This window comes from Topomyia yanbarensis, chromosome 1 (assembly GCF_030247195.1).
Source record: "Topomyia yanbarensis strain Yona2022 chromosome 1, ASM3024719v1, whole genome shotgun sequence".
NCBI classification, from domain to species: Eukaryota; Metazoa; Arthropoda; class Insecta; order Diptera; family Culicidae; genus Topomyia; species Topomyia yanbarensis.
Window position 1 is genome coordinate 91888386 of NC_080670.1, and position 72089 is coordinate 91960474.

The 72089-nt window shown below is 36.8% G+C and overlaps 1 long non-coding RNA gene across 1 annotated transcript; it reads left to right on the forward strand.

Moving 5' to 3' along the window:
• Positions 1-13521: 13521 nt before the first annotated feature.
• LOC131694240 (uncharacterized) lies at positions 13522-42445 on the forward strand. The gene is made up of 4 exons (XR_009306449.1): positions 13522-13848; positions 28844-29042; positions 41888-42117; positions 42179-42445. It is a non-coding gene; the product is annotated as an uncharacterized LOC131694240 (long non-coding RNA).
• Positions 42446-72089: the final 29644 nt, after the last annotated feature.

Sequence of the window (72089 nt, forward strand, 5' to 3'; positions counted from 1 at the left end):
ACGACTTTGTTTTTACTTACTTGAAGTCAGCGGCGTAACCAGAAATTCGGTTTGGTGGGGGTTTGGTGAAAATCGATCTTATTGTCCAAACGGCATAATTCTGAAACCGTAATTTTTGAAGTTTTAAAATTATGCAGAATTAATTTTTCAGAAAATAGTAACAGAGTTCGTGTATTTAGCGAATTTGTTGAGACTTTATTGTAGTCATGAATATTAACCTGAGAAAATTCACCATAAATACTTCTTGAACGATATACCGTAAAAATTATTTTATCAAATGATGCGCTGTTTAACGTTTGTAAAACTCATCGAAGATACTAAACCTCCGAAATTGGCGGTTTCAAAATGATGCTATCTTGACCTTAAATTACTTTTTTTGAACATTTGACCTATACATATACATATCAAAATCAAATGCTCATCAAAATCGATCAGGACCTGCTAGTGTCGAATGGAAATCGTCATTTTTCGAAATTTCTCTCTACATTCGGAAAGTGTTATTCTCGTTATTAATCATGTTACGTTTTCGTCTCAACTCGACGCATTCCCAAAATAAAAAAAATCTGCTTTAATCCACCTAGTGGAGCAATTGTGCTTTTCTCATTTGTCCAGACTACGATTCCATGGCTGGTTATGTTCAATACAATGGTGGAAATGAATATTACATGTTCAGTACGATTTGCACATACATACAATGGATCGACAGCCATGATCTGGAGATACTATGTGATACTGAAACATCGCTTGAAACCAGTGGCGGATCATGGAGAAAGATCCGGGTCCTGCCGAAAGTTTTCAACTTGTTAAGAAATTTTAAACTAGTTTTAATTTTAAAGTAGCAACCTTTCACTGCATACTCGCTCCGGGCCGGTTTGATTGACGATTTTTAGAGTGATTGCATAACCTTTCTATATGGGAAAGGCAAAAATGTACCAAAGTCCAAAAAAGTCAATTTTTGTCAAACATCTCAATGTTTCATGCATTTTAAAATCTTTGGGCATCAAAAATACAAATTTGATTTTGAAAATTTTTCATTTCAGTTTATATGGGAATTTGCTGTGTGATTGCACTCTTCAACTCGTAACTCCGGAACCGGAAGTCCAATCAATAAAAAAATCAATAGCAAACGATTGGAAGGTTGTACCTTTCATTTGAGACGAACTTTGTGCAAATCGGTCCAGCCATCTCTGAGAAACGGAGGTCACATTTTTTTCCACATACACACATACACACACATACATACACACAGACATTTTCTGATCTCGACGAACTGATTCGATTGGCATATGACACTCGGCCCTCCGGGTCGGCATTAGATTGACGAATTTTAGAGTGAATGAGAAAGGCAAAAACATTTTTAGCAAATGCTGAAAGTTATGCATTTTTGGTGAGCAGTTCTATGTTTCATAGACATTAAATCAATTTTAACTTCGCTTCCTATTAAATAAAGACCCTTATTACAGTACATTTCTACAAAAGCGAGCTCAATTTGAAAATAAATCTGAGGATTATGTTTGAACTCTGGAATTTTCTATTGGAATGTTTTCAGGCAGGATTTTGATATTGATGCTATTAGACAACTGTGAAATCAAGACCAATAGATCAGTTACATATCAGAACCCCATTCCGACAATTTACCAAAAATCCTCATGATGTTTACAACAGGTTATCAATGTACGGATCAGATAATTGTTATTGTAATATTGAATTAAATCAGTCAGCATCAATAAATTTTCAACTTCAATCCAATATTTTTTTTGGGTGTGGGGGGGGGGGTGATGGGGTTGTATGGTGTTAAACCCCAAAACCTTCTCTTGGCTACGCCGTTGCTTGGAGTTATTTATTTCGCTTTTCTTTTCCAATATGTTTCAGATCGATCCGATGTTTATAAGTTAGAAAAATAGCAGTCAGAAGGTTGACTGAACAAATGAACATTTTTACACTGATAAGTTATCAAGTTCCTTCCACACAACTTGGAAGTGTTCGGTGATAGAAAAATGAAATTCGTTTTATCGAAATAATGTTTGGCTTATTTCAATGGATTATTACTATATTGAACAATAAATAGGCGACAAAGAGTAATCAACAAACAACAAGCCATAACTTTTAAAGTATTCAAAATAGATATTTGAAGTCTTCAGTAAAGTTATTCACTAAAGTAAGAGCTACATATTTGCTGAAGGCATCATTTCGATATAATCACTTCCAAGAAAATTTGTGAAAATATCTCACTCATAGGGGGATTAATCAGCAAAAGCACAATACCAAAAGAAAGGGCATATTGCCTCCATTAAATTCTCCGAAGATACTATTGACCTAAAATAAGCCGTTTTGGCGTTAATAATAGATTACATGTTTTTGGTCATATTTCTGGCAATGGGAAATGATAAAAATCTTTCGTCCGCATATAATGTTGAATATCTCTTTTGATAATAGTCCGATTTCAACAATCTATAGCTTGTTCGAAAGGTATTCGTTAAAACTGTCTAAAAACATATAAAGTGTTAACCTATGTTGTCAATTAAAAAAAACTGCAAAAAGCGCCATTTTTACACATTCAAACATTCATATCTTGGAAACTAAACATCAGAATCAAAAACAAATTAATAGCGTTCTTACTGTTTGATAGGTCTTTCATTTAAAATTGGTTTGGATAAGATCGGTTCAGCCATTGCTGACAAACACGAATGAGAATTTGTCCGTTACATACACACACAGACACACACTCGCACACTCACACACACACACACACACACACACACACACACACACACACACACACACACACACACACACACTGACATTGTCCCAAATCGTCGAGCTGAGTCGATTGGTATATAAAAGTCGGCCCTCCTGGCCTCGGAAAAATTAAAGGGTTGTGTACAGGACACGACCATGGTGACCATTTTCTATTGGAATGTTTTCAGGCAGGATTTTGATATTGATGCTATTAGACAACTGTGAAATCAAGACCAATAGATCAGTTACATATCAGAACCCCATTCCGACAATTTACCAAAAATCCTCATGATGTTTACAACAGGTTATCAATGTACGGATCAGATAATTGTTATTGTAATATTGAATTAAATCAGTCAGCATCAATAAATTTTCAACTTCAATCCAATATTTTTTTTGGGTGTGGGGGGGGGGGGGTGATGGGGTTGTATGGTGTTAAACCCCAAAACCTTCTCTTGGCTACGCCGTTGCTTGGAGTTATTTATTTCGCTTTTCTTTTCCAATATGTTTCAGATCGATCCGATGTTTATAAGTTAGAAAAATAGCAGTCAGAAGGTTGACTGAACAACACTTCAGTACAGCGGTTTGTTGCATAATTTCAAACAGATATATTTTAAAATTTAAATTAGTATACCTAACCGTTCTATTTGTTGTATACTTTAAAACGCAATTAGAACTGTGTTTTAACTACATAGGGCAGGACAGATACTCTGACTGGATAAACTGGGAAAACAATTTTAAGTCCAGTAACGATTAAGACATGGCTTGAATTTGAATCGAAAAAGAACACCCGCCTAAACTGTTGCTGGGACGGTAAGTTCTGTTTTAAAATTTTCCGTTGTGTACAGTACGAAACAAAAGTGTTTGAAATTAGAAAACAAAAAGTTCTGCTGGGAATGTGATTGTTTCCGATGCAATTACACTCAGGTTTTTTTACGCAGGGGATACAGGCCGTGCAAATGAAAACCGCCTAAATTTCAAAAAAACGCGTAAATGAAAACCGCGGAAATTTCAAAATTCGCGTAAAAAATACCGAGTAATAAAACCTGAGTGTACTCCCCTATATAAAATACTACGCTGCTGAACAGTGCAATAACTACAGAAGCACGTTGTCAGATGCCTTACTGATAAAAAAACATATAACCAAAATATGAAACATATGAAAACCAATAGGCTCTTTACCCTAGGCAGCTACAATGCGCCGTAAACATGGATTAACAAGTTACAACGCACACGCATGCATAAAAATAAATATATTTTATTCAAACGCAACACTCTTAAGCAGCACACACCGTATTGAATTAAATCCAAACCACCCCACCCACCCACTTTGCAAATCATTCTGTGACACCGTGCTGGTACCCGAAAAATCCGCACACGGCCACCGCTGCCGAAAATGCATAGCGTCTACCGCTTATTGTAGTGGCCACACGCTACAGCCATAATCTTACCCGTTCGACATAAGAACAAAAACTGATTCAAACGGGTACGCGTCACCTCTATTTATAAACTAACCGTATATGGTTTAGTCACATAGGTGCGAGTGTGTGCAAATGCCAACGTTGCCGAAAATCGATAGCGCTTATTGCATCGCCCGGAGACGATGTTGTTCGTATGAGACAAGAGCAACAACTGATTTAAACGGACATGCGTCGCTTCTATTTATGACTTTTCGCCTTTCATTGAGTCACTAAGCTGCCCTCTTTTGACGGCTGTGTCTGAGAAATCTGCCTCACGAATGGTAATTTTCCCGTTTTTCGTGAACTTTTTAATTTTACTAATTTCCAAAAGTCTACTTTTATTGGGGAGATATTAAATTATTACCAATATTTAAGTTAGGTGTTTCTGAATCGGTTGGTGTATGAATGATTAAAATCCATCTAGTAATATCGGAGTTATAAGCGTGCAAACCTTACATAGTTTCGTTACATGGGAGATAGTTTAGATTTTAGAATGACACCTAGCCCCAGATAGTGGAGTAAGACATTTTTAATGTCAAAAAATCTTGAAAGTTTGAGCGAATTCTATACATTTCTTTTATAAGAAATGTAAAAACACAATAGTTCTTGAATAGGAAATAAAACCAAGTCTGGAAATATTCACTGTCGATTTTCTTTGAATGGTGTCAATGCTAGTATCGCTTTTCTCAAGAAAAAGTGTTAATTTCTTAGTTCTCAGTCGCGTTGGAAATTTGAGTAAAGCATAAACTTCAAATCGTTTAAAAAAATCGATTTTTTGGCTCAGTACAATATATAACCCCTTTAGGAAAATTCAGTTTTCCCACCACAATGCATTGATTGAGGAATTTAAATATTTTATTAACAGAGCATTAGCAATAATTCATTTGTATGTCTATTTTATGGGCTATTTTTCACTTTCCCATTGATTTGGTTTGAGATTTCTAGCACTGATGTTGTTCTATGCTGATTTGAGCGATTCTCTGAGTCCTGCCACTATCCCATGTAGTATGTGTTATCAAAAACATCGCGAAGCATCAAGTTCTAAATGTTCTCAATTGATATAATATCCGAAGAGAGTGATAAGAGTTATAAGAAATGTCTCATCACACTGTTAGGTGGATTAAAAGCGTTTTTTATTTACAAACCATCTGTCTACGTGTGTTCTCCCTCGGTTTATCGTAATTTTCAGTGCTAGATGTCTGCTTCCGATTCCATATTCCATTACTTCTAATTCTGTTTCTTGGACTTGTGCTGCTGAGACTAATGTCAGATCGATTGTTGATGGTTTTTTGTTTTGCTCGGCTGGTATGAATGTTGGTTGTGTGCTATTTAATAATATTATCATTGCCCCACCGTATCCGTCGTCCCTTGAACTATAGTAGTTGTAGTAGGATATTTTGTACTTTGTTCGTTCTAATTCATTTTTTGTCCAGCTCTCGGATATTAGTGCAATTTTGAAGTTCTCTGTGATTAACACTCTACTCAGCTCCAGCTCCTCCGACACTTTGAATATTACATTGGAAAATCTTTATTGACATTCTTACCTTATCTCTCAATATGGTTTGGTATAGTTGTATCGAATTTTGCTCGTACCGCTTGGTTGTACTGCCTGACCTGCATTGGGTGCTCCTTTCATTCTTCCAATACTCTGCTGGGTACTCGTAGCTGTAATTCCGAGTTGGCATCGTGTATTATTTGTTGTTTGTTTGTCAGGTAGTTGCATTTGTTGCTTCCACTGTAGTTTTTCGGCTTCATTCACTTTATATTTGTTAAATAAAGCCACCCCGTTTACCGAGGGTTCCTTCGTTCTCGCTTTCTTCCCGCCGCTTCCTTGAGTCCTCTCGATAGCAGTTTTGTCCTCTTCGTTTGATGCTCGTTTTGCTGTTTATGATGTGTTATATTTCCACGTTTTTGTCTTCATTCCGTTGCTTTGGGCTGCATTTGTGTACGATTCTACGAGTGTGGGATGACTATCAATGTTTTCTAAAATGCTGTAATGATTTTCTGTGTAGATAGGGTATTGTTCGCGTGCTTCTACGATCGTCAAGTTTGACCTTGCCATTATGATTTTGATGTTGCTATGACGAATTCTTTCTGGGCAGTCGAAATCTCCTGTTGGGTGGCCTCCTTCTAGACGACAGTGTAGACATTTCATGTTTTTGTCGCAACCAGCGAATCCTGTCTCTTCATGGAATTGAAAGCACTGTCCGCATCTTTGTTTTCCTTGTGGCTGTATCGTAAGCATTTCTGACAGAAAACTGCTTTGTTTGCAAAGGGTTTAACTGTGTTATTGCACCAGAAAATTCTAATCTCTGCTGGCAGTTTGTTGCTTTGAAAGGTAACACCAATTCGGGTTGCTGGTACTTTTTGGTCGCCATCGTATTTGTATAGTCTCGTTATTCCCAGTATCGGTACCGCATTTATAATGTTTTCCGATATTTCTTCGATAGACAAATACTCCCGAAATCGCGATGAAGTGTTTTGGGATGTAGGCTTTGTAGTTCAGCTCGTTCAATGTTTTGTCTGCTTGAATTTTGTTCGCTGTTTGGGCATCTTTGAACAGTACTAGAAGCTTCTGTCGTCCTAGGCGTTTCATGTTGATGATATTTTGTCTGTATAATGCAGTTTTAGTCAGAATCTTTCCAAGCGAAAGTTTGTTGATCATTTTCGTCTCATTTTGTGTATCGATAAGTTCTACAATCACTCTAAAAGGTGCCGCCTCGTGTTCCAGGTACTCGTAGTTCAACCTAGTGGGTGTACGGAAACTTGCACACTTTTGATTACAAATGATAAGAAAATGACAGATGATGATTCTACTACCACATTTACAAAACAATACCTAAATTAAATAGCGCAAACATTTATGAAACAATATTAAACATATACACTAGAGGTGAGATTGTGTCACTGTAGTTTGGCAAATCCAGGCATTTACTACGCCGGCATGATTTTCAAGCCAAAGTCTAAAACGTTCTGTTATGGACGACCCTCAACCGACAGAATGCATTCCATGCGACACGATTTGCGATCTTCGATTTCGTTTTATTATTGTTGCTTAATGGTATAAAGTGTGTCATTCATCAACATATTGAAAACAATTATTTTCTTCAATTCATTGTCCAATATTTTCGCTCGATGACAAACATCTAAAGATGGGGTCATATCTATAGATACTATATTCATAGTTAGGCGGACACAAAAGCTGGGAAACTGGCAGCTCTTATTTCAGAAAGAAAACAATAAACGAATTTGAAGATATGATGTTGTTTCATATTTGAGTGAATATCTCCTAGCGATACAGAAAAAAATTGTTTATTTTTATTTCTCTACGCTCGATAACAGAATGAAAGAGTAAAATAATCATCGGAAAACATTATAAGTGCGGTACCGATACTGGCAGGGCCGCCGAGAGGGGGGGGGACCGGGGTGTTTCCCCCCGGGCCCGGAGTTTTGAAGGGGGCCCGGATTTTTAACAGAAACTAAAATTTTGGCAAATACTTTTTCGACAAAAATTTATTTGAGAATGCAATTGAAAATTAAATATCTTGTGTATGAGGTAACTAGAATAGCGGAAATTCTAAACTACTGCATATTTGATATCAACTATATTTATACCAACCTAATTCTCGCATCGAAACAAGATTAAAATGTCTATAATCGAAACAAAAATATGATCAGACTTGTAAGGGTTAAACAATTAAATGGTTTGATTAGAAGTCATGCGGTTGTCTTCAAATTTCGCCAATATGAAATCGATTTTTAGCATTGAAAATGCTTTACTCCACTATATGGGGCTGAGACTAGGTGTATAGCTAAAATCTAAAATTCGATCCGCGTCGCGAAAATGTGGCATAATTTTAAACGACTGCAGCGTTGTTAATTGTTGATGGAATTGTATCATTTACATACCAATCGATTCAGAGAAGTCCAACTTGAAAATTGATTGCAACTTTAAATTGGTATTTCAACTGTACACTATTGAAAAATCCGTATTATTGGAAATGCTTTGGAAAAATGTAAGAAGACATACCAAGTTTTCACTCACATTTTATTAATTGTTGAAAGATTTTCATGATTCGGACACCAATCGATTTAGAAAATTGCCAGTAAAAAATTGTTATCAAATTTATCTGTGTGTTTTATTAGCACACTATTCAAAAATCCGTAAATCCGCAGGGAAAACATATACAATTTTCATAAATTTGCGCAACTCTTTCCCTAACACAGATCTCGACACTCATAAACGTCTTACACATTTCATCGCATGACATAAAAGGAATGTTTCTGACCGAATTAATTCACTGCCATACCTACTCTGCTGATGGAACAAGGTAGGTTATTGCTACTGCGGCTGGTAGGATCTCAGATACATCTTTCATTTGATATGAGCCATGGAAGGGGAGCGTTTCTGTGTGCTGGAAGGATTTTGCTCGCATTTCCAAGCGACGATGGCGGAACAAATGGCGAATTGCTGGTTTATGCAGTGCGTTTAGTCGTATAGGCAAGTCTCAAATCGTTTCATAGGATTCTTGTCCTGTATCACAAAACAGTTATTGGCAAATCGTCCTTATTAGGACGAATATATAATGGAAAAAGAATTGATGAAGAAAATTCCGTTTATTAATTTGTATTAAATTTGTGCTTGTCGATTCTGTATCATTACCAGTAAATTATAATATAAGCAAAAATTATTCAAATTAATAATTTACAAACTAGAAGTCTTTTGCAAAATGAATAAACGTGGCAACTATGCCACTGAGCGAAAGCCACCCCAAAAAGAATGATGAAAATATTTTTATTTGTCGTACAAAAGGATGGTCTTCTATCTGCACCAAAAAGTTGATTAAAGAGATCACCTTGTTTCAGTGCTTATTTGACATGAGCTGCGAAAGGAAAATGTTCGTGTGTATACGTAGCAGAAGCGAATCGCCGGCAAGGTTCGAATCGTTTCAAGGGATTCTCGTCCCGTATCACAAAACATAGTTATCAGCAAACAGTCCTTATTAGGACGAATACATAATGGAAAAAGAATTCAATTAGAAAAATCCTTTCATTAATTTGTATTAATTGTGCGCTTGTTAATTCTGTACAATTCCCTAGTAACAAATTAGGTTTTAAGGTTGTTTTATAGCCACTCATAAAACTTATATTGCACTTGTAGCGTGCTATAAAACTTCAATTGTTACTTGGGTTACCAGTGAATCATAACATAAACAAATATTCATACATTATGCAAAAATCCCTTTTATTAGCTTGTCTTAAATCTGTGCTTGTTTATAAATCAATTCTGTATCTTTATCAGTGAACAATAACAATAAAAGTAACAACAAGTAACAAGTAGTCGTGTCTTGTAGACAACCCTCTATTTTTTGATTTATTGAATTTCCAATCTTCGAAAGCGTTGGATTAGTATCGAAAGTAATTATTGAAAAAAAAACTCTGCTTAGGGTTGCCACACCGGTTTTTGGAGACGAATTTCGTGTCTTCGTTCAGGTAAATCAGAATTCGCCCGGAAGAATCCATTGGATTATTTTGCTATTTTGCGTTGCCCTTTTCTTTACCAGGAATCGTCCAGCACACAGTCCTCATAAACATCATCATCGGGTTGCAGGCCCTAATTGTTAAGGAGGGCCCCTCTTGGTATTGACAAAAATTAATATAAAAGTGCCATTTGGGTTTACTTTAACCCATTGAACCTTCGGTTCAATGGATCATTGTTCCTCACAAAGATTCTCGAAAGAAACTGAAGTGTGATTTCACAACCCGTGTTTGTTTATTGAGGAGCAGAGCAAAGCTCGCTCAGGTTATCCTTCACAGCGAGAGTGGCTAGTGCTTTTAGATTCTTTGTGGGAATGAAGGAGAGCGAAGTACTACACCCAACTACATAAATCGACAAAACTGTTAACAAATGCAAAAACATACAACTAAATGTGAACGGCACAGAAAGGTGGAGTGCTTTAGCAAAACATTACACTCTACGGTGAATGTGAAGAAAATAAGATATTTTTCCTCCTAGTGCTACGAGCTGCATAAGAAATAAAACAGTGCATATTTATTTGTTTTTAAGCGTTTTTACAATAAAAAGCAATGGAAGCGCTCCAAACTTCTGTCGAGTGATCACTTTAATTCGAAATTGTAATTGATACCCATGTGTCTCTTGAAGTCTATCCCCTGCACAGTAAAACTCTACTGATGAAAGTACTACTAGAGGCGGTAACCCTACCTCTATTTGAGATCTCAATTGGTCAAATGAGTCATCAATAACTCTTGATATATCTAAATAATTCGAAATAATCCAAAAATTTAAATTTAAAATTTAATATATTTTGTTTGCCGTTCATTGTTACATAATCCATAAAAAATCATATTCAGATACGAGATGATACCGAAACATTTTTGTCTAGGGGTCGTAGTCAAATGATGTAGCTTTTTTCGGAGATTTTCTTACAAAGCGGCCAGGAATGGAAAAAAGATAAATACGTTTTATAATTCTTTCAAATACGGCCTTTTATCAACATTTTCATTATAACAGCAAACGGCGTGTTAATAGTTTTGTTTTGAATTTTATATGTCATGGAGCATGAAGAGATGATCTCTCAGTTCACAATCTTACAGCTGCCAATTATTCTAAGAAGCATACGTTCAACTAAATTACTAAATTGTGTTTGATTGATTTCGAAGAGAAAATTTAACTCTGCTACCAAACTAAATCAACTAGTTAGCAAGATTAGCTAACTAATGTAGCAAGTTAAATCCGCATACAAAATCTTTTCGTTTTGGAGGAGCGAGCATGAGATTTTGAACGTCGCTTCCTGAACGTAACGATTTTATTTTTATTTTTGAACTATTTACTAGAAATCAGTTACAACATTCTTGTAAAATATTTTAAGGTGTGCTAACACACCAACACAAATAAAGAATAATTCATGTTTTTATAGGATTATGAATGTTTTCGAAACCAGCATAGCGTAAAATCCAACCCCAACCCTTATTTGAAATTTGATCCATGTTTCTCATTTTTTAAATTTTTACATGGATTTTTTTTTATTTTGTTAAAATTTCATTTCTTTTTTTTCAAGTTGTTGATTGTCTTTGTATTTCTACAATTGTAAGATTCTGCCTTTTTTTTATCTATTTACATTCTTTTATTTTATCCATCTTTTTACGTTCCTTACTTTTGCTTTTTTCTATTGCTATCACTATCACTTACTTTAATTTATAGTTTCTTCTCTGTTATTTCATTTTATTCACAATTTTTCGAGAAAATTCTGCTTTCTTTATTTCATTTTTCTTATTGTTTCATATTTTAATACCCTGCTTTTTTATTTGTTTCTTTTTTCATTCCATCCAATTTTTAGAATTTGTCTATTTACTACATTTATTCTTATCATAGCTTTTTCTATTTCCGTTTTTTTCGTATTTTTTGCATTTTCATAAGCAATTTTACTTATTCAAATTCATTCCAATTTGTCTTATTGTTTAATTTTATACCTTTCTCCTATTTTCTTCCTTATGTTTTTAACTTTTCGTTTTTCGTAGTTTTATTTTTTCCCACTGATCGTTTAATATAATTTTATTTATTTCTTATACCTTTTTCTTAAGATTTTATTCGTTATTGTTATTTCTTTATTGTTTCCATTTAACCTATTTTGAAAGTACTTTTTCTGTTGACCATTTTCTTGTACGTTTATATTGATTTTTTTTTTATTTTCCTAAAAAACATTTGATCTCTTTTTAGCACTATGCGCACTTTTCCTTGATTTTACATTTAGTTCGTTATTTTAATTTATTTCAAATTTCATTGCTAGTGTTTTTCTATTCTTTAAATAATTTAATCCATTTTATTCATTTTCTTAGTGCTAATTTCTCCATTTTTTGTGTTTCTATAGTATACCATGTTGGCTTTTTCCTACTATCTTAGTTTTTCATTTTGTCTGTTTGCTCCGTTTTTGTTCATTATCCAATTTTCTTTACTTTTTGTCTTTTTATCATTCCACTTTTCCAGTTTTTTCAAAATTTTCCGGTTCGTCCATTTATTTTAATTTCTCTATGGTTATTTTATTCTTGTCTTTTATATACACTCCTGTAATTTTATGCATTCTTAACGTTCTATTTACTTTTTCTATTGCTTTAAATATGTCTTGTTTTAAATGTTAAATAAATTTTATTATTCTTGATTTATCGAGTTTTTCAGTTTTATGCATTTGTTATATTAGTGTTTGTATTCTTTTTAGTAGTTTTTCTTTCATTTTTATTTAGTCTTGAATTTTTTTCTACTTTCTTATCGATTTTTCATTATTTTCAACATTTGTTCAATAATGTTCGAATATGTTTTTTCTAGTTTCGTGTTTTCTTTTATCAAATTTTTATAGGTTTTATTTTGGTTTTTCTAGATTAAACATTTTTGACATTAATTTGTTTATTTGGTTGATTTTGTTGTTTGTAGCTCTTTTTTACATTTTTTAATGTTTAGTTTTCCTATTGTTTTTCTTTTATCTTTTGCCGTTGATCGCCGTTTAGATATTTTTAATTTTTGTAATAACTACATTTTTAATCTTTACATTTCCGTACTTTTATAAATATTTTTGACAAAAATGACGCTTTTCAAAGTCACCAAAACTGTCGAAAAGGTATTTAAAAAAAACTCCCACAGTAATGAATTTCAAACATTAACTTTTTTGTACTGTACACAGTGGTGGAGGCCCGTACGTTGGATCCCCCGGGCCCGTATTTTCTCTCTGCGGCCCTGGATACTGGGAATAACGAGACTATACAAATACGATGGCGACCAAAAAGTACCAGCAACCCGAATTGGTGTTACCTTTCAAAGCAACAAACTGCCAGCAGAGATTAGAATTTTCTGGTGCAATAACACAGTTAAACCCTTTGCAAACAAAGCAGTTTTCTGTCAGAAATGCTTACGATACAACCACAAGGAAAACAATTGCAGATCCTGACAAAGATGCGGACAGTGCTTTCAATTCCATGAAGAGACAGGATTCGCTGGTTGCGACAAAAACATGAAATGTCTACACTGTCGTCTAGAAGGAGGCCACCCAACAGGAGATTTCGACTGCCCAGAAAGAATTCGTCATAGCAACATCAAAATCATAATGGCAAGGTCAAACTTGACGATCGTAGAAGCACGCGAACAATACCCTATCTACACAGAAAATCATTACAGTATTTTAGAAAACATTGATAGTCATCCCACACTCGTAGAATCGTACACAGATGCAGCCCAAAGCAACGGAATGAAGACAAAAACGTGGAAATATAACACATCATAAACAGCAAAACGAGCATCAAACGAAGAGGACAAAACTGCTATCGAGAGGACTCAAGGAAGCGGCGGGAAGAAAGCGAGAACGAAGAAACCCTCGGTAAACGGGGTGGCTTTAACAAATATAAAGTGAATGACGCCGAAAAACTACAGTGGAAGCAACAAATGCAACTACCTGACAAACAAACAACAAATAATACACGATGCCAACTCGGAATTACAGCTACGAGTACCCAGCAGAGTATTAGCGGAAGTAACAACACAAACTACAAGAATGAAAGGAGCACCCAATGCAGGTCAGGCAGTACAACCAAGCGGTACGAGCAAAATTCGATACAACTATACCAAATCATATTGAGAGATAAGGTAAGAATGTCAATCAAGATTTTCCAATGTAATATTCAAAGTGTCGAAAGAAATCGAGAGGAGCTGAGTAGAGTGTTAATCACAGAGAACTTCAAAATTGCACTAATATCCGAGAGCTGGACAAAAAATGAATTAGAACGAACAAAGTACAAAATATCCTACTACAACAACTACTATAGTTCAAGGGACGACGGATACGGTGGGGCAATGATATTAATACATAGCTCCTTCACAAGTCGCGACTTAGACACCACCATAGCGACAGACGCGGAGCAGTGATAGTCGAGTAATAGTATAGTAGTGATATATTATATATATATTATATAATATAGTATATATATATATATATAGTATATATATATATAGTATATATATAGATATATATATAGATATATATATATATATATATATATATATATATATATATATATATATATATACATATACATATATATATATATATATATATATATATATATATATATATATATATATATATAGTATATATATATATATATATATAATATATATATATATATATATATATATATATATATATATATATATATATATATATATATATGTGTGTGTGTGTGTGTGTGTGTGTGAAGTAGAATGGCAGACTGAGCAATGAGTGATGCATGCGGGGACCGGCTCAGGTTGATCAGTGCGTTGCGTCTTCCGTTCAAATGATCAAACCAACTTGACAAAGATAATATTGTTAGTGTTTTTTGTTCTGGAGATGAAGACATAGACCTTTGAAACGCAGGTGATAGACGCAATAAAATATTAATGTAAGAAACCCGTGACCAAACGCCATCTTTCTTTAATTGATCCAGCAATTTAACATTTTCATTATACGATACAGAAAGAAATCATAAACGGTTTATAACGCTACAGCTATACCAATCATGTCAGTATCGCACCCATGGACAATAGATCAATCCGGAAATAGAGAGCAGAAGTCAGCAGCATCCAACGAGAATCGAATCCAGCGCATCATTCGCCAAAGCGAACATAAGCGGTCCATTTCAGGACCACCATTATTTTAATGAAGAATTAATTAGAAGTCTTTCCTTTTTCCGAAAAATCCCGTTGATAACCTACATATTCATATAAATAGTGTATTCTACTTCACTTCGGTTATGTCTCTGACATTACCCACCCATCTTTTTTTCTTCTTCTGGTAGCAAACCAGGGTAAAAAGGAGCAAGTAATTTTTGCTCCTGTTTACTCAGTAGTAACTTCTGTGTACTGGAACAAACCCCATGTCTAAAAGCAAAGGTCTGGCAGATGATTGTACATATCACCAATACGCATAAGAATGCCTATTAGTGTATGCGATATCTAACGCTTGTTTACATCACCAATAGCGAAAGTGGCGGGTGATGACGTAACTCAGTTTGTTTTGATTTCGTTTCTCTTGCTGATATGAACGATTTTGTATTGGAAGTTTATTATTAATGCAAAGTTACGAAAATGCCCCCCGTGCTCAGCTACAACTATTTGAGTAGTATTGATTTTTTTAAAATATTATCTTTTCATATAATTCGGTTTCGTTAACACTAGTACTATATAGATTCAAGCAGTGGGAAAACAAATTAAAAATTAGACGATCTAAGTGTGAATTGACTATCAAAAACGATAAACATAAAAATGCAGTAAGTGCTACGGAATAGGAAGGCTGGAGGCGCATAACAGACAAACATCAAGGATATCATTTCCCACATTAAACCATTGTGGCTGAAGGGCACACTTGGAGCTATGGGGACTGTGGAAGAACTCCATATCCGTCATAGCGGTTGTTTCTGATACACAACGCGGCTGTCAAACATTTGCCAATGTTATCAAAAGAATGTTTCGTCAGCTCTGTAGCGGGAACGCTAGCATGTACTTATTTTCAGTAAACTTCTCCTGGATCACCTACTTCCCGAGAGGTTCGGCATTCTGGTGAGTCTTGTTCAGATTGAAAATTATGTTGTAGGTTATCCAGTGAGCCTGCAGGACCAGGTGAATCTAGACATAGCTGTCACACAAAACCGACCGTGATTTTGGATGGCGGATACGTGAAGTATGGATCAGTATGCACCAGTGATACATGCACATGTCTGGTGCATATTACAATGAAGGAAAACATGTTTTTTCAGTATACGCTATTTACTTCCAGCTACTCTGGAACAAAACAGATTGCTCCTTTTTACTCTGGTTTGCTACCCAGTGAAGATAAAATAGAAGAAGAGAATACAGGCATGATATGCTTCTTGTTTGTTTCGCAGTACTTGCAGTTTCTGCTGTACTGAAACAAACCTAATATTGTTTGATAAGCAGAATAAAATGCTTCTGTGACAACTTTTACATTCAGCAGCTTAAAGGCCGAGAAATGCGATATTTTTAACTTTTTAAATTATTTCATTCAGTTTCTTCATTGAACGCGTTCAATCTTTTAACTCGATGACGTCACCACATGTTACTTCTGGATTGTTTACCTTTTTCGCGTGACTAATCCGGAGAAGCCCCCGCTTCTGCTAGACCTTTTCATAAACGTCATTGGAATAAACCTGATATGACTATATATAGTTACTATATTCATAGTTAGGCGGAGACACTGAGCGGAGCCAATTGAACATGTCAAATGTCGGAACCAGTCAAGCATGACATCACATAACACACACACACACACACACACACACACACACATATATATATATATATATATATATATATATATATATATATATATATATATATATATATATATATATATATATATATATATATATATATATATATATATATATATATATATATATATATATATATATATATATATATATATATATATATATATATATATATATATATATATATATATATATAACAGTGTCCGCTCAGTGTCTCCGCCTAACTATGAATATAGTAATTATATATAGTCATATCAGGTTTGTTCCAATGACGTTTATGAAAATGTCTAGCAGAAGCGGGGGCTTCTCCGTATTAGTCACGCGAAAAAGGTGAACAATCCTGAAGTAACATGTGGTGACGTCATCGAGTTAAAAGATTGAACGCGTTCAATGAAGAAACTGAATGAAATTATTTAAAACCGATTTAATCCACCTAGCAGTGAGATGAGACATTTCTTACACATTTCACTATTGGATTAGTTCGCAGAACTCACGAGAAGTAGGCACCCAACTAGAGGTGGAATGAAAACAGTTTCTAGTCTTGCACGAATAAAATCTCGAATAAACTGAATAAATTATAGAAATCAACAAAACGACCGAAATAAAAAAGTAAAGCAAAAAATGAAATAATAGGTTTTTAAATTCATAAAATGAGTAGAAAAATTAATGTAAATCAAAATTATAATATACACGAACCAAATTAGATTAGGTTATTAAATAAAAATTAAGATAATATTTAGAAATAGTTATAAGATCAATAGAATAAATTGACTCATACTAACAAATTGAATGAAATAAAACGAATGACCGAACATGAAATGCATAAAATTAAAGATATGAATAAAATGAATCAAATGAATCAAATGAATCAAATGAATCAAATGAATCAAATAAATCAAATTAATCAAATTAATCAAATTAATCAAATTAATCAAATGAATCAAATGAATCAAATGAATCAAATGAATCAAATGAATCAAATGAATCAAATGAATCAAATGTATCAAATGAATCAAATGAATCAAATGAATCAATGAATCAAATGAATCAAATGAATCAAATGAATCAAATGAATCACATGAATAGCATGAATCACATGAATGAAATGAATTAAATGAATCAAATTGATTTAATTCATCCAGTGAATACAATGAATCAAATTAATGAAATGAATCAAATGAATAAAAAGAATGGATGAACAAAATGAATAAAGTAAAAAATAAATCAAATGCATAAATAAAACAAACGAATCAAATAAACAAAATGAGCTGAAGTGGTAAAATGAATAAAAAGAAGAAAATGAGCAGAATGCATTGATTAAAATGAAAAATTGAACAATGGTAAAAGGTTATCAATTAATATAAAGAAATAAATTGAATCAAATAAATTATTTGGATGAAATGATTAAAACTGAAAAATTAGTCAGACTATTAAAATGAAGAAACTTAACAAAATTAATAAACTGGACAAAATGAATAAAATGCATACAATGAAAACAATGAATAAAATAAGTTAAATGAATGATATTAATAAAATGCACAAAAAGATGTAACGGGAGGGGTGGCGGACGGAAAAAAGGGGTATTAGCGACCTTCACTTAAGCGCCAGGCAAGTGCGAACACCTGCCGTGAAGGGGCGTGTTATTTACTACCTGAAACTCCCGTGCCCAGCTGGGACTCCTCAGAGCGCGTTACCATCAACACGTCGGCCACGACCGAACATTGAACCACAACCGAAACAGTTCGAATTAGCCTACCAACAGAACCGAAATGTTCTAAAAACAATCCTAAAAGGATATGAGAGTGTCCTTTGAAGGTTTTCTCCCATAGAGCCCTATGCTACACGACCCGGAACCCGAAACGTTAGGTGAACTCTCTAAAATAACCCACCAAGAATGGTCTTGATTCAAACTTTTGACTTAATTTTGTATAAATTTGTATTCATTGTTCAAAAGAAAAATCTTCATCTAAACTTCAATTCATTTATCTTATTTTTCTAAGGGTTAGTATATACAATGGTTTGATCTTACTTGAGCTCATTTCTTCTGCGCACGCTGTCCGATGATCCGATGAAAATCTGTATTCCATCCAACAAAATCGCTCGTAGGCGACAAAGGGTTAGCCTCGACTACCACGCGTCCGTGGGTGCGATTCTTCTGGCGTAGACACTTTTTCCGAAATAGCCCTCTAGTGGCTAACAGCGCAATCTTTACTGTACGGTGGCTGGACGAGATGTATTCACCACTGATGTTGCGACGAGCGGTATTACAAAGGCGGGGTGCCGCCGGTACCGCATAAAGACGTAGCCATGCTACGCAACATAAGCGGGCATAAAATCGACACCGTTCGGTTTACACCGGTGAGCGTCCACGCTAGACGGATGGTAGCGAAAGTAGTAGCAGTGGGTGGTTCTTCTTGCAGCCGGCTAATTTTTCCTTCGCCGGATTGCGGCCCCTAGGGTAGACCTTCGTTTGAAGGATTTAAAAAAATCTTCAAACGATTTCAAAGCGCAATTAACATCAAGTTGTTTTTTTTATATTCATTTAAACAATTGAAAATTCTACCTTTTAAGGTTACCTGTAATTTCCCCGGTAAATTCGTGGGTTATCCGGTAACTTTAACACCTCGTGGTGGCTATCCGAAACAATAGCCCTTTTGTTCTTAGTGACCGCATGGGAACCTGATCTAATCTGGTCTATAATTTTCTCCACTTCCTAAGGAGATACAATATTAATTTTTGAACTATTTTTTTATCCATCTATACTTCTACCTTATTTTTCCAAAACTTTTTTTCTTCTAATCACAATCTACTCTTTTCTCACTACTTGAACGTAACTTTTTCTAAACGACGTCTGATCGTCTTGGTGGTTGACATTTGAGAGAGCTTCCTTCAGTTCTTGTGGCCCAAATAGCCTTATTGCGACGAAACCCGAAGCCTTCCCGAACGCGATCGATGGGTTCGAACTTTGTGGTCGACAAAATTGATCCACCCTTCTTGGCGAACCTCAGTCGAAAAGGAGCAGAGACCGAGAACGCGTACTAACCGTGAAGATCACTATGGGCTGAGGCATATCTTGTTTACAAGGTCTGTAACCCCGTTACATTACCCCTTACCAACAGTTAAAAATAAATGAAGTTGCACTGAATTTATTTTTTTCGTAAAAATAAACCAGAGTGTCATGTATTGCATTTCTGGAAGAGACTAAATATTGGAATTCCTTTTCGATCAAACCTTTTTTCCCTTCCTACCGACTAATAGTTCCTAATCTTCGGTCCCGCTAACGTATACTATTCCTGTTTACTCCTCTTTTGCTTTTCAACACTGTAGTTTTATTATTATGCGAACAACACCATCTTTAGCTTCCCTTATTCCACCAACAATTACATATTTCTGAATCATAATTATATGAACTGTTCCAGATATTTCCGGAACCAAAATCTACGATCTACATCGTTACCCACCCTGATCGGTGAAATCGGGACTATTCCCAATAAAAATTCAAACATTACTCATAACTGTATTTTCCGGACTGTTCCGAAAAGATTTCCTCAAAACATAAACATATATCTGCCACCCTTGTATTACAATAACCCACTTCCAAATGATATCAACTAGGATGGTGTTCTCGCTCTGCCTCTACTCCACTACTTTTGTGATTGACGTTTGCCTGAAAGAAAAAACGATGTAGCTGAACTGTCATCTTCGACTGACATGAATGGCTGGAAATGGCTTGGCTCCGCTCAGTGTCTCCGCCTAACTATGAATATAGTAACTATATATAGTCATATCAGGTTTGTTCCAATGACGTTTATGAAAATGTCTAGCAGAAGCGGGGGCTTCTCCGGATTAGTCACGCGAAAAAGGTGAACAATACTGAAGTAACATGTGGTGACGTCATCGAGTTAAAAGATTGAACGCGTTCAATGAAGAAACTGAATGAAATTATTTAAAACCGATTTAATCCACCTAGCAGTGAGATGAGACATTTCTTACACATTTCACTATTGGATTAGTTTGCAGAACTCATGAGAAGCAGGCACCCAACTAGAGGTGGAATGAAAACAGTCTCTAGTCTTGCACGAACAAAATCTCGAATAAACTGAATAAATTATAGAAATCAACAAAACGACCGAAATAAAAAAGTAAAGCAAAAAATGAAATAATAGGTTTTTAAATTCATAAAATGAATGGAAAAATTAATGTAAATCAAAATTATAATATACACAAACCAAATTAGATTAGGTTATTAAATAAAAATTAAGATTATGTTTAGAAATAGTTATAAGATTAATAGAATAAATTGACTCATACTAACAAATTGAATGAAATAAAACGAATGACCGAACATGAAATGCATAAAATTAAAGATATGAATAAAATGAATCAAATGAATCAAATGAATCAAATGAATCAAATGAATCAAATGAATCAAATGAATCAAATGAATCAAATGAATCAAATGAATCAAATGAATCAAATGGCTAAGGGGTAGGCGTAGCGTATTGGTAAATCGATTGCCTTGTACGCAGCGCACCTGGGTTCGAGTCCCGACCCCACACATAGGGTTAGAAATTTTTCATAAGAGATTTTTCTAACCCGAAGAGGCGAATGACCTTAAGGTTAAAACCTCTATAATCGAAATAAAAAAAAAAAAAAAAAAAAAAAATCAAATGGCTCAGTGTCTCCGCCTAACTATGAATATAGTAACTATATATAGTCATATCAGGTTTGTTCCAATGACGTTTATGAAAATGTCTAGCAGAAGCGGGGGCTTCTCCGGATTAGTCACGCGAAAAAGGTGAACAATCCTGAAGTAACATGTGGTGACGTCATCGAGTTAAAAGATTGAACGCGTTCAATGAAGAAACTGAATGAAATTATTTAAAACCGATTTAATCCACCTAGCAGTGAGATGAGACATTTCTTACACATTTCACTATTGGATTAGTTTGCAGAACTCATGAGAAGCAGGCACCCAACTAGAGGTGGAATGAAAACAGTCTCTAGTCTTGCACGAACAAAATCTCGAATAAACTGAATAAATTATAGAAATCAACAAAACGACCGAAATAAAAAAGTAAAGCAAAAAATGAAATAATAGGTTTTTAAATTCATAAAATGAGTAGAAAAATTAATGTAAATCAAAATTATAATATACACAAACCAAATTAGATTAGGTTATTAAATAAAAATTAAGATTATGTTTAGAAATAGTTATAAGATTAATAGAATAAATTGACTCATACTAACAAATTGAATGAAATAAAACGAATGACCGAACATGAAATGCATAAAATTAAAGATATGAATAAAATGAATCAAATGAATCAAATGAATCAAATGAATCAAATGAATCAACTGAATCAAATGAATCAAATGAATCAAATGAATCAAATGAATCAAATGAATCAAATGAATCAAATGAATCAAATGAATCAAATGAATCAAATGAATCAAATGAATCAAATGAATCAAATGAATCAAATGAATCAAATGAATCAAATGAATCAAATGAATCAAATGAATCAAATGAATCAAATGAATCAAATGAATCAAATGAATCAAATGAATCAAATGAATCAAATGAATCAAATGAATCAAATGAATCAAATTAATCAAATTAATCAAATTAATCAAATGAATCAAATGAATCAAATGAATCAAATGAATCAAATGAATCAAATGAATCAAATGAATCAAATGAATCAAATGAATCAAATGAATCAAATGAATCAAATGAATCAAATGAATCAAATGAATCAAATGAATCAAATGAATCAAATGAATCAAATGAATCAAATGAATCAAATGAATCAATGAATCAAATGAATCAAATGAATCACATGAATCACATGAATCACATGAATTAAATGAATCAAATTGATTTAATTCATCCAGTGAATACAATGAATCAAATTAATGAAATGGATCAAATGAATAAAAAGAATGGATGAACAAAATGAATAAAGTAAAAAGTAAATCAAATGCATAAATAAAACAAACGAATCAAATAAACAAAATGAGCTGAAGTGATAAAATGAATAAAAAGAAGAAAATGAGCAGAATGCATTGATTAAAATGAAAAATTGAACAATGGTAAAAGGTTATTAATTAATATAAAGAAATAAATTGAATCAAATAAATTATTTGGATGAAATGATTAAAACTGAAAAATTAGTCAGACTATTAAAATGAAGAAACTGAACAAAATTAATAAACTGGAAAAAATGAATAAAATGCATACAATGAAAACAATGAATAAAATAAGTTAAATGAATGATATTAATAAAATGCACAAAAAGATGTAACGGGAGGGGTGGCGGACGGAAAAAAGGGGTATTAGCGACCTTCACTTAAGTGCCAGGCAAGTGCGAACACCTGCGTGAAGGGGCGTGTTATTTACTACCTGAAACTCCCGTGCCCGGCTGGTACTCCTCAGAGCGGGTTACCATCAACACGTCGGCCACGACCGAACATTGAACCACAACCGAAACCGTTCGAATTAGCCTACCAACAGAACCGAAATGTTCTAAAAACAATCCTAAAAGGATATGAGAGTGTCCTTTGAAGGTTTTCTCCCATAGAGCCCTATGCTACACGACCCGGAACCCGAAAAGTTAGGTGAACTCTCTAAAATAACCCACCAAGAATGGTCTTGATTCAAACTTTTGACTTAATTTTGTATAAATTTGTATTCATTGTTCAAAAAAAAACCTTCATCTAAACTTCAATTCATTTATCTTATTTTTCTAAGGGTTAGTATATACAATGGTTTGATCTTACTTGAGCTCATTTCTTCTGCGCACGCTGTCCGATGATCCGATGAAAATCTGCATTCCATCCAACAAAATCACTCGTAGGCGACAAAGGGTTAGCCTCGACTACCACGCGTCCGTGGGTGCGAGCTTTCTTCTGGCGTAGACACTTTTTCCGAAATAGCCCTCTAGTGGCTAACAGCGCAATCTTTACTGTACGGTGGCTGGACGAGATGTATTCACCACTGATGTTGCGACGAGCGGTATTACAAAGGCGGGGTGCCGCCGGTACGCAACATAAGCGGGCATAAAATCGACACCGTTCGGTTTACACCGGTGAGCGTCCACGCTAGACGGATGGTAGTGAAAGTAGTAGCAGTGGGTAGTTCTTCTTGCAGCCGGCTAATTTTTCCTTCGCCGGATTGCGGCCCCTAGGGTAGACCTTCGTTTGAAGGATTTAAAAAAATCTTCGAACGATTTCAAAGCGCAATTAACATCAAGTTTTTTTTTTATATTCATTTAAACAATTGAAAAATTCTACCTTTTAAGGTTACCTGTAATTTCCCCGGTAAATTCGTGGGTTATCCGGTAACTTTAACACCTCGTGGTGGCTATCCGAAGCAATAGCCCTTTTGTTCTTAGTGACCGCATGGGAACCTGACCTAATCTGGTCTATAATTTTCTCCACTTCCTAAGGAGATACAATATTAATTTTTGGACTATTTTTTATCCATCTATACTTCTACCTTATTTTTCCAAAACTTTTTTTTCTTTTAATCACAATCTACTCTTTTCTCACTACTTGAACATAACTTTTTCTAAACGACATCTGATCGTCTTGGTGGTTGACATTTGAGAGAGCTTCCTTCAGTTCTTGTGGCCCAAATAGCCTTATTGCGATGAAACCCGAAGCCTTCCCGAACGCGATCGATGGGTTCGAACTTTGTGGTCGACATAATTGATCCACCCTTCTTGGCGAACCTCAGTCGAAAAGGAGCAGAGACCGAGAACACGTACTAACCGTGAAGATCACTATGGGCTGAGGCATATCTTGTTTACAAGATCTGTAACCCCGTTACATTACCCCCTACCAACAGTTAAAAATAAATGAAGTTGCACTGAATTTATTTTTTTCGTAAAAATAAACCAGAGTGTCATGTATTGCATTTCTGGAAGAGACTAAATATTGGAATTCCTTTTCGATCAAACCTTTTTTCCCTTCCTACCGACTAATAGTTCCTAATCTTCGGTCCCGCTAACGTATACTATTCCTGTTTACTCCTCTTTTGCTTTTCAACACTGTAGTTTTATTATTATGCGAACAACACCATCTTTAGCTTCCCTTATTCCACCAACAATTACATATTTCTGAATCATAATTATATGAACTGTTCCAGATATTTCCGGAACCAAAATCTACGATCTACATCGTTACCCACCCTGATCGGTGAAATCGGGACTATTCCCAATAAAAATTCAAACATTACTCATAACTGTATTTTCCGGACTGTTCCGAAAAGATTTCCTCAAAACATAAACATATATCTGCCACCCTTGTACTACAATAACCCACTTCCAAATGATATCAACTAAGATGGTGTTCTCGCTCTTCCTCTACTGCACTACTTTTGTGATTGACGTTTGCCTGATAGAAAAAAACGGTGTAGCTGAACTGTCATCTTCGACTGACATGAATGGCTGGAAAATGAGGCGACTGAATTTGTTCCGATAAATTAAGCGGAAAATTGATTAATTTTATATTGGTATGAGGTTGAATTGATCGAAATTAATGGGATTTTCGATTAGTTGACACCGGTGTAGTGGATTGCACTGGTTTTGCACTTTCTAGCAGAAGTGTCAATGGAACATACCCAGTTTTCTGCACTTCTGCTAGAAAGTGCAAAACCGGTGCAGTTTCAGTGCACTCCACTACACCGGTGTCAATCAATCGAAAACCCCATAAGTTTCAATGCTGGTGAGTATACGGTGGTGTTATATGGTAGAGGACTAAACGGCCATAGTGCAACGCAAAACCTGTTAACCCTGCCCTCGTTTAGCTATTTCTAGCAACGCAAATTTTTTTCCATTAAATTATACTGACTATTCCTATTTATCGTGTGAATCTATGTGCTACCATCCTATTTACATATTTACAAGTGTTAATTCGGTTGTGGATAACAAATCTTTCGAAATTGGATCGTATTTTTTTGCTACCGATGTTTGTTTACATAGGTGTTATATTGTGAACTTATCGACTTAAACCGTTCTGTGGGGTATAATTAAGTTTAAAACAACGATAGAGAACAGTTTTTGCGAACATCTACCTGGTCATCGTCATGCCCTAAGACTCACACTGCCTTCCAATGTACTCTCCCATCCTTGGCCACCTTGGTGGGCTTCGGGCATGGTTTGGTAAGCTGGCTGATTGTTCATCGTGTGAGGAACTGTTCGATATCTTCAACGTAGCTGTACCGCTTTCCCTACTGAAACTAACCGCTTTGTTTTGTTTTTGGACGCGAATAGTTTCCTAGGATTTCCTCGAGATGTAGAAGAAGCTTGCTCGAAGAAAAAAAAAATGTTATTAGAGACAAACCCTCCTGGACTCGGTTTTACCAAACGTTAGTTTGTGTTTTTTTGAAAATAATTTCTGAGTTACTGTGCTCTAACCGCGACAGACATAGCTCGATTTTGTTATTTCTTCTGTATGTCTGATGCATGAAACACGCCTAACCGATTACCCTGCAAATCCTCGAGATCATAGCATGACGATCCAATTTTACCTATCACCCTAGCAGGGGCAAACGGGTCTGCTAATTTTTATTTTACTCGATTGGACGAAATTACGTTTCATTACTACTTCTCCTAATTCATATGTGGGTGCATTCTTATTCGACCGTAGATTATATTGTTTAGCATACCTATTAGGGACCATTCATAAATTACGTAACGCTTTTAGGAGGGGAGGGGGTACGACAAGTTGTGACATAGGGGGAGGGGGTGTTAACTAGATCGTTACGTAACATGTTTTCATTGAAGAAAAAAAAATTTTTTCTTGGAATCAGTTACGTAACAGGGGAGGGGGGGATGGAAAAATTTGTGACAATTTGTTACATAGGGGGAGGGGGGAGTCAATTTTGGGCATTTTTTGCGTTACGTAATTTATGAATGGTCCCTTATATGGTTGTTTCAAATTTTCCTTAACGGATTCATAAATTATTTTTATGTTTTCATGTACTTCACCCGGTTCGTAGTCCGTATTGTTTCCTGCTTTTCGTAACTATTTGTATTCTGCTCCAGAACTAATGTAGTTACGCCCGTAATTCACGAAATAAGTCGTGAACGATGTCGACTCGTGAACAGTTGTTCTGATAGCCATCGCTACTTTTTGGATGTCTTTGTCCCATTCTTTATGATCTCCCTTCAGGTGTGTACGTACAGCGATTTACCCGCTCAGTTGGGTTATTAGCGGGGTGGTAATTTGCATTTTTCCAATGGGTAACATGGTACCTTTTAAGGAATTTTTCAAATTCTTTTGCCTTAAATTGAACCCCGTTATCTGATATTAGAATCTCAGGTACTTCAAATAATAGGAACACCATGTTCTCTAAAAACGAAATTAAGGCGTTTGTCTTTGAGTCACGTAACGGTTGAATTACAACGAATTTCGAAAACAAATCAGTTACTACAAGTAATACTGAGTTTCCATTTCGAGATCTAGGAAAAGGACCTACGAAATCGACAGAAATTGTTTGCCACGGCAATGATGCTAATTTTTGGCGTCCCATCGGTGGGGTTCTATTCGTATTTGGGTACTTCACTCTTTTGCAGGTTTCACATCCCTGGCAATATTTGCGTACATCGTTCTTCATACCTGGCCAGTAGTAACGTTCTTGTAACTTTTTAAACGTTTTAAACCTTCCAAAGTGGGCATTATCGTGCGCTTCTTGAAGGAGTTGTAGGCGCTCCGTTTTCTGGGGAAAATATTTCCATTCGTACCTAGCGTCTGTCAACGTAGACGAGACGAATTTATAAATACGGCCTCCCACCACCCTGAACCCATTATATTTAGAGTCGTACTTTAAAATATTCTCCTTTAGAGCATCGTATTCAGGATCTGAGACTTGCAGTTGATTTACTGCTCTCGAAAGTGCATCTGCCATTATATTTAAAGCCCCTTTCCTGTACACTAGTTCAAAATTATACTGCTGTAATTTTAGTGCCCACCGAATAAGTTTTGCTGACCCCCCTTCTGCGCTTATTTTTCGCAGCCATATAAGACTTTGAGCATCAGTTATAACTGAGAATTGAGCACCCTCTACATAATGGCAAAAATTTTCTATAGCCAATATTACCCCCAAACATTCCTTTTCGGTTGGTGCATATTTTTTTTTGTGTAGCCGACAACTTCTTTGAGAAGAAGGTCTTTTTACTCCTTCCACGACCTGCGTTAGAACCGCCCCCACTGCCACGTCTGATGCGTCGGATTCTATCACGAATGGTCGACCGAAGTCCGGGTTCGCTAACACGTTAGGAGAAGTTAATACTGATTTCAATTTCAGAAAGGCATCGTCTGCTTCCTTTGTCCACTGTATTTTTCCCTTTCCCTTTTTTTTAGCAAATCGGTTATAGGGGCCGTTAGGTCACTGAACCAATTAATGAATTGTTTGTAAAAACTCACCATTTCAACAAACCGTCTTACGTCTTTCGGTGTTTTGGGCACTGGATAGGATAGTCTAAAATGGGTTGAATTTTAGTGTTGTCAATGGACAGCCCATTTTCTGATAACGTATATCCCAAGTAGCTGATACGTTTCTGGCAGAATTTAGATTTATCTAAACTAATCGTTGAATTCGCGTTCCTCAGGCGTTTTGCAACTACTCTCAAGAGCCTAAAGTGTTCAGCCAGTGTATTGGATGTTATAATAATGTCATCCAAATACACGTATACATTTGGTTCAAGGTCGAACCCGAGAACCCTGTTCATCAACTTTGTTTGTGTTATAGGTGCTCCCTTTAACCTGAACGGCATCGCCTTAAACCGGAAGAGTTGCTTTCCGGCTCTGGATGACGTAAAGTCACGGCTTGTCTCTTCCAACGGAATTTGCCAATAGGACTTTGAAAGATCTATAACTGTGAAATATTTTGACTTCTCAATTCGGCCAAGGATTCCGAGCATGTCTGGGAAAGGGTAGGCTTCATTCTTGGTTATATCATTGACACGGCGACAGTCAAGGCAAATGCGCCATTCCCGAGAAGCTTTTTTTACTGGTAGTAACGGGTTACACCATTCTGACTTGGATTCTTCTATTATATCGAGTTCTTGCATTCTTTCGATTTCCTTGTCCACTTCCTTCTGAATGTGAGGTGAGCAACGATATTGTGGAGGTTTTTTCGGTTTCGCCCCATCTATTAATTCAATTTTATGTGCTACTATACTCGTTCTTCCCAGCTTTGCTCCATTCGTGTCTTTAAATATTTTCAAAATTTCCATAAGTTCACTCATTTCTCTTTGAGAAAGCTCATGTTCTGTTACAATGTTATCAATTTTTTTTATTTTCAGGTTCCTCTGCGAATGGTAGTTCCAAACTAGTATCGTCAACCGTTTCTTCCTGTTGGGTTTCCGGTCCCATCGGCTCGACCGCAGTGGCTGGACGAGATGTATTCACCACTGATGTTGCGACGAGCGGTATTACAAAGGCGGGGTGCCGCCGGTACGCAACATAAGCGGGCATAAAATCGACACCGTTCGGCTTACACCGGTGAGCGTCCACGCTAGACGGATGGTAGTGAAAGTAGTAGCAGTGGGTAGTTCTTCTTGCAGCCGGCTAATTTTTCCTTCGCCGGATTGCGGCCCCTAGGGTAGACCTTCGTTTGAAGGATTTAAAAAAATCTTCGAACGATTTCAAAGCGCAATTAACATCAAGTTATTTTTTTTATATTCATTTAAACAATTGAAAAATTCTACCTTTTAAGGTTACCTGTAATTTCCCCGGTAAATTCGTGGGTTATCCGGTAACTTTAACACCTCGTGGTGGCTATCCGAAACAATAGCCCTTTTGTTCTTAGTGACCGCATGGGAACCTGACCTAATCTGGTCTATAATTTTCTCCACTTCCTAAGGAGATACAATATTAATTTTTGGACTATTTTTTATCCATCTATACTTCTACCTTATTTTTCCAAAACTTTTTTTTCTTTTAATCACAATCTACTCTTTTCTCACTACTTGAACATAACTTTTTCTAAACGACATCTGATCGTCTTGGTGGTTGACATTTGAGAGAGCTTCCTTCAGTTCTTGTGGCCCAAATAGCCTTATTGCGATGAAACCCGAAGCCTTCTCGAACGCGATCGATGGGTTCGAACTTTGTGGTCGACATAATTGATCCACCCTTCTTGGCGAACCTCAGTCGAAAAGGAGCAGAGACCGAGAACGCGTACTAACCGTGAAGATCACTATGGGCTGAGGCATATCTTGTTTACAAGATCTGTAACCCCGTTACATTACCCCCTACCAACAGTTAAAAATAAATGAAGTTGCACTGAATTTATTTTTTTCGTAAAAATAAACCAGAGTGTCATGTATTGCATTTCTGGAAGAGACTAAATATTGGAATTCCTTTTCGATCAAACCTTTTTTCCCTTCCTACCGACTAATAGTTCCTAATCTTCGGTCCCGCTAACGTATACTATTCCTGTTTACTCCTCTTTTGCTTTTCAACACTGTAGTTTTATTATTATGCGAACAACACCATCTTTAGCTTCCCTTATTCCACCAACAATTACATATTTCTGAATCATAATTATATGAACTGTTCCAGATATTTCCGGAACCAAAATCTACGATCTACATCGTTACCCACCCTGATCGGTGAAATCGGGACTATTCCCAATAAAAATTCAAACATTACTCATAACTGTATTTTCCGGACTGTTCCGAAAAGATTTCCTCAAAACATAAACATATATCTGCCACCCTTGTACTACAATAACCCACTTCAAAATGATATCAACTAAGATGGTGTTCTCGCTCTTCCTCTACTGCACTACTTTTGTGATTGACGTTTGCCTGATAGAAAAAAACGGTGTAGCTGAACTGTCATCTTCGACTGACATGAATGGCTGGAAAATGAGGCGACTGAATTTGTTCCGATAAATTAAGCGGAAAATTGATTAATTTTATATTGGTATGAGGTTGAATTGATCGAAATTAATGGGATTTTCGATTGGTTGACACCGGTGTAGTGGATTGCACTGGTTTTGCACTTTCTAGCAGAAGTGTCAATGGAACATACCCAGTTTTCTGCACTTCTGCTAGAAAGTGCAAAACCGGTGCAGTTTCAGTGCACTCCACTACACCGGTGTCAATCAATCGAAAACCCCATAAGTTTCAATGCTGGTGAGTATACGGTGGTGTTATATGGTAGAGGACTAAACGGCCATAGTGCAACGCAAAACCTGTTAACCCTGCCCTCGTTTAGCTATTTCTAGCAACGCAAATTTTTTTCCATTAAATTATACTGACTATTCCTATTTATCGTGTGAATCTATGTGCTACCATCCTATTTACATATTTACAAGTGTTAATTCGGTTGTGGATAACAAATCTTTCGAAATTGGATCGTATTTTTTTGCTACCGATGTTTGTTTACATAGGTGTTATATTGTGAACTTATCGACTTAAACCGTTCTGTGGGGTATAATTAAGTTTAAAACAACGATAGAGAACAGTTTTTGCGAACATCTACCTGGTCATCGTCATGCCCTAAGACTCACACTGCCTTCCAATGTACTCTCCCATCCTTGGCCACCTTGGTGGGCTTCGGGCATGGTTTGGTAAGCTGGCTGATTGTTCATCGTGTGAGGAACTGTTCGATATCTTCAACGTAGCTGTACCGCTTTCCCTACTGAAACTAACCGCTTTGTTTTGTTTTTGGACGCGAATAGTTTCCTAGGATTTCCTCGAGATGTAGAAGAAGCTTGCTCGAAGAAAAAAAAATGTTATTAGAGACAAACCCTCCTGGACTCGGTTTTACCAAACGTTAGTTTGTGTTTTTTTGAAAATAATTTCTGAGTTACTGTGCTCTAACCGCGACAGACATAGCTCGATTTTGTTATTTCTTCTGTATGTCTGATGCATGAAACACGCCTAACCGATTACCCTGCAAATCCTCGAGATCATAGCATGACGATCCAATTTTACCTATCACCCTAGCAGGGGCAAACGGGTCTGCTAATTTTTATTTTACTCGATTGGACGAAATTACGTTTCATTACTACTTCTCCTAATTCATATGTGGGTGCATTCTTATTCGACCGTAGATTATATTGTTTAGCATACCTATTAGGGACCATTCATAAATTACGTAACGCTTTTAGGGGGGGAGGGGGTACGACAAGTTGTGACATAGGGGGAGGGGGTGTTAACTAGATCGTTACGTAACATGTTTTCATTGAAGAAAAACATTTTTTTTCTTGGAATCAGTTACGTAACAGGGGAGGGGGGGATGGAAAAATTTGTGACAATTTGTTACATAGGGGGAGGGGGGAGTCAATTTTGGGCATTTTTTGCGTTACGTAATTTATGAATGGTCCCTTATATGGTTGTTTCAAATTTTCCTTAACGGATTCATAAATTATTTTTATGTTTTCATGTACTTCACCCGGTTCGTAGTCCGTATTGTTTCCTGCTTTTCGTAACTATTTGTATTCTGCTCCAGAACTAATGTAGTTACGCCCGTAATTCACGAAATAAGTCGTGAACGATGTCGACTCGTGAACAGTTGTTCTGATAGCCATCGCTACTTTTTGGATGTCTTTGTCCCATTCTTTATGATCTCCCTTCAGGTGTGTACGTACAGCGATTTACCCGCTCAGTTGGGTTATTAGCGGGGTGGTAATTTGCATTTCTCCAATGGGTAACATGGTACCTTTTAAGGAATTTTTCAAATTCTTTTGCCTTAAATTGAACCCCGTTATCTGATATTAGAATCTCAGGTACTTCAAATAATAGGAACACCATGTTCTCTAAAAACGAAATTAAGGCGTTTGTCTTTGAGTCACGTAACGGTTGAATTACAACGAATTTCGAAAACAAATCAGTTACTACAAGTAATACTGAGTTTCCATTTCGAGATCTAGGAAAAGGACCTACGAAATCGACAGAAATTGTTTGCCACGGCAATGATGCTAATTTTTGGCGTCCCATCGGTGGGGTTCTATTCGTATTTGGGTACTTCACTCTTTTGCAGGTTTCACATCCCTGGCAATATTTGCGTACATCGTTCTTCATACCTGGCCAGTAGTAACGTTCTTGTAACTTTTTAAACGTTTTAAACCATCCAAAGTGGGCATTATCGTGCGCTTCTTGAAGGAGTTGTAGGCGCTCCGTTTTCTGGGGAAAATATTTCCATTCGTACCTAGCGTCTGTCAACGTAGACGAGACGAATTTATAAATACGGCCTCCCACCACCCTGAACCCATTATATTTAGAGTCGTACTTTAAAATATTCTCCTTTAGAGCATCGTATTCAGGATCTGAGACTTGCAGTTGATTTACTGCTCTCGAAAGTGCATCTGCCATTATATTTAAAGCCCCTTTCCTGTACACTAGTTCAAAATTATACTGCTGTAATTTTAGTGCCCACCGAATAAGTTTTGCTGACCCCCCTTCTGCGCTTATTTTCCGCAGCCATATAAGACTTTGAGCATCAGTTATAACTGAGAATTGAGCACCCTCTACATAATGGCAAAAATTTTCTATAGCCAATATTACCCCCAAACATTCCTTTTCGGTTGGTGCATATTTTTTTTTGTGTAGCCGACAACTTCTTTGAGAAGAAGGTCTTTTTACTCCTTCCACGACCTGCGTTAGAACCGCCCCCACTGCCACGTCTGATGCGTCGGATTCTATCACGAATGGTCGACCGAAGTCCGGGTTCGCTAACACGTTAGGAGAAGTTAATACTGATTTCAATTTCAGAAAGGCATCGTCTGCTTCCTTTGTCCACTGTATTTTTCCCTTTCCCTTTTTTTTAGCAAATCGGTTATAGGGGCCGTTAGGTCACTGAACCAATTAATGAATTGTTTGTAAAAACTCACCATTTCAACAAACCGTCTTACGTCTTTCGGTGTTTTGGGCACTGGATAGGATAGTCTAAAATGGGTTGAATTTTAGTGTTGTCAATGGACAGCCCATTTTCTGATAACGTATATCCCAAGTAGCTGATACGTTTCTGGCAGAATTTAGATTTATCTAAACTAATCGTTGAATTCGCGTTCCTCAGGCGTTCTGCAACTACTCTCAAGAGCCTAAAGTGTTCAGCCAGTGTATTGGATGTTATAATAATGTCATCCAAATACACGTATACATTTGGTTCAAGGTCGAACCCGAGAACCCTGTTCATCAACTTTGTTTGTGTTATAGGTGCTCCCTTTAACCTGAACGGCATCGCCTTAAACCGGAAGAGTTGCTTTCCGGCTCTGGATGACGTAAAGTCACGGCTTGTCTCTTCCAACGGAATTTGCCAATAGGACTTTGAAAGATCTATAACTGTAAAATATTTTGACTTCTCAATTCGGCCAAGGATTCCGAGCATGTCTGGGAAAGGGTAGGCTTCATTCTTGGTTATATCATTGACACGGCGACAGTCAAGGCAAATGCGCCATTCCCGAGAAGCTTTTTTTACTGGTAGTAACGGGTTACACCATTCTGACTTGGATTCTTCTATTATATCGAGTTCTTGCATTCTTTCGATTTCCTTGTCCACTTCCTTCTGAATGTGAGGTGAGCAACGATATTGTGGAGGTTTTTTCGGTTTCGCCCCATCTATTAATTCAATTTTATGTGCTACTATACTCGTTCTTCCCAGCTTTCCTCCATTCGTGTCTTTAAATATTTTCAAAATTTCCATAAGTTCACTCATTTCTCTTTGAGAAAGCTCATGTTCTGTTACAATGTTATCAATTTTTTTTATTTTCAGGTTCCTCTGCGAATGGTAGTTCCAAACTAGTATCGTCAACTGTTTCTTCCTGTTGGGTTTCCGGTCCCATCGGCTCGACCGCAAATACGATGGATTTCCCCTCGTCCTGCGTAAACTAGTCTTCTACTAGGTTAATTTCTTTTCCTGCGTCGCTCCAAGTCAATTTTCGCATGTTACCATTATCTGCGATGGCTGGAGCTATTTGGAATGCGCTCCAAAAATCAACTCCGAGAATCAACGTTTTCGAAATCTGATTCGAAATTGTGTGTATGGTATAAATACTATCCCTTCACAGGAATACGCCGTGAGATCAGCAGTTTTGATTTTAAGGTTGGTTGGGTGAACTCGAAATCGATGTTTTTCGATCAACTCTTTCGAGTTAATTATACTTGCACTCGCCCCCGAATCTAATAGAGCAGTTACCACTGTCCCCAGAATGCTAACTGATATGTGAGGGCATTTTTGAGGCTTCGTATCGATCATAAACGATACTGCGAACCTCGAGTACGAAGCAGATTTTTCAACTTCTTGTGCACATTCGGGAGGGTTTTCCTGAACCACAGAAAGATCACCTCCTATGATCTCCCTGGAGCCTCGTTTTCCGGCTGCAAGCGAGGAAAGTGATGGTTATTTGGACAATTTACTGTAATATAATTCATTTGCACACAGAAATGACAGAATATTTTCTTTGGGTAGCTACAATTTCGCCAAAAATGGCCGAAATGGCGACAATTCCAGCACAAAATGTTACCTTGTTGTTCCCCGGTATTCTTTGGATTTGTTCCTGTTTGATTTGCTTCCCTGGGTCTCTCAACGACTTTCTGTTGTATACTCCTACCTATCGCGTTCAATTCCTCCTCCGTCTCACCTTCATCGTTAGCTTCCTGGTCAAGTTCGCCAATATGATTAACTTGAGCAGATCTGTAGCGTGGCACGTTAACGTAACTACGATACATTGACTTATCGAGGCCATGACATATAGTGGACAGTTCTTCCACTCGTTCAATTCTGTAAATCGTGAGAAACGGTTTATAACACTCTTTCATATTTTCCATCAGAATGTCCAACTTTCGCTCCTCAGGTATAGGTTTGGTCAGCTGCTGGGCCAGCTTTTCAATCGCAGCGACAAAGGCGTTGGAAGTTTCCTGTGGATGTTGTCTTCTATCTACGATCTGTCGCTCAATCACTTTATCCTTGTTTGGTTGTTCGAATCGAAGTCGAAGCTGATGTTTGAAATTAGTCCAGTTATTGAACCTATGGCAAAAGGTATAGTACCATTCTTCTGCTTCCGAACCTTCCCTGAAGAAAAAGTTCGCTTGACTAAGCTCTTGTTCTGTCACCCGATTATTTTTGGCCAAAATTTCTACCCGGTTAAGGAATTGGGTGACTGTTGGTCCCCTGGAATCACCGCTAAAATGCACTCTCCATTTATTTATTGGAACTTGCAATCTATTCCTGCTATCTCCAAAATATCGATTTTGTCCCTGCATCCTAGCTGGACTCCCTAATGACTCCTGAGATGCTTCTGAGTCTGGGTAGTGCAGATTTCGAGGGAACGGTCGTTCACGGCTGAATGCTGGTGGGGATGGTCTGGGTGGCGGAGGTGTTGACGTTCTTTGCTGCTGTTGTGTTACATTTTGGTTTAACTGGGCCATCATTTTTTCCATTTGTATCGAAAGTGTATGTTGTATGTATTGGTTGATTTCATCCTTCCATTTTTCTACGCAATGCGTCTCCATTCTTTTCCCATCCCTTCTTAGAGGTAACAGTGGTTCGTATTTTAATCGTCTTTCGTCGACAAACGCACTCTCCCCTAAAAATGGGTTGCTTCTGTTCTGAACCTCTTCCTGCCTTCGATAGTTTGCATCATGCTCAACCCCACCTGCTGCTTCGTTCAGAAGCCCCTGCTCTTGTCTGAGAGTTGTCGTTCCAGTTATTTTATCGTATGCAACCTGTGGGCTCTGTATCTGTTCATTATTTTCACCTAACACTGAAGTCGCGGATAAGTTTAACTCTAAGTCATTTTCCATTCTCTGCTCAATAATTTTTCTTGGCTGGTACGAATAGTTAACCTGTTGTACAGGTGCCAGTCGACTTTTCGTTCTATCTGTGGGATTTCCGTGTCTATCTAATAAGTTTTCAATTTCCCACAGTAACTCCCGTTTTAGTCGAAATTGTTCCCTAGTAATAGTATTTGTACGATTGATTCTCAGGCGATAGTGCCTAAGACGCGAAATATGTTTAGGATCTGGAAAAATGTTAATGACGTGTTTAATGTCTTGAATTCTTCTTTTCACTGTTTCGTATTCCCGTAAAATACTAGATTTCCCTTTTAACTTTCCTGGTTTTCTAATCTCTTCCAATTGAGCTCTTCTAAGCTTTACTCGCTTATCTGTACGCGACCCCTCTACCGATAAACCACGTATTTTCAACTCATACTCGATCTCCTCGTCCAACAAATCATTTGGATTAATATAAGACTCAGTCACATCAATCTCCAACGAATTCATGAGATTTGCTAAAATTTCTTCTTCTTTTAGATGGTGTTGTTAACTACAGAGCGATCAGTCCGTCGCAATTACTTTCGATTACTTTAATTTGGATGTCACCAAAGTAGCCTACGGTAACGATTTTCTACTATTATTTACACTATGTCTAAAATAAATTCCCAAATACGATTTTATTTTCATGTATCCGAAAACCTTATTATCCAAAACGAAATCAAATATCTCAATTAGATAAACTAAATCAATTATCAACTAATTCAACTGCTAAATTATTGCTTGTGGCACTAAAAACTGGATTCTAACCGCACTGCGCACTTATCATTCTTCCATTAAATTCTTTTCATAGACCGGTTAGTTCGACTGGTCTGTCTATGAAAGTACCATCTCTATTACTTGAAATACATGTTTTTTGACAGCTCGCAGTTTTGAGATCACTCGCACTTTAAAAGTGCGGAGTCCAGGTTGGTGGGAAGTGCGCAATAATATCATACACTATTCAATTAAACCGTTGGTTGGGCGCCAAATGTAACGGGAGGGGCGGCGGACGGAAAAAAGGGGTATTAGCGACCTTCACTTAAGCGCCAGGCAAGTGCGAACACCTGCCGTGAAGTGGCGTGTTATTTACTACCTGAAACTCCAGTGCCCGGCTGGGACTCCTCAGAGCGGGTTACCATCAACACGTCGGCCACGACCGAACATTGAACCACAACCGAAACCGTTCGAATTAGCCTACCAACAGAACCGAAATGTTCTAAAAACAATCCTAAAAGGATATGAGAGTGTCCTTTGAAGGTTTTCTCCCATAGAGCCCTATGCTACACGACCCGGAACCCGAAACGTTAGGTGAACTCTCTAAAATAACCCACCAAGGATGGTCTTGATTCAAACTTATGACTTAATTTTGTATAAATTTGTATTCATTGTTCAAAAAAAAAAACCTTCATCTAAACTTCAATTCATTTATCTTATTTTTCTAAGGGTTAGTATATACAATGGTTTGATCTTACTTGAGCTCATTTCTTCTGCGCACGCTGTCCGATGATCCGATGAAAATCTGCATTCCATCCAACAAAATCGCTCGTGGGCGACAAAGGGTTAGCCTCGACTACCACGCGTCCGTGGGTGCGAGCTTTCTTCTGGCGTAGACAATTTCTCCGAAATAGCCCTCTAGTGGCTAACAGCGCAATCTTTACTGTACGGTGGCTGGACGAGATGTATTCACCACTGATATTGCGACGAGCCGTATTACAAAGGCGGGGTGCCGCCGGTACCGCATAAAGACGTAGCCATGCTACGCAACATAAGCGGGCATAAAATCGATACCGTTCGGTTTACGCCGGTGAGCGTCCACGCTAGACGGATGGTAGCGAAAGTAGTAGCAGTGGGTGGTTCTTCTTGCAGCCGGCTAATTTTTCCTTCGCCGGATTGCGGCCCCTAGGGTAGACCTTCGTTTGAAGGATTTAAAAAAAACTTCAAACGATTTCAAAGCGCAATTAACATCAAGTTGTTTTTTTATATTCATTTAAACAATTGAAAAATTCTACCTTTTAAGGTTACCTGTAATTTCCCCGGTACATTCGTGGGTTATCCGGTAACTCTAACACCTCGTGGTGGCTATCCGAAACAATCACCCTTATTCTGCATTACGACGGATCACTTTTTCGAACGAATATGATGTGCATTGTCAATAACGACAACAAAATCAAACGGGAGCTTTCTTCGATCGAACCATATTCGTTCGAAAATGTGATCCGTCGTAATGCAGAATATGGCTGAATAGCTCTTTTGTTCTTAGTGACCGCATGGGAACCTGACCCAATCTGGTCCATAATTTTCTCCACTTCCTAAGGAGATACAATATTAATTTTTGGACTTTTTTTTTATCCATACCTTATTTTTCCAAAACTTGTTTGCTTCTAATCACAATCTACTCTTTTCTCATTACTTGAACGTAACTTTTTCTAAACGACGTCTGATCGTCTTGGTGGTTGACATTTGAGAGAGCTTCCTTCAGTTCTTGTGGCCCAAATAGCCTTATTGCGACGAAACCCGAAGCCTTCCCGAACGCGATCGATGGGTTCGAACTTTGTGGTCGACATAATTGATCCACCCTTCTTGGCGAACCTCAGTCGAAAAGGAGCAGAGACCGAGAACGCGTACTAACCGTGAAGATCACTATGGGCTGAGGCATATCTTGTTTACAAGATCTGTAACCCCGTTACAAAGAATAAACTGATCAGAGTGAATCCAAAGAATGAAACGAATAAAATAAGTAAAATGAACGCAGATGAACAAAACGAATAAAAAGATGCGGAATGAAATAATTAATTAAAATGAAATGGTCATATATTTGAAGCTAAAAACGTTTTTAATCCACCTAACAGTGTGATGAGACATTTCTTATAACTTTTATCACTCTCTTCGGATATTATATAGTTTGAGAACATTTAGAACTGTGTTTTCGACTGTTTATGTTTTATTTCTTTAGGTTAGGTATCGGCGTTTCAGTCTGTTGTTTAATAAAGAACTCCTGTATGTTCTCTTCTTCCTCTCAAGGAATCTGCGAATTTTATTGTGTCCATTAAGCTATTCTAAATGACAATTCAAAAAACTTTTACCGAAATTTTGGTGTTCTCTTGTCGGTTAGTTCTTGCTAAACGCATAGCTGTCAGGTTCTGCCTAACTGTAGAGTGAATCGGTACATTATCATAAAGTTGGCTAGTCTTACGATCCTAATTTTATCGTGCACTTACGTTTCTGGTTTCGGCTTATGAAACCCCTCGTCGTGCGAAAACTGTTTAAATCAATCATATAATTTTGGACCACAATTGGCGTCACTGCACAACTTTATCAAGATGTCCGTTTACTCAGATTGTGTGTATGTTATGTCGTGTTGTTATTCGGTGTAGTTGGTGTGTGTGTGATCTCGCTCATCTGCTTGCTAGTTTTTCTCTCCCTATCTGTTTTGATTCTCTCTTCTCAACGAATTTAGCAGTCCGGCATATACAGCATGCATTTCACTCACTCACAAACGTTAACGGGTTAACGCAACAACTAGCAAACATACTGCAGAAAGAATTCCCTAGCGTACATATTGCCAGCAAGCACAAAAAAACAATCGGCTCTATTTTGCCGCAGGTAAAAGAGAAAACGGCCCCGGAAGAACAGAGCAATGTTGTGTACAAAATAGACTGTGATGGATGTGAGGCATGTTATGTTGGGATGACCAAAACAAAACTAAAGATAAGAATATCCGGACACAGATCAAACCTCAAAAAACTTCACACACTAACAGAAGCGGGTTACACAAACGACGATGCAGCCATCATGAGCATACGAGAGAAGACAGCACTAGTCGATCACGCCGCCGCTTTCAATCACAACTTCCAGTTGGACAGAGCAAAAATAATAGATAAAACACACCAACCGTCTTGCCTACCCATACTGGAAAGCTGCCACATCAACAACACACAACATACAGTAAACAAACGGACAGATACGGACAACTTGCATGCTGTATATGCCGGACTGCTAAATTCGTTGAGAAGAGAGAATCAAAACCGATAGGGAGAGAAAAACTAGCAAGCAGATGAGCGAGATCACACACACACCAACTACACCGAATAACAACACGACATAACATACACACAATCTGAGTAAACGGACATCTTGATAAAGTTGTGCAGTGACGCCAATCGTGGTCCAAAATTATATGATTGATTTAAACAGTTTTCGCACGACGAGGGGTTTCATAAGCCGAAACCAGAAACGTAAGTGCACGATAAAATTAGGATCGTAAGACTAGCCAACTTTATGATAATGTACCGATTCACTCTACAGTTAGGCAGAACCTGACAGCTATGCGTTTAGCAAGAACTAACCGACAAGAGAACACCAAAATTTCGGTAAAAGTTTTTTGAATTGTCATTTAGAATAGCTTAATGGACACAATAAAATTCGCAGATTCCTTGAGAAAGGTCCAATAAGGACCGAAACGTAAAAAAAAAAAGGAAGAAGAGAACATACAGGAGTTCTTTATTAAACAACAGACTGAAACGCCGATACCTAACCTAAAGAAATAGAACATTTAGAACTTGATGCTTCGCGATGTTTTTGAATACACATACTACATGGGATAGTGGCAGGACTCACAGAATCGCTCAAATCAGCATAGGACAACATCAGTGCTAGAAATCTCAAACCAAATCAATGGGAAAGCGAAAAATTGGCCATAAAATAGACATACAAACAAATTATTGTTAATGCTCTGTTAATAAAATATCTAAATTGTGCTGGGAAAACTGAATTTTCCCGAAGGGAATATTTATTATACTGAGCCAAAAAAATCGAAATTTTTTTTGAATCGTTTGAAGTTTATACTTTACTCAAATTTCCAACGCGACTGAGAACTAAGAAATCAACGCTTTTTCTTGAAAAGGGCGATAGGGGAGTTGACCCAATAGTGGATTAACTATGCCAACGCCTAAGCAATTTTAAAAGTAAACTAACTCAAATTTACTTATATATGGTATGTATTTGCATTTATTTGAAAGATTTTTCAATTCTACAGCCAAAAAAATCCATACATGTAAGTTAAACCTCTACTTTTTGCAAAATGTTTAAAAAAAAGGAAACGCTGTGTAAGACCCAATAGTTGTGATAGTGTTCCTATAGTTGGAAGTCTATGTTCCTATAGTTGTAATATATGTTTTCGCTCATCCACATGGGTTACCATTTTAACGAATATAATGATTCGAACATTAAACATTATCGAATTCTAATAGTATAATAGTATGAATAGTGTTACTGTGTTTTAATTGCCGCAAGGTTCTACTGTATCGATTTTGTTGGCTATTTTCGGCAAATTTGAGACTAAGAGAAACTACCCATATGAGCCTGCCTAGTTCTAGTTTTCCGTTCTAAGTTTATAACTGATTCGCTCTTTTAAAGTCACGTAAATAAAAAAACGAAACGAAACGAAACTGATTCGCTCTAGAATACCTATCCGTCTTTCAATTTTATTGCTTTCGTGTCTCTTAGTCTCAAATTTGCCGAAAATAGCCAACAAAATCGTTATAGTATAAATAGTATAAACAATTATTAATGTATTTTCAGTTTTTTGGTTTTACAGTAATGTGTTCGACAGGATACCCGGGTATCTTTTCATATTTCAATCCATGAAATTCCAGTGTTCTTCTCCAAGCTGGAGATTGGTATTTAGTGACACCGGAAAACATCCCCAAGCTTAGCGTTTTAGGGAATAGAATTTGATGATGTGGAAAACGGGGCTCTGAGCAGGGCTTCTAGATTTTTTTATCCCGTAACAGGCCGACAACGGCACCCGGGTACCCAAAAACTGAACTTCTCATAACTGCGGCATTTTCTAACCCATTTTGACTCTTTTAGCTGTTTTGGATTCAGGAACCCATCTTCTTTTTGACTCTGTGAAAATGAACCGGATGAATTCATCTGGTTGTCGGGATTTCGGATGTTTCGGAGGAATGATCCGGTATTGGAATACCATTTGTAAATTTCAATGGAATACTGGCAATATGGGTATCAACATTCATGATTTGACCCCGAAACGGACATTCCTGAACAGGTTTTCGTGGGGCCGTGGGTTGCCGTTTGGATGTCAAAGTATCATATGGTCCCGTAACGATGAATAACAGATTTCTGAAACAATTGTAACAAATTTGATTTTTGGTTTTTAAAGGTTAAATGTGTTTTGTGCTGTTGGTTAAAAATCATAAAGAGTAAAAATAATAAACGAGGACAATTACGAATAATCAATTTAACAACTGGCTACTTGTGTACTTATTTCTATTGTTCCATTGAGCGTAATTTTCGTAATTTATTGTCACTTTGAAGTTGTCAACCTCGTTAAAATGACCCCAATCTATTGAATGGTAAAAAGATGTTGCATATTCCCAAACTATGTATGTAGAGAATAGAAAGAAACACAACTCTCATATCAGTGGTGGCTGGAATGAGAGAGAAGGCGATTAAAAAGTGAACCAGAATAAGAGTAGCAGTGGAAACAAAAAAGAAAATATCTATCCGTACCAGTTTGGGATGAACGGAAATGGTAGTGCAACTAATGCAACAGATAACACAACTATACCAACATGGCAGGCTGGTTTGACCCAATAGTCGTGCTATACGTTTTTATGAGAACAAATAGCCAAAGCTATTTTTTGATACTGGAAACTGCAGTTTAACTTATTTTATGCATATGTATAAATACTCATGTTGCGTTTTGTTTTTACTTAGCTTTGCAGTTAGAAAAATAAAGCTATTACTATTACAACTATACCGACATGACCGTATTGGCCCAATAGTTGTAATACACGTTTTATGCGAAAAAATAGTCTAAACTATACCTTTTGATATTGAAAAGTACAGTTTAACTTAGTATTAGAATGCATATGTAAAAATACGCATGGTGGGTTATGTTTTCACTTAGTTATGGACTTAGAAAAACAACTGGCTCTACTATTACAACTATACCGACATGTTAGGTTACCCTGGCCCAATAGTTGTAATATACGTTTTTATGCGAAAGAATAGTCAAAACAATACTGTTTGATATTGGAAAGTACGGTTTAACTTCTTAGTAGAAAGTATATGTAAAAATATACACGATCGGTTTAGTTTTCACTTAGTTATATGCATAGAAAAAAAACTACTCCTGCTAGCGAAATGGTTAGCGCGCTGCCGTCGTTATGTAGTCCGCAAAGAAAAAGCATTTTATGCAGATAATTGATACTATTACAGCACAAATTCTTGTAGTATTCTAAGTAATATTAGAAATATGAAATTTAAACTGATATTTTTCCCTTGACGTTATTTAAAGGATCAAAAACTATCAATTCTCATCACTATCACAACTATACCTGCTATCACAACTATTGGGTCAGCTGCCCTACTAGCAGTGATATCATTCAAAGAAAATCAACAGTGAATATTTCCAGACTTGGTTTTATTTCCTATTTAGGAGCTATTGTGTTTTTATTACATTTCTTACAAAAGAAATGTATAGGATTCGCTCAAATTTTGAAAACTTTTTCCGAGGCCCGGAGGGCCGAGTCTCATATACCAATCGACTCAGCTCGACAAATTGAGACAATGTCTGTATGTGTGTGTGTATGTGTGTATGTATGTATGTACAAAATGTCATGTAATTATCTCAGCAATGGCTGAACCGATCTAAGTGAAATTAGTTTCAAATGAAAGGCCTAACGTTGCCATTTGACACTATTATTTTTGATTTTCGATATGTTGTTTACTTTCTGAGATATGAGCGATTTTGTTAAAACACGGCAGGTCTTTTGCAAATAACTTTCGAACAATACATTATTGTCTAGCAAGCTGCACATAAATAGAAATCTTGTAAAAATACCTTTCTAACAAGCTATAGATTGTCTAAATCTGTGCACGAGCGGCGGAGATATTAACCATTTTGTATTTTTAGTCCTCGCTTACCAATTTCCACTAATTAAAAATGAGATTGTTTCATACAGAGTATTGCTTTACTGGTGTTTTAGGGGCAAAACTAAACCGATTTTGAATATCGGGGTATGAAAACACATCTACGTGATTCAAGGAATTCGATGTTGAGAACATTTTGTGAATTACCTTTATAATAAATGAACTATTTCTCAAAAATCAATATATAAGTTCACTTCAAATACAAAATAATGTGTTGATAAAGAAACATTGAGTTCTAGTATTTATTCCTTGGATTAGGCATTGCGTTCAATCATGAGGTAAATGTTGGATGATATATCAATACACAGATCAACAAGTAATTCACCTAGTAGTGAGATAAAAGATTTCTAATATAATTATACTTGTGGCGTCACCGAAAGCAACTGTATGTTTGAAGCCCAAAAATCTAGCGAAAATTTATCTCTTTTGCAAGATTTAGGTTATACTGGTTATGGCGCAAAAATTACTACTTACATTATTTATGATGAGAATGTAAGAATCAATATATCATAATAATATACCTATAAAAATAATGTCACTGCATTAACCATCATTTGCCATTCCTCACACGCCCCCCCCCCCCATCTCTCTATCTCTTTCTCTCTCTCTCTCTCTCTCTCTCTCTCTTTCTCTCTCTGTCTCTCTTCTATCGCATCTATCTAGCTTTTCTACATTTTCTGCCAATCTGAAATATTTATTAATTGTAATTGCGAAAGTTTGAGAAAACAAAACTATTTTTTGTCTGCCGTTACATCAACTCAACTTTAATTCAATTGTATTCAAAGCCTGTATCTACACTATAATTAAGGAAATTCATGGCTATATCAGAAAAATATTTGGCTTAACTGGATAATATGAAAGTTTGACGATGGAAATTCTCAAAAGAGACATTCCACGTGCGATATTTACACTATTCGTATCTCTAATGAATTTTGAATGAAACATATGCTCAAAGACTGAAAGCTGAAGCCAGCAGGATTGAACTTGTCATCAACGTTTCGAAGACAAAATGTATGAGAGGAAGAGGTTCTAGACAATGTGAACCTCCCACCCGAGTTCGGATTGACGGTGACGAAATCGAGATGGTCGACGAATTCATGTATTTGGGCTCACTGGTAACCGACGACAATGATAACAGCAGTGAAATTCAGAGACGGATCTTGGTGGGAAATCGTGCCTACTTTGGACTCCAGAGGACGCTCCGGTCGAACAAAATTCGCCGCCGCACGAAGTTGATTATCTACAAGACGCTGATTAGATCGGTGGTCCTCTACGGCCACGAGACCTGGACTATTCTCGTGGAGGACCAACGCGCCCTTGGAGTTTTCGAACGAAAGGTGTTGCTTACCATCTATGGTGGCGTGCAGAAGGAAGACGGAACGTGGCGCAGGCGAATGAACCATGAGTTGTATTAGCTGCACATTCGTTGTATTGGTACGAACTTTCATGAAAAATAACGTACCAAAGACCAAAAATATCCACAAATTAGATCCAGGAAAAGAAGTCTCCCAAAGTACCCACTCTCGATGGAGGATGCAATTACAATGTGTCTTCTAACTTATCGTCGTCCATATCTGGATATACTGAGTAGTTTGAACCATTTCTTTTTCACAGTATTGGTCTGTATATGACTTATTTATCCATATTTCCTGCACGAGAATTCGGAACGAAACAATATGAAAGCTATGAGGATGAATGGAAAGAGACTGCATTGCAATCAACTGATTGCACGGCTTTTATGCTATCGACATAGCCTAGACATTTCACACTATTTACTTCAATGCAAATAAAAACTTTGAAATATCTACCTGTCTCATTCGCGAATCGCATTCTCCCTGTCGTTCTCTGTGCAAGGGGCTTGAAAGCACGTGTGACCTTGTCTCACTTTACTATATTCAATTGCGCGTTAAAATACTGGACCGGTAAATTCTATTCTGTACATAAACCTTTTTTTCGGGAATATGTTATCAAAAAATAAATTTCGAATTCCAAAGCAAATTGAACGTTCCAGGTTCCTGATAACTAATTAAGATCCAACAATAAAGTAGAAACACCAGATAATCTTAAAACCACGCCGTCAAGTAAAGAAGCATGAAAACAAAAAGAATAAAACCAAAAAAAGATGGAAGCCCTAGAAAGTCCATTGCATATTTATTAGCCTTTTCTCAGAAGATGGGATTTTCAAAAACATTTCAAAACTTTCTGATGCAATGGTTCTCAAATTCGTACAATCCGGTTTATTCATTTTATTTATTCAAAAATGTTTTTAGCTTCATATATATGACCATTTCATTTTAATTAATTATTTCATTCCAAATCTTTTTATTCGTTTTGTTCATCTGCGTTCATTTTACTTATTTTATTCGTTTCATTCTTTGGATTCACTCTAATCAGTTTATTCTTTTTGTGCATTTTACTTATATCATTCATTTAACTTATTTTATTCATTGTTTTCATTGTATGCATTTTATTCATTTTTTCCAGTTTATTAATTTTGTTCAGTTTCTTCATTTTAATAATATGACTACTTTTTCAGTTTTAATCATTTCACCAAATAATTTATTTGATCAATTTATTTCTTTATATTAATTTATAACCTTTTACCATTGTTTAATTTTTCATTTTTATCAATGCATTGTAGTCTGCTCATTTTCTTCTCTTTATTCATTTTATCACTTCAGCTCATTTTGTTTATTTTATTCTTTTGTTTTATTTATGCATTTCATTTATTTTTTACTTTATTCATTTTGTTCATCCATTCTTTTTATTCATTTTATCCATTTCATTAATTTAATTCATTGAATTCACTGGATGAATTAAATCAATTTGATTCATTTAATGCATTTGATTAATTTGATTCATTTGATACATGTGATTCATTTGATTCATATGATTCATATGATTCATTTGATTAATTTGATTCATTTGATTCATTTGATTCATTTGATTCATTTGATTCATTTGATTCATTTGATTCATTTGATTCATATGATTCATTTGATTCATTTGATTCATTTGATTCATTTGATTCATTTGATTTATTTGATTTATTTGATTCATTTGATTCATTTGATTCATGTGATTCATTTGATTCATTTGATTCATTTGATTCATTTGATTCATTTGATTCATTTGATTCATTTGATTCATTTGATTCATTTGATTCATTTGAATCATTTGATTCATTTGATTCATTTGAATCATTTGAATGATTTGATTCATTTGATTCATTTGTTCAGTCGTTTATTTTATTTCATTCAATTTGTTAGTATGAATCAATTTATTCTATTATTCTTATAACTTATAAGGTTAGCTAAATGCAGTAGACAAAAAGAGACAAAAGAGATTCGACAAACCATTACTTCGAAAACAGACCTAAAATTGCTGTTTTCTACTTATACAAATGCCTTAACATATACTGAAAATAATGTTCAAAAAATGTTTGAGCTCCAGCGCATCAAAAACGTTTTAGATTTGTAATAGGTCAGGTTAATCTGTCTATTTTGTCACCAGTATTCAAAATACCCATTTTAACAGTCCTACTTCGTATATGAAACCGCTTAAGTTTCAATTCCACCTCGTCTTGAAAGCGTTTATGTGCTTCCTTTTCCAATTGAGCATGAGCAGGATGACCGTACAACTCGTAATTGCTAGTCCTTAATTGAACAGAACAAGCATAATTTCACAAAAAATTTGCGAATGGAACCTGGGAGTAGCTATCCATCATCAATCGAGAGTTCTGTACGGTATAATGCCAATGGCGATGTCTGCCGCGTCCTTACAGCCATCTGGGAAGGAACGAAATGTTAGCGTAACAAATTTGTTATGGAGACCGTGTACCTCTGCATCTCCACGTTTGCCACGGGCAGGAATTTTGTCAGTGGGGTGAGGTAAATAATTGCACAAGTCAATGCAACTTGGAGAAGTGTTATCATGTATTCATTGCTCTGGGCAGCTAGCCACCGAGAATTTATAACAGATTCTTAGGTTGTTAAAAATGCAACTTCAACTCCGGACAACTGATTGTCGTGAGTGTTGTTTAGTTGATTCAATCGATATGTGACTGCTGAATATGCTAATAGCTGTGTAATTGAAGATTTCGAAATATAAATAATATTCATCGTATTATTATAACAAATGAAACGACAAATATGAGTTGATTTCTCTCTCTACAAACGATTGAATATGATGCAGATTGTTATGCAATTAACATTCGCGCGCGTAATAACATTATTACTATTAGCAAGAATGATCGAAGGAAGGAAACTGATTCACTAATTTAATACAGCCATGTGCTGAAGATCAATCGAGCTGCATTCCACTGCTTATACAAAAACATTGAAGTGTCCCAAAACAGGCGATCTTACTTCTAACATTAGTAGGTGAAAATAGTTTTAAAGTATTTCGAAAGCTCTATTATAAAAAAAACAATGAAAAATTATTTAAAATATTTTTCACTAAAAAAAATATCGAAAATACCGGTTTTTCATTCTTGCAAAACCGGTATTTCGGTATTTAATGTATGGACGGTTTTACCGGTTTTCGGTAACGGTAAAACCGGTACTCCCAACCCTACTAGAAAACTAGAACTGTTTTCATCCTATCTCTAGTTGGGTGCATACTTCTCGTGAGTTCTGCAAACTAATCCAATAGTGAAATGTGTAAGAAATGTTTCATCTCACTGCTAGGTGGATTAAATCGGTTTTACATTTCTTACAAAAGAAATGTATAGGATTCGCTCAAACTTTGAAAACTTTTTCCGAGGCCCGGAGGGCCGAGTCTTATATACCAATCGACTCAGCTCGACAAATTGAGACAATGTCTGTATGTGTGTGTATGTGTGTATGTATGTATGTATGTACAAAATGTCATGTAATTATCTCAGCAATGGCTGAACCGATCTTAATCAAATTAGTTTCAAATGAAAGGCCTAACGTTGCCATTTGACACTATTATTTTTGATTTTCGATATGTTGTTTACTTTCTGAGATAAGGGCGATTTTGTAAAAACAGCAGGTTTTTTGCAAATAACTTTCAAAAATACAATATTGTCCCACAAACAGCACATAAATAGAAAGCTTGTAAAAATACCTTTCTAACAAGCTATAGATAGTCTAAATCCGTGCACGAGCGGCGGAGATATTGAACATTTTGTATTTTTCAACCCTCCCGCAACTTGACGTTTAGCCTAAGTTGCTTGAAACCACCGTGTTTCGAATGATGTCGCCACCATAGAACGCCGTCCACTAATTGTGATACTGTAAATTTCTATGCGAGAAAATAATTCCGTGACGTCTTTTACGAACTTGTTTTCTTTATTTACATTCGGAAGAGGTAACCAAGATGATCATTTCAAAACAGCGTAATAATTTAATATAAATACAAACAAGTGAATTCGTAATTTTGAAGTTTCATAAAAGGATTACAAATTGTGCTGAATGTAAAATGCATGACTTAATTTGAGTACGCTTCTAGTGTGAACTTTTTCTTCTCCCGTTGCCCTTGAAAAATCTTTCGCATATGACAATTTTCGAAAGTTTGTCGTTAATCCTTAAATACATTAGTTTTGTGATTATTTTTCACTTCGCATTTAACAAGGCGGGATTGACTTCGATTGTTTATTTCTGACAGCATAGCATCTAACTGATAGGCGCTGTGACATTTACGGTGCAAAGGTTTCCACGAAAATCAGAAGTGATGACCACTCATTTTTATCGGAGAGGGAGAAAAACAGTCCGGTACCATTGTGTGTTTTTTACATTGCAATACAAATATTACTACCTAATACCTTAAGACTAAATGAAGGTGCTCACTAACTAGTATAAGTGCCGCTGGTTTGTATGCTGATGATTCAAAAAAATCATGAATTATTTTAAAAAAATGCATCGGAATAAAGATGCATTATTTTTATAACAAAACACCACTAAACCCCCAAAAAGTCTTCAAAAATGAATTATCCAAAGTACAAAAATCTGAACAAGAAAATTTTCGCTGTGAACAAGTTTACGCTTTTTTATAGAAATTGCTCTTGAATAAAGTTTGAACTGCCATTTTAGACCCACAGACCCAAATAAAGTGGTTTCAACGATTTGTATAGGAGCTGTCAAGTTGTTCCCCCTCTGGTATTTTTAGTCCTCGCTTACCAATTTCCAGTAACTAAAAATGAGATTGTTTCATACAGAGTATTGCTTTACTGGTGTTTTAGGGGCAAAACTAAACCGATTCTGAATATCGGAATATGAAAACACATATACGTAATTCAAGGAATGCGATGTTGAGAACATTTTGTGAATTACTTTTATAACAAATTAACAATTTCTCAAAAATCAATATATAAGTTCACTTCAAAGACAAAATAATGTGTTGATAAAGAAACAGTGATTTTTAGTATTTATCCCTTGAATTAGGCAATCATGAGGTAAATGTTGGATTGTATATCAATACACAGATCAACAAGTAATTCACCTAGTAGTGAGATAAATGATTTCTCATATAATTATACTCGTGGCGTCACCGAAAGCAACTGTATGTTTGAAGCCCAAAAATCTAGCGAAAATTTATCTCTTTTGCAAGATTTAGGTTATACTGGTTATGGCGCAAAAATTACTGCTTACATTATTTATGATAAAATGTAAGAAATCAATATACCATAATAATATACCTATAAAAATAATGTCACTGCATTAACCATCATTTGTCATTCCTCTATTTATTAATTGTAATTGCGAAGGTTTGAGAAAACAAAACTATTTTTTGTCTGCTGCTACATCAACTCAACTTTAATTCAATTGAATTCAAAGCCTGTATCTACACTATAATTAGGGAAATTCATGGCTATATCAGAATAATATTTGGCTTAACTGGGTAATATGAAAGTTTGACGATGCTGTAGCGGTCATATTCAGCAATATTTTTCAAATTTAGTAGAACCAGTCTGATTTGTTTGCGCCAAGAGTTAGACAACCTACCGTTGATCGACTCTTGCGCAACACCCTAGCAAATACTCCTCTCCGCGAGGGGAAGAAATTAAATTGCCTGTTGAGATTCTCCTGAAGACGAAAACCATGACGATCCTTCGCTTGGAATGCATGATGGAAAGGGACAGATAGAGCCAAAGGTTAGCTGACAGAATAAAACAGCTAGTAGGGTCGTTCATTTCCGAACTTGCCCGAAGAAATTTGCGGGAAAATACGCGCTTCCTGTAAGTTCGTACGAAATTACCTTCCCTAATCTGAGGATTAACGCTGCTAGTCCATTTCGTCCCAGTCCGCCAAACACAATGAAGGTGCGCGTAGTTTGTTCGGTATAGTTTCCAAGTATGTAAAGTGTCGTGATAGTACTTTGAATTAGTCTAAATTTCTTGTCTCTCCCGTTCCATTAGTTTTTTTTTTTTTTCCAATTCGTTTATTTGATAAGGCAGGTTTGCGTTAGCTTAAAGGTGCCAATTTTGTTTTGTTTTACATTTTAAATTACTTAAAACTAGGGGATTACATATTGATTAGCTATACATATACAAGGGGGTAATATAATTTTCGTAAGATTAGGGGGTCATTTAGTTTTTATGGCAATATGGTTTGACATTTTTAGCAATGAGATTATTGGAGCAAATAATGTTTAACTAAGGGGGAAAATTTATACGGCTATCTTAAAAGTAGAAATAATTAGAGGGCGTGATTAAATTTTGTAAATATTCGGAGACATTAATTAGAGTTATTTTATGTGGTAGTAGAGTTGGGCATTTTCAACGAGATCATATAATATAATAGTTAAAACTAGAAAAGGCAAGAAGAGCTAAATGCTTCATGAAGATATTTGAGGGGGGGGGGGGGGGAAGGGGTGTTACTTCTGTGTATAAGAGTCAGGGGAAGTAGGGTGGACAAACATGGCAGGGGGAGAACATTATTTCAGTTTCAGACCTCGGGAGATCAACGGATGGATTACAGAATCAGGGTGGCCTTCATCAGGAAGAATTATGTACTGGGACGCCGGGTGGTCGTTCTTAAGATGGCAGGGGTTTCTCCAGACGATTTCGTAGTGCGGCTCAGATGTTGATCGGCTACATTTCGAGTTGTGCGTGTGATGTTCGTGCTTTAGGTCCCGTGTTTGTTGGCTCATTTGACAGGGATGTTTTGTGTCGCCTTGGAGTCGCATCAAACTATCGTGGGTGTATGGTACAGTTGGAAGAGCGCGTTTCTGAGAATGATAAGGGGCAGTTAAAGTTGGATATTGATGGTTTTTATGAAGGTGTATATAAGGGACATATAGAGGACATCGCGGCTTGCCAACACATCTCGAACCGGGACGTTGGGTGGTCTTCCTCGGGCCCGGAGGGTGTCCATAAGCCGAGACCTGGCGAAACTGTACTCGGTGCACGCCCAGACTATGTGCTCTATATCGTGATAACCGTCGCCACAAGCGCAGATACCACTCTCCACGAGCCCAATACGTCGGAGATGTGCATCCAGCGTGTAATGGTTCGCCATGAGTCGGGACATCACACGAATGAAGTCACGACCCACATCCATCCCCTTGAACCAAGGTTTCGTCGATACCTTAGGGACTATCGAATGTAGCCACCTTCCTAGCTCCCCATTGCTCCACGAGGTTTGCCAACTTTCGAGGGTTCTCTGATGAGTAATACTGAAAAATTCGTGGAAGCAAATTGGTCTTTCAAAAACGTCACCTTCAATGGCACCCACCTTAGCTAAGGAGTCCGCCTTTTCATTGCCCGGAATGGAGCAATGAGAAGGGACCCACACCAAGGTAATCTGGAAAGATTTGTCAGATAAAGCACTCAGTAGCTCCCGTATTTTCCCCAAAAAATACGAGGAATGCTTTCCATGTTTCATCGAGCGAATAGCGTCAATAGAACTCAGACTATCCGAGACGATGAAGTAATGGTCTGCGGGTAATGTATCAATGACTCCAAGGGTATACTGAATAGCAGCTAGTTCTGCGGCGTAAACTGAAGCAGGGTCACTGAGTTTGTAGGAGGCGGTGAACTTTTGATTGAAAATACCGAAGCCAGTGGACCCTTCGAGGTTTGATCCGTCAGTATAAAACATCTTAGAACAGTCGACTTCTCGGAATTTATTATAAAAAATGTTTGGAACCACTTGTGGGCGTATGTGGTCCGGAATTCCACTAATCTCATCTTTCATGGATGTGTCGAAGAAAACAGTAGATTCAGAAGTATTTATGAAATGCACACGGTTGGGATTGTAAGAAGAAGGATTAATATTTTGCGCCATGTAGTCAAAGTACAGGGACATAAAACGGGTCTGAGAATTGAGCTCAACAAGCCTTTCGAAATTTTCAATCACCAACGGGTTCAAGATATCGCATCGAATGAGCAATCGATATGAGAGTTCCCAAAATCGATTTTTCAGCGGGAGAACGCCCGACAAGACTTCGAGACTCATCGTATGGGTCGACTGCATGCACCCTAAGGCGATACGCAAACAACGATACTGAATTCTTTCGAGTTTGATGAAATGTATGTTCGCGGCGGATCGAAAGCAGAAGCATCCGTATTCCAGTACCGACAGTATCGTTGTTTGATACAACCTAATTAGGTCTCCTGGGTGGGCACCCCACCACGTTCCGGTTATTGTACGAAGAAAGTTGATCCTTTGCTGGCATTTCTGTTTCAGATACCGAATATGGCATCCCCAAGTACCTTTCGAGTCGAACCAGACCCCTAGATATTTTACTGTGAAGACCTGAGCTATAGTTTGACCCATTAATAGAAGCTGTAGTTGTGCTGGTTCACGCTTCCTAGAAAATACAACTAGCTCAGTTTTCTCCGTGGAGAATTCGATACCCAGCTTAATAGCCCATGCAGACAAATTGTCCAAGGTATGCTGTAATGGTCCTTGTAGATCGACAGCTTTGGGTCCCGTAACAGACACCACGCCATCGTCTGCAAGTTGTCTTAACGTGCAGGAATTGTCAAGACATTCATCAATGTCGTTGACGTAGAAATTGTATAACAGGGGGCTTAGACATGAGCCCTGGGGAAGGCCCATGTAGCTAAATCGTGATGTCGATAAGTCACCATGCGAAAAATGCATGTGCTTTTCCCACAACAAGTTTAGTAAAAAGTTGTTTAAAGTCGCTGAAAGACCATGCTGGTGCAGCTTCTCTGAAAGAATGTTGATAGAAACTGAATCAAAAGCCCCCTTTATATCAAGGAACACTGATGCCATCTGCTCTTTACTAGCATAGGCCATTTGAATTTCGGTTGAGAGCAACGCAAGACAATCGTTCGTCCCTTTGCCTTTGCGAAAGCCAAACTGTGTATCTGACAGTAAGCCATTTGTTTCGACCCATTTGTCGAGGCGGAATAGGATCATTTTCTCGAACAACTTCCGGATACAGGACAGCATTGCGATCGGTCGATACGAATTGTGATCGGAGGCTGGTTTTCCTGGTTTTTGGATGGCGATGACCTTCACTTGCCTCCAATCATGTGGGACAATGTTAGCCTCAAGAAACTTATTAAATAAGTTCAACAAGCGTCTCTTGGCAGAGTCTGGCAGATTCTTCAACAAGTTGAATTTGATTCTGTCTGGCCCTGGAGCTTTATTGTTACACGACAAGAGAGCAAGTGAGAACTCCACCATCGAAAAAGGTGTTTCGTTCGCGTTATCGTGACGGGACGCGGCGCGGTAGATCTTCTGTGCCGGGGCGGAATCCGGACAAACCTTCTTGGCGAAATCGAATATCCAACGGTTTGAATATTCCACGCTCTCATTAGTACTGCTTCGATTTCGCATACGTCGGGCTGTTCCCCAAAGAGTGCTCATCGATGTTTCTCTCGTTAATCCGTCGACGAACCGGCGCCAATAACCGCGTTTTTTGGCTTTCATCAAACTCTTCATTCGCTTGTCTAACGTCGCGTACTGTCGAAAACTAGCGGGTAACCCGTCGTTCCGGAAGGTCTTAAACGCGGTGGCCTTCTCTGCGTACACGTCTGAGCACTCTTTGTCCCACCAGGGATTGGGAGAACGTTTTTGTATGTTCGCGCCGGGTACTGGCTTAGTCTGAGCTTGATTCGCGCTGTCGAGAATCAAGCCAGCCAAAAAGCTGTACTCTTCCTCCGGAGGAAGTTCTTGAGTAGATTCGATGTTGTCGGATATCGCGGCAGCATAGCTCTTCCAATCGATATTTCGTGTGAGGTCATACGAAATATTGATTGTTTCCAATGGCCTTGAGCCGTTATTGATTGAGACTACGATCGGCAGATGGTCGCTACCGTGGGGATCAGGGATTACCTTCCACGCGCATTCTAACTTTAGCGAGGTCGAGCAAAGGGATAAATCTAATGCGCTTGGGCGCGCAGGTGGGGGAGGAATCCGTGTCATTTCACCCGTGTTTAGAATTGTCATGTTGAAGTTGTCGCAAATATTGTGAATTAAAGAGGAACGGTTATCATCATAAAGGCAACCCCATTCCGCACCGTGAGAGTTAAAGTCGCCTAAAACTAGTCGCGGTGCAGGCAGGGATTCTATGATGTCATGTAGCCGGCGATGCCCAATCGCGGTGCTGGGGGGAATATATATGGAAGCTATGCAAAGATCTTTGCCTTTGGTTGTTACTTGACAAGCGACAACTTCAATACCTGTTATCGAGGGAAGGTTAATTCTGTAGAAGGAATAGCGCTTTTTGATCCCCAAAAGCACTCCTCCATAGGGGGTGTCTCGATCCAGGCGAATAATATTAAAGTCGTGGAAGTTGAGATCTATGTCGGAAGTTAACCAAGTTTCACATAATGCAAATGCATCGCAACTCAAATTATTTATTAAAATTTTGAAGGAATCGATTTTCGGGATGATACTTCTGCAATTCCACTGTAGAACAGTGATCAAATCCGTGACCTCGTTCGATGAGTTAGCCATCGAGGGATACAATCGCTGAAAGGAGGGGCCATTTAGCAGTCAACTGCTTCAAAAATGTTCTTACTGTAGGGAGAAAAGCTAACATAAGACTTTTAATTGGATCAGTTATATTGAAAGTTTTTATTATCCAGTCCACAATGTCCGAGAGTTTGATAATTCCAGTGCCGCGATTATTCTCGAACTGAAACAGAGGAACACTTGGGATTTTTGATGTTCCGGGAAGTGCTGGGAACTCCTTCTCTGAGTTTATTCCTCCGAGACCAGGAGCTAATTGCTTCGGTTTGGTTGCAACACTTCCAATAGATGTGACTTTCGGAGTCCCGTCAAGGGATACCTTCTGGCCTTTACAACGAACTTTAGGAGAGGAAATATTCCTCCTCTTCCTATAACTTCTAGGCGCCCTAGTAGATGTTCCCTCTTGTGGGTCATCAGCCTCGCCCTCGTTAGGAGGCAAGTGAGCATAGATGTTTGTTGAGGTTGGTGGTGTAGCTTTCTTTAGCATTTCTGCGAAAGAACGTTCGGATCGTCCCGCAAGGGAACGTTTTAGTTTATCCCCGCGTAGTTTGTACGCGGGACATGCCGAGATATCATGCAGATTCTCTGCACAGTAAGGACACTTCTCAGCATTCTCACTGCACGAATCATCTAGATGATTCTCCCCGCATTTTCCACAGCGGGCCTTATTGCTACAATGGGTGGCTGTGTGACCCAATTGTTTACACTTTGTGCAATTCATGACCCGCGGCACAAACAAACGCACAGGCAGACGAACCTTGTGCAAGAGGACGTAATTTGGCAAAGCGGTACCAGCGAAGGTCAACCGATAAGAGTTTGATTGGGGGTACGTTTTTGAACCATCCCCCGCAACTACTACTGAGTGCAAACGCTTGCACTCGAGTATTTTCACTGGCTGAAGTATGCGGTCTCTAAAACGGCCAACCCCGTACTGCAGCAGATCCTCGCATGTCAAACTGTCATCGGTGACAACGCCTTCAGACTGTACTTTTACAGCTGGAATATACACGTGATAGTCCTTCGTAAAGTGCTCGCAGCAAGCAATATCGTTTGCCTGCTTTGAGTTAGTCAGCACGACCCTCAGCCTGTCTGAGCGGACCTTTTTTATTTCGGTCACAGCCGTGAACCGTTCCGTCAGGTCTTTTGAAATCTGTAATAGATTCAGCGATTTTGTTTTGGGCCGAAAGAAGACCACAAAGGGACCGGTCGAGAGCTCTGGATATTGTTTGGGTCGGGGGAGAGCCTTAGGAGTCGACTCGATCTCCATTTGGCCATCCGGGGAGGAAGCCATCGACACCGTCAATGCACGGGGTCAGCACCCGCGCAGACGGGAAAAAGCCGTAAATGTATCAAAAAGGTAGATTTCACTTATCTGTATACTCGTTTCCCACGACGCACCAGTCCAGCTTAAATAGCTGGTTATTGTTCAATCCTCGCTTTACGAACAAAAGGTTGAGGAATGTGGCCTAACGGTTAACACACGCACAAAAGAATAAAAGTCCAAACCTCGAAGAGGCAGAGAATGGCAAAATAACCTTGAACGCGGATTACTGCACTGTTCTTTTTCCAACAGACCGAAAACAAAACACTTCTATCTCGATCGAGCGATGCGTAGAGACTGACCGTTCCATTAGTTATCTGTAATTTCGTAGAAAACGCTAGCGTGTGATAAAGTGCGTGCGAAATCAGGAGAAAGGTAATAGTGCTCAAAATTATAGTGCCATTGACCCTCCCCATGTGCTAATGACCCCGTTTGCAATAGCCAGACGGCACCTCTTTTATTTCACGCAGCTACGACGAACGAGAGGAAGAAGAGAGGAAAAACCACACGCGCGCAGGTCCAAGCGCATCGGACGAAATTTGAACCCGGTACCGTTACGCCGCCGGAAGGAAGGACGGTCCGTCTAAAAGCCGTTCCTTCAATCGCCGGAAAATCAACTGCAACTTTTCCGGCCGATCAAACCATCAACCAGCATCCAACAACCGCTGGTCAGAAACCGGCGCGGCCGATCGATGTAATCGCCCGTCATCGAATCGCCCGTCATCGAAACAGCCACCGCATCGCAGAACGATCGACAGCAGCAGCAGAAACCAACAGCAGCAGATTGGGTGAGTCGTATCGTTCTTGCTAATTAAGTGTGAAGGGTGGCGTCCAGGGAGGACGCCACAGTGATTTGAGACACCAGAGCGCAAAACGCTCGAGAAGTCGTCCACGGACGGCTATAACTAGGGACGCGTCCATGAAGTGAGGTTGTGTGTCGGCCATTATGTTCTAGTTCGCAATTCATGAACGCCACACACAACCCTTTGATAAATTAAGCCACCCGGTGCAAAGCGATAGCCGTTGATACGCTGGAGCCGTGAGGTGACGTCACCAAATTTGGGAGGATTTTGAAGGAGAAAAGCACACGTATGGTCAATGAGCACAAGTAGGGAGAGAACACGCACACAGACATAGAAGATAGGCCTAGAATTTAAAATTGGAACAATACAAACAAACATGCAATAGTAATGAGAATCTTTCCGTTTTATACCGTAAATAAATGTTGTTTAGTGTAAATGTAGCGAATGTTTTGTAGATTCATATAGTACTCCCTTATGGTTTTAGTCTCGTTCTAGTATGGTTACGTCACTTCGTTCGGTGTAGTTTTCGTTTCGTTTCACTGTCTTCCGCTTGGCGGAATTTGATGAGTGGTGAAAGCTTCGCTTTCAGTATGTTTGGGCCACCTGGCGGTGAGTGGCTACAGCTCCAGTGATGATAAGTTAGGTATGGGGAATTTCTTACTGCGAATTATCGGAGGGTGATGAGGTTTTTGATGATTGCTGCTGACTGATAATAGGGTCGTTTACCCGACTTTTGGAGGCTAACTTTTGATAAGTCTGTCTGGTTCGATACTGAATAATTTCTTTAGGTGAATTTTCTTCAGGGACTCGCCCTAAGAAGAGTCTCATCCGGGCAAACAAATCTTGGCGTGCAGTCTTCCTACGGGAAGTGGCGCATAAGCTGCACGCTTGCTAGGGATCGACCAGGGCTGGCTACAATGCAAATTTTCAAAAGAGACATTCCACGTGCGATATTTAAACTATTCGTATCTCTATTGAATTTTGAATGAAATATATGCTCAAAGACTGAAAGCTTAATCCAGCAGGATTGGACATGCCATCAACGTTTCGAAGACAAAATACATGAGAGGAAGAGGTTCTAGAGACGACAATGTGAACCTCCCACCCGAGTTCGGATTGACGGTGACGAAATCGAGATGGTCGACGAATTCATGTATTTGGGCTCACTGGTAACCAACGACAATGATAACCGCAGAGAAATTCAGAGACGGATCTTGGTGGGAAATCGTGCCTACTTTGGACTCCGGAGGACGCTCCGGTCGAACAAAATTTGCCGCCGCACGAAGTTGATTATCTACAAGACGCTGATTAGATCGGTGGTCCTCTACGGCCACGAGACCTAGACTATGCTCGTGGAGGGCCAACGCGCCCTTGGAGTTTTCGAACAAAAGGTGTTGCGTACCATCTATGGTGGCGTGCAGAAGCAAGACGGAACGTGGCGCAGGCGAATGAACCATGAGTTGTATCAGCTGCACATTCGTTGTATTGGTACGAACTTTCATGAAAAATAACGGATCAAAGACCAAAAATATCCACAAATTAGATCCAAAAAAGAAGTCTCCCAAAAAACCCACTTTCGATGGGGGATGCAACTACACTGTGTCTTCTAACTTATCGTCGTCCATATCTGGATATACTGAGTAGTTTGAACCATTTCTTTTTCACAGTATTGGTCTGTATAGGACTTATTTATCTATATTTCCTGCACGAGAATTCCGAACGAAACAATATGAAAGCTATAAAGATGAATGGAAAGAGACTGCATTGCAATCAACTGAATGTACGGCTTTTATGCTATCGACATAGCCTAGACATTTCAAACTATTTACTTCAATGCAAATAAAAACTTTGAAATATCTACCATTCTCATTCACGAATCGCATTCTCCCTGTCGTTCTCTGTTCAAGGGACTTGAAAGCACATCGTCGCTGTTGTGCTATCTTATGACAAACGCCATTTTGGGGTAAACTGAGTTAGATATGCCACATTACTCGTCTAACGAATCTCTACAAGATGGCGTTTCCAGAATTTTGAAATTTGATTCATTTGATTCCTGTGATTCATTTGATTTATTTGATTTATTTGATTCATTTGATTCATTTGATTCATTTGATTCATTTGATTTATTTGATTCATTTGATTCATTTGATTCATTTGATTCATTTGATTCATTTGATTGATTTGATTGATTTGATTCATTTGATTCATTTGATTTATTTGATTCATTTGATTCATTTGACTCATTTGATTCCATTGATTCCATTGATTTATTGGATTCATTTAATTCATTTGATTCATTTGATTAATTTGACTAATTTGATTAATTTGATAAATTTGATTCATTAGCTTAATTTGATTCATTTGATTCATTTGATTCATTTGATTCATTTGATTCATTTGATTCATTTGATTCATTTGATTAATTTGATTCATTTGATTCATTTGATTCATTTTATTCATTTGATTCATTTGATTCATTTGATTCATTTGATTCATTTGATTCATTTGATTCATTTGATTCATTTGATTCATTTGATTCATTTGATTCATTTGATTCATTTGATTCATTTGATTCATTTGATTCATTTGATTCATTTGATTCATTTGATTCATTTGATTCATATCTTTAATTTCATGCATTTCATGTTCGGTCATTCGTTTTAATTCATTCAATTTGTTAGTATGAGTCAATTTATTCTATTAATCTTATAACTATTTCTAAATATAATCTTAATTTTTATTTAATAACCTAATCTAATTTGTTTCGTGTATATTATAATCTTGATTTACATTTATTTTTCTACTCATTTTATGAATTTAAAAACCTATTGTTTAATTTTTTGCTTTACTTTTTTATTTCGGTCGTTTTGTTGATTTCTATAATTTATTCAGTTTATTCGAGATTTTATTCGTGCAAGACTAGAAACTGTTTTCATTCCACCTCTAGTTGGGTGCCTACTTCTCGTGAGTTCTGCAAACTAATCCAATAGTGAAATGTGTGAGAAATGTCTCATCTCACTGCTAGGTGGATTAAATCGGTTTTACATTTCTTACAAAAGAAATGTATAGGATTCGCTCAAACTTTGAAAACTTTTTCCGAGGCCCGGAATGCCGAGTCTTATATACCAATCGACTCAGCTCGACAAATTGAGACAATGTCTGTATGTGTGTATGTATGTATGTACAAAATGTCATGTAATTATCTCAGCAATGGCTGAACCGATCTTAATCAAATTAGTTTCAAATGAAACGCCTAACGTTGCCATTTGACACTATTATTTTTGATTTTCGATATGTTGTTTACTTTCTGAGATAAGGACGATTTTGTCAAAACACAGCAGGTTTTTTGCAAATAACTTTCAAAAAATACAATATCCCACAAACAGCACATAAATAGAAAGCTTGTAAAAATACCTTTCTAACAAGCTATAGATAGTCTAAATCCGTGCACGAGCGGCGGAGATATTGAACATTTTGTATTTTTAGTCCTCGCTTACCAATTTCCAGTAACTAAAAATGAGATTGTTTCATACAGAGTATTGCTATACTGGTGTTTTAGGAGCAAAACTAAACCGATTCTGAATATCGGAATATGAAAACACATATACGTAATTCAAGGAATGCGATGTTGAGAACATTTTGTGAATTACTTTTATAACAAATTAACAATTTCTCAAAAATCAATGTATAAGTTCACTTCAAAGACAAAATAATGTGTTGATAAAGAAACAGTGATTTTTAGTATTTATCCCTTGAATTAGGCAATCATGAGGTAAATGTTGGATTGTATATCAATACACAGATCAATAAGTAATTCACCTAGTAGTCAGATAAATGATTTCTCATATAATTATACTCGTGGCGTCACCGAAAACAACTGTATGTTTGAAGCCCAAAAATCTAGCGAAAATTTATCTCTTTTGCAAGATTTAGGTTATACTGGTTATGGCGCAAAAATTACTACTTACATTATTTATGATAAAATGTAAGAAATCAATATATCATAATAATATACCTATAAAAATAATGTCACTGCATTAACCATCATTTGCCATTCCTCACATGCCCCCCATCACACACTCTCTCTCTAACTCTTTTTCTCTCTGTCTCTCTTCTATCGCATCTATATCGCTATTTCTGTATCCATTTCTAAGTTGTGTGATAAGATCTTCTGCCAATCTGAAATATTTATCAATTGTAATTGCGAAGGTTTGAGAAAACAAAACTATTTTTTGTCTGCTGCTACATCAACTCAACTTTAATTCAATTGAATTCAAAGCCTGTATCTACACTATAATTAAGGAAATTCATGGCTATATCAGAATAATATTTGGCTTAACTGGGTAATATGAAAGTTTGACGATGCAAATTTTCAAAAGAGACATTCCACGTGCGATATTTAAACTATTCGTATCTCTATTGAATTTTGAATGAAATATATGCTCAAAGACTGAAAGCTTAATCCAGCAGGATTGGACTTGCCATCAACGTTTCGAAGACAAAATACATGAGAGGAAGAGGTTCTAGAGACGACAATGTGAACCTCCCACCCGAGTTCGGATTGACGGTGACGAAATCGAGATGGTCGACGAATTCATGTATTTGGGCTCACTGGTAACCAACGACAATGATAACCGCAGAGAAATTCAGAGACGGATCTTGGTGGGAAATCGTGCCTACTTTGGACTCCGGAGGACGCTCCGGTCGAACAAAATTTGCCGCCGCACGAAGTTGATTATCTACAAGACGCTGATTAGATCGGTGGTCCTCTACGGCCACGAGACCTAGACTATGCTCGTGGAGGGCCAACGCGCCCTTGGAGTTTTCGAACAAAAGGTGTTGCGTACCATCTATGGTGGCGTGCAGAAGGAAGACGGAACGTGGCGCAGGCGAATGAACCATGAGTTGTATCAGCTGCACATTCGTTGTATTGGTACGAACTTTCATGAAAAATAACGGATCAAAGACCAAAAATATCCACAAATTAGATCCAAAAAAATAAGTCTCCCAAAAAACCCACTTTCGATGGGGGATGCAACTACACTGTGTCTTCTAACTTATCGTCGTCCATATCTGGATATACTGAGTAGTTTGAACCATTTCTTTTTCACAGTATTGGTCTGTATAGGACTTATTTATCTATATTTCCTGCACGAGAATTCCGAACGAAACAATATGAAAGCTATAAGGATGAATGGAAAGAGACTGCATTGCAATCAACTGAATGTACGGCTTTTATGCTATCGACATAGCCTAGACATTTCAAACTATTTACTTCAATGCAAATAAAAACTTTGAAATATCTACCATTCTCATTCACGAATCGCATTCTCCCTGTCGTTCTCTGTTCAAGGGACTTGAAAGCACATCGTCGCTGTTGTGCTATCTTATGACAAACGCCATTTTGGGGTAAACTGAGTTAGATATGCCACATTACTCGTCTAACGAATCTCTACAAGATGGCGTTTCCAGAATTTTGAAATTTTGCTTGGTTACTGAAATATTGCGAGAAAAGTGATTAGAAATTGTCAGTTTTTTTGCTTCAAATCATTATATCTTGGGATTGGCTCAAGTTCTAATAAAGTTTTAGTTGCTTTTATGTGTAAAAATGTCGTAAGAACACAATGGCATAATAATTTTCAAAAGAAAAATATATGTATTGGGAGAAAAACGCAGTTTTAGCTTTAAACTGGAAATATTGCCTATTTGGCAATACTGTAACTAAAAATAACTATTTTTTCTAGATTTAATAACTCATTTCCTTCAAAATGCATCTAACCGCTTGTTTATAGACCAAATGAAGCCAAAGATATGAATAAAAGTTAATAATTGGTGATTTTTTTCTATGGAAAATTTTCCATGCACGATTATGACACGTCATACAAATTTTTTCATTAATACACACCTATGACACGTGTGAGTGCGCTTTTTGTTTACATTTTATGTGAAAACTCGCAACATAGTCAACCGATCTTCGTAATATTTGAGAGATTAGTACAGAATAGGTAGAAGCATCAATTGTCTTCTCTGAAATGTTTCTACCATTTATAAGTTTCATGATATTCAATCTCAAACTTTAAAAATCGTTTTTCTCGAAATGTGCAAAATAGCGCTTGTCATAAGATAGCACAACAGCGACGACATGTGACCTTGTCTCACTTTACTATATTCAATTGCGCGTTAAAATACTGGACCAGTAAATTCTATTCTGTACATAAATCTTTTTTCGGGAATATGTGACCAAAAAGTAAACTTCGAATTCCAAAGCCAATTGAACGTTCCTGATGACTAATTAAGGTCCAACAATAAAGTAGAAAAACCAGATAATTTTAAAACGACGCCGTCAAGTAAAGAAGCATGAAAACAAAAAGAATGAAACCAAAAAAAGATGGAAGCCCGAGAAAGTCCATAGCCTATTCTCAGAAGATGAGATTTTCAAAAACATTTCAAAACTTTCTGATGCAATGGTTCTCAAATTCGTACAATCCGGTTTATTCATTTTCTTTATACAAAAATGTTTTTAGCTTCAAATATATGACCATTTCATTTTAATTAATTATTTCATTCCGCATCTTTTTAGTCGTTTTGTTCATCTGCGTTCATTTTATTTATTTTATTCGTTTCATTCTTTGGATTCAATCTGATCAGTTTATTTTTTTTTTGTATTTTACTCGTATCATTCATTTAGCTTATTTTATTCATTGTTTTCATTGTATGCATTTTATTCATTTTTTCCAGTTTATTAATTTTGTTCAGTTTCTTCATTTTAATAATCTGACTACTTTTTCAGTTTTAATCATTTCATCCAAATAATTTATTTGATTCAATTTATTTCTTTGTATAAATTTATAGCCTTTTACCATTGTTCAATTTTCCAATTTAATCAATGCATTTAATTCTGCTCATTTTCTTCTTTTTATTCATTTTATCACTTCAGCTCATTTTGTTTATTTGATTCGCTTGTTTTATTTATGCATTTGATTTATTTTTTACTTTATTCATTTTGTTCATCCATTCTTTTTATTCATTTGATCCATTTCATTAATTTGATTCATTGTATTCACTGGATGAAATAAATCAATTTGATTCATTTGATTAATTTGATTTATTTGATTGTGATTCATTTGATTCATATGATTCATTTGATTCATTTGATTCATTTGATTCATTTGATTCATTTGATTCATTTGATTCATTTGATTCATTTGATTCATTTGATTCATTTGAGTCATTTGATTCATTTGACTTATTTGATTCATTTGATTCATTTGATTCATTTGATTCATTTGATTCATTTGATTCATTTGATTCATTTGATTCAATTTATTCGTGTGATTCATTTGATTCATTTGGTTCATTTTATTCATTTGATTCATTTGATTCATTTGATTCATTTGATTCATTTGATTCATTTGATTCATTTGATTCATTTGATTCATTTGATTCATTTGATTCATTTGATTCATTTGATTCATTTGATTCATTTGATTCATTTGATTCATTTGATTCATTTGATTCATTTGATTCATTTGATTCATTTGATTCATTTGATCCATTTGATTCATTTGATTCATGTGATTCGTGTGATTCATTTGATTCATTTGATTCATTTGATTCATTTGATTCATTTGATTCATTTGATTCATTTGATTCATTTGATTCATTTGATTCATTTGATTCATTTGATTCATTTGATTCATTTGATTCATTTGATTCATTTAATTCATTTGATTCATTTGATTCATTTGATTCATTTGATTCATTTGATTCATTTGATTCATTTGATTCATTTGATTCATTTAATTCAATTGAATCGTGTGATTCATTTGATTCATTTGTTTCATATGACTCATTTGATTCATTTGATTCATTTCCATCATTTGATTCATTTGATTCATTTGACTTATTTGATTCATTTAATTCATTTGGTTCATTTGAATCATTTGATTCATTTTATTTATATCTTTTATTTTATGCGTTTAATGTTCAGTCATTCGTTTTATTTCATTCAATTTGTTAGTATGAGTCAATTTATTCTATTAATCTTATAACTATTTCTAAACATAATCGTAATTTTTATTTAATATCCTAATCTTATTTGATTCGTGTATATTATAATTTTGATTTACATTAATTTTTCTATTTATTTTATGAATTTAAAAACCTATTATTTAATTTTTTTGCTTTACTTTTTTATTTCGGTCGTTTTGTTGGTTTCTATTATTTATTCAGTTTATTCGAGATTTTATTCGTGCAAGACTAAAAACTGTTTTCATCCCACCTCTAGTTGGGTGCCTATTTCTTGTGAGTTCTGCAAACTAATCCAATAGTGAAATGTGTAAGAAATGTCTCATCTCACTGCTAGGTGAATTAAATCGGTTTTTTTTACTGTAACTCGAAAACTGTTCTACTATAATTTTTTTGGTCTTCATTTTCGGATGCAGCACCCGATTTTACATTGCAAATGTCCACCAGCTTATTGAGTTCAGAATTGCTGTGAACTAGTGCAATCAACCACTAGTGCCCCCTGAACACGTTGGTTGATTTTAATGACGATTAAAGGGACTGCATAAATTACGTAACACGAAAATTGCCTGAAATTGATTCCCCATCATCCAATGTAACAATTGTCACAAATTTCTCTATCCCCCCTCCCCTATTACGTAACAAAGTCTACGAAAAAACTTTTTTTTGTTCAGTAAAAACATGTTACCAAATACAAATATGTTGTATTTGATGTTACGTAACGATCTAGCTTACTCCCCCTCCTCCCTAAGCGCGTTACGTAATTTATGAATGGTCCCTAGGTAAAGGTTAACAAAAATATAAATATTTCTATAATATTTAAATATGTGAATGTATCTGTCTGAGATGCTACCTTCTTATGAATATGCATAGTTCTTTGGAATGTTATTGATTTTAATTCTCACTAATTTTTTTGAAAACGTGTTCGAATATTTTCGAGTTTAATTGTTGGAAATTTATAAGAGTGGGGAACACTTAAAAAGGAGGGAAAGAGAACGTGGTGTGATTTTCAACTACTTTTGAAAACTATAAATTCAAATACTGTGAGTCATCAAATGCTATTTGACCGAGTTCGGTCACTCTTAAGTCGGGTATTTGGTACTTTCTTAGTATTTTGACGAATTCTGCTTATTTAAGAATTACGACGAGATACTTATACGTCTTCTTAAGTTTCTCTGCTCAAATTTCTGATGGATTCTTGTGATGATCATCTCAAGCTCCTTATTAAATCCTACTCATGATTTGGATGGATGGAGGATTCCCATAGTCTGGTAGAATTCTTGCACTGCCTGTAGTATTCTGAGCAGGATTTCTGGGTAAGCTTCCTTGAGAATTTGCTGTGTGTTATGTTATGTATATGTTATGTTTTGCAACGTTATATCATGGCGTTACCAGTTTTGTGGGTATTTACTGTGTGACCGTATATCTTTAACCCGTAACTCCGATCTACAATAACATCAATTGTAGCCTATGGGAGCGTTATACCGTTCTCAAACTAAGTTTGTGCAAATGGGTTCAGCCATTTCTGAGAACATTGTGTAAGTTTAAATTACACATACATACAATCACATTTTCCGATCTCGACGAACTGATTCGATTTATATATAACAAACGGCCCTCCAGGCCGAGATAAGGTCGTTGGTTTTCACTGAGCTAGGGCGTGCTGTTTGGGGATACACCTCCCCTTTTATACCTCCTCAACCCCACATAGCACTTCACTCAGAACCCCTCCCTCTCTCGCTCAAATTCCCAGCCCAATCACACACCTCGCATACTAGATAGGTGATGATATTGAGGTTTACAATACCCCATCAACAAACACCCTCTCCATCATAATCCCCCCAACGGCAACACCATCCGGCCCTTTTTTACGCACACCACCATCCTCTTTACCCACAATATGCCAATATAAACTAACCCCTCTAACAACCCCACCCACGCATAACTAGTTAGCTTGAAGTCAACATTGAACAAATGCTGATTACAGTAAATTATATATTATATTTTTGTGTCAAGTATTTTAGCATAGACATGTAGCTCATCAGGTTCGTGGTTGCCTAGCACTTGTATATAAGTGCCAAGTGTATTATGAATGTAATATACTCTTTCACAAGTATATTGAACATAACCAGCCATGCAATCGTAGTTTGGATAAATTAGAACAGCACAATTGCACAACTAGTTGGATTGAAATAGGTTTTTTGATCGGTGGTGCTGGTTTTTGAATGGGATACATTAGGCATTACTTCGTTGAATTTGCTGTTTTTTGATTTCGATATACTGGATGCAGAAATCATTGATTGAATGGCTCTCGGGGGTTTAGCAGCAGATTTTGATGGCTGTTTGTTGGTGTTGATTGAACTAGGTAAGTTTTCTTTGGCTGGTTCACCGGATGGTTTTCAAAGGTAGTTTTCCGAGGTCTGGTTACAGAACTTTTACCTGGGAGTCTGACCGAAGTATGTAAAGAAATAGGTTCGGTAGCCCGCAACTTCATATTATAAGCAAATAAAATTATGAAAATATTTTTAAGGTACTTCGAATTAGTACATGGTGACAAATCGTTTAAACGTTTCTCAATTTTATCGTCATTCGTACTATTGAGGACTTTGGTTCTTACGATGTTGCATTTAATATCCTTTAGGATGTTCATCATCCTAAAGGATATTCCTGTTATGTTCTGTTCTACAACCAAAATATTTTTTGAACAAATTAAAATCTACTCAAAAGTTTTTTTTGATCATTTGATTAGTATTATAGAAAGAAGTAAATCGATCAAAAAATATGCGCATTGAAAATTTACGAAGTGAATTTATTCTACATTGTGATTCAACATTGAATGGTGACGAAATGTTCGCCACCATTTTTTTGGTTCAGTTTTGAATAAGGTTACTAAAATCGGTTGTCGGCACCCAAACATGGCTGGTTGTCGGCACCCCATTTTTTGTGGCAAATTCTGAATTCTCTATAACCCAATCAATATGAGTATTTTCAGAACGGGCTCGACGAGTAGATGCCAGAGATTGATTTTTGACACCATTTTGAAAACCAAGATGGCGACAGCCAGCTTAGCGGAATTCTTTATATCCCAATCAATATGGATATTTTCGACACGGTTTTTATGAGTCGATGCCAAAAATCGATATCTGGTCATTTTGAAATCCAAGATGGCGACATCTCCATTCTAAAAATACCCAAATTGAAGGTTTTCAGATTTGTCTCTAGCAAATAATCCGTCATATCTATTAAGACGGATTTTTACATTTCTTACAAAAGAAATGTATAGGATTCGCTCAAATTTTGAAAACTTTTTCTGAGGCCCGGAGGGTCGAGTCTCATATACCAATCGACTCAGCTCGACAAATTGAGACAATGTCTGTATGTGTGTATGTGTGTATGTATGTATGTACAAAATGTCATGTAATTATCTCAGCAATGGCAGAACCGATCTAATTTAAATTAGTTTCAAATGAAAGGCCTAACGTTGCCATTTGACACTATTATTTTTGATTTTCGATATGTTGTTTACTTTCTGAGATATGAGCGATTTTGTCAAAACACAGCAGGTTTTTTGCAAATAACTTTCGAACAATACATTATTGTCCAACAAGCTGCGCATCAATAGAAAGCTTGTAAAAATACCTTTCTAACAAGCTACAGATTGTCTAAATCTGTGCACGAGCGGCGGAGATATTAACCATTTTGTATTTTTAGTCCTCGCTTACCAATTTCCACTAATTAAAAATGAGATTGTTTCATACAGAATATTGCTTTACTGGTGTTTTAGGGGCAAAACTAAACCGATTTTGAATATCGGGGTATGAAAACACATCTACGTGATTCAAGGAATTCGATGTTGAGAACATTTTGTGAATTACCTTTATAATAAATGAACTATTTCTCAAAAATCAATATATAAGTTCACTTCAAATGGAAAATAATGTGTTGATAAAGAAACATTGAGTTCTAGTATTTATTCCTTGGATTAGGCATTGCGTTCAATCATGAGGTAAATGTTGGATAATATATCAATACATAGATCAACAAGTAATTCACCTAGTAGTGAGATAAAAAATCTCTAATATAATTATACTTGTGGCGTCACCGAAGGCAATTGTATGTTTGAAGCCCAAAAATCTAGCGAAAATTTATCTCTTTTGCAAGATTTAGGTTATACTGGTTATGGCGCAAAAATTACTACTTACATTATTTATGATAAGAATGTAAGAATCAATATATCATAATAATATACCTATAAAAATAATGTCACTGCATTAACCATCATTTGCCATTCCTCACACGCCCCCCCCATCTCTCTATCTCTATCTCTCTCTTTCTCTCTCTCTCTCTCTCTCTCTCTCTCTCTCTCTCTCTCTTTCTCTCTTTCTCTCTCTGTCTCTCTTCTATCGCATCTATCTAGCTATTTCTGTATCCATTTCTAAGTTGTGTGATAAGATCTTCTGCCAATCTGAAATATTTATTAATTGTAATTGCGAAGGTTTGAGAAAACAAAACTATTTTTTGTCTGCTGCTACATCAACTCAACTTTAATTCAATTGTATTCAAAGCCTGTATCTACACTATAATTAAGGAAATTCATGGCTATATCAGAATAATATTTGGCTTAACTGGATAATATGAAAGTTTGACGATGGAAATTTTCAAAAGAGGCATTCCACGTGCGATATTTACACTATTCGTATCTCTATTGAATTTTGAATGAAATATATGCTCAAAGACTGAAAGCTGAAGCCAGCAGGATTGGACTTGTCATCAACGTTTCGAAGACAAAATGCATGAGAGGAAGAGGTTCTAGACAATGTGAACCTCCCACCCGAGTTCGGATTGACGGTGACGAAATCGAGATGGTCGACGAATTCATGTATTTGGGCTCACTGATAACCGACGACAATGATAACAGCAGTGAAATTCAGAGACGGATCTTGGCGGGAAATCGTGCCTACTTTGGACTCCAGAGGACGCTCCGGTTGAACAAAATTCGCCTCCGCACGAAGTTGATTATCTTCAAGACGCTGATTAGATCGGTGGTCCTCTACGGCCACGAGACCAGGACTATGCTCGTGGAGGACCAACGCGCCGTTGGAGTTTTCGAACGAAAGCTGTTGCGTATTATCTATGGTGGCGTGCAGATGGAAGACGGAACGTGGCGCAGGCGAATGAACCATGAGTTGTATCAGCTGCACATTCGTTGTATTTGTACGAACTTTCATCAAAAATAACGGATCAAAGATCAAAAATATCCACAAATTAGATCCAGGAAAAGAAGTCTCCCAAAGTACCCACTCTCGATGGGGGATACAACTACAATGTGTCTTCTAACTTATCGTCGTCCATATTTGGATATACTGAATAGTTTGAACCATTTCTTTTTCACAGTATTGGTCTGTATAGGACTTATTTATTCATATTTCCTGCACGAGAATTCTGAACGAAACAATATGAAAGCTATAAGGATGAATGGAAATAGACTGCATTGCAATCAACTGAATGTACGGCTTTTATGCTATCGACATATAGCCTAGACATTTCATACTATTTACTTCAATTCAAATAAAAACTTTGAAATATCTACCTGTCTCATTCACGAATCGCATTCTCCCTGTCGTTCTCTGTTCAAGGGGCTCGAAAGCACATGTGACCTTGTCTCACTTCACTATATTCAATTGCGCGTTAAAATACTGGACCAGTAAATTCTATTCTGTACATAAATCTTTTCCGCATCTTTTTATTCGTTTTGTTCATCT